This window comes from Rosa rugosa, chromosome 7 (genome assembly GCF_958449725.1).
Source record: "Rosa rugosa chromosome 7, drRosRugo1.1, whole genome shotgun sequence".
Classification (NCBI taxonomy): Eukaryota; Viridiplantae; Streptophyta; class Magnoliopsida; order Rosales; family Rosaceae; genus Rosa; species Rosa rugosa.
This window is the reverse complement of record NC_084826.1, coordinates 11169570-11220675: the sequence shown is the minus strand read 5'-3', so window position 1 is coordinate 11220675 and position 51106 is coordinate 11169570. Positions and strand designations below refer to the sequence as shown.

The 51106-nt window shown below is 39.9% G+C and overlaps 8 protein-coding genes, 1 long non-coding RNA gene and 1 other non-coding gene across 12 annotated transcripts in view; 6 read left to right on the top strand and 4 right to left on the bottom strand.

Moving 5' to 3' along the window:
* The window catches only part of LOC133722824 (uncharacterized), a 5333-nt gene extending 4323 nt beyond the window's left edge, over nt 1-1010 (bottom strand). Inside the window, exons 1-3 of the mRNA XM_062149686.1 lie at nt 857-1010; nt 673-758; nt 403-571 (exon numbers count right to left, since the gene is read on the bottom strand). Of these exons, the coding sequence (XP_062005670.1) occupies nt 403-571; nt 673-758; nt 857-916 (315 nt within the window). The 5' untranslated portion in view covers nt 917-1010. The remainder of the gene's footprint in view (nt 1-402; nt 572-672; nt 759-856) is intronic.
* A 10648-nt stretch (nt 1011-11658) lies between these two features.
* TRNAH-GUG (transfer RNA histidin (anticodon GUG)) lies at nt 11659-11730 on the top strand. The gene has a single exon. It is a non-coding gene; the product is annotated as a tRNA-His (tRNA).
* Nucleotides 11731-13253: 1523 nt separating this feature from the next.
* LOC133723799 (dolichyl-diphosphooligosaccharide--protein glycosyltransferase subunit 4A) lies at nt 13254-13603 on the top strand. Its single transcript, XM_062150665.1, has one exon. It carries the CDS (start codon nt 13254-13256, stop codon nt 13359-13361), a length of 108 nt encoding a protein of 35 aa, XP_062006649.1. The 3' UTR covers nt 13362-13603.
* LOC133722823 (uncharacterized) lies at nt 13385-18188 on the bottom strand. The gene is made up of 3 exons (XM_062149685.1): nt 17410-18188; nt 15698-15865; nt 13385-15604 (listed from the first exon to the last, which is right to left on the bottom strand). Exons 1-3 carry the CDS (start codon nt 17935-17937, stop codon nt 13979-13981), a joined length of 2322 nt encoding a protein of 773 aa, XP_062005669.1. The 5' UTR covers nt 17938-18188; the 3' UTR covers nt 13385-13978.
* A 1526-nt stretch (nt 18189-19714) lies between these two features.
* LOC133721551 (uncharacterized) lies at nt 19715-26189 on the bottom strand. 3 transcript variants are annotated; one of them, XM_062148197.1, is made up of 5 exons: nt 25958-26189; nt 25193-25450; nt 24524-24863; nt 22676-23644; nt 19715-22376 (listed from the first exon to the last, which is right to left on the bottom strand). In XM_062148197.1, exons 2-5 carry the CDS (start codon nt 25406-25408, stop codon nt 22246-22248), a joined length of 1656 nt encoding a protein of 551 aa, XP_062004181.1. In that variant the 5' UTR covers nt 25409-25450; nt 25958-26189; the 3' UTR covers nt 19715-22245. The 3 variants fall into 3 exon arrangements, with proteins under 3 accessions (XP_062004181.1, XP_062004180.1, XP_062004182.1); XM_062148196.1 differs by having other exon boundaries at nt 25193-25397; XM_062148198.1 differs by having other exon boundaries at nt 25193-25357.
* Nucleotides 26190-29886: 3697 nt separating this feature from the next.
* Nucleotides 29887-32934, top strand: LOC133721550 (heat shock 70 kDa protein 1). The gene is made up of 2 exons (XM_062148195.1): nt 29887-30189; nt 30998-32934. Exons 1-2 carry the CDS (start codon nt 29976-29978, stop codon nt 32725-32727), a joined length of 1944 nt encoding a protein of 647 aa, XP_062004179.1. The 5' UTR covers nt 29887-29975; the 3' UTR covers nt 32728-32934.
* Nucleotides 32935-33586: 652 nt separating this feature from the next.
* On the top strand, nt 33587-34996 carry LOC133721553 (protein STRICTOSIDINE SYNTHASE-LIKE 10-like). Its single transcript, XM_062148201.1, has one exon. The coding sequence runs from the start codon at nt 33930-33932 to the stop codon at nt 34911-34913; it is 984 nt and encodes a 327-aa protein (XP_062004185.1). The 5' UTR covers nt 33587-33929; the 3' UTR covers nt 34914-34996.
* A 1358-nt stretch (nt 34997-36354) lies between these two features.
* On the top strand, nt 36355-37518 carry LOC133721554 (uncharacterized). The gene has a single exon (XM_062148202.1). The coding sequence runs from the start codon at nt 36622-36624 to the stop codon at nt 37420-37422; it is 801 nt and encodes a 266-aa protein (XP_062004186.1). The 5' UTR covers nt 36355-36621; the 3' UTR covers nt 37423-37518.
* Nucleotides 37519-38681: 1163 nt separating this feature from the next.
* On the bottom strand, nt 38682-41346 carry LOC133721552 (uncharacterized). Its single transcript, XM_062148200.1, has 2 exons — nt 41083-41346; nt 38682-40603 (listed from the first exon to the last, which is right to left on the bottom strand). The coding sequence occupies exon 2, from the start codon at nt 40453-40455 to the stop codon at nt 38920-38922; it is 1536 nt and encodes a 511-aa protein (XP_062004184.1). The 5' UTR covers nt 40456-40603; nt 41083-41346; the 3' UTR covers nt 38682-38919.
* Nucleotides 41347-47151: 5805 nt separating this feature from the next.
* LOC133721449 (uncharacterized) lies at nt 47152-49067 on the top strand. Its single transcript, XR_009852195.1, has 3 exons — nt 47152-47645; nt 47755-47835; nt 48751-49067. It is a non-coding gene; the product is annotated as an uncharacterized LOC133721449 (long non-coding RNA).
* The last annotated feature ends 2039 nt before the right edge of the window (nt 49068-51106 follow it).

Genomic DNA, 51106 nt, shown 5'->3' with positions numbered 1-51106 from the left:
GGTCAACACATATTACATACAACAAGATGCAAGTTCAACTTTGTAACTCAGGAAAACATGCAGCAATAATGACTAGACTGTGCTCGCTTATACTTGTTATGATGCCTTTGCTTTGCCTTTTGGATAAACCAACCATCAACCAAATTTCTCGGCCCAAAATGAATCAACAACTACTTGACTACAGTCATAATCAGTATACAATCCTAAAAGATGAACTTACAATCTCCTAAATCTTCATCTTTATCCATGGTCATTCAACTCAGTTGACACTTCTTCACTGTTAAAACTCAAAAACCTAAATACAATCCGATTTGAAGATTCAACGCCTAATGCATGTTTGAATCCTCAACATACCCAACAAACCCGAAATTCAAAACTCATATGTAAAGTAAAGCAAAATTAAAAAGATGGGTTTTTTAGTACCTCCTCAGGAAACCCATTTGCAATAGTCTGCTGCTTGTTAATAATCCCATCAAGAATAATGCACACTCCATCAGTAGTCTCTAGAGTGAACACATCGTATTTTTTACTGATGGGCGCAGAGTAAAACACTCTCCGGGGAATCTCTTGCCTGAAATTGAACGAATTTGCAATCAAATCCCTAAAATTAACCATCGCAAACAGTACGGGCGACTGAAACCCTAGAACAGAAATTAGGGGAATTTGACTCACGGGGCGGAAGAAACACCGGCGACGGCAAGTCTCCTTTTTTCGTCGTTCTCTTTGGATTTGACCAACCACCAATCGGAGAGAGTTACCTTCCGAAATTAAAAGCAAGGAAAGCGAATCAAAAATGGATTATGTAAAGATGAAAAAGATGCGAAATTGTTTGTGGGGAAGCAGAGATAGTACTTACGGTTGGCTTGAAATGAGATCTGTCGCCGAGGGTTTGAGTAGAGGAAGGAGGAGAAGCCATGGAAGTGAAGCTCTGGCACTCTACTGCTACGAAGTACCGCGGGAAAAAACGAAGAGGGACTCCGCTGTAATTGTGATGCAATTATGATTTTTATGGGTACTACTACGGCGCGGGAAACGAGGCATTTGTGAAGAATTTATTTTTGTTTCAATTTTCAAGACTCTGTTTTTTTTTTTTTTTTTTTTTTTTTTTTTTTTTTTTTTAAAGCCGGTGCGGCTGCTCTTAAATCTTGATTAATAAAACAGAATCATACATGGAGGGACATGGTGCCTTAACCCCAACTTACAACTAGCGTCAAGAGAATGTCCCGCAATAATAGCAGGAACATCTACAAAGATAATGTATCCTAACATGTAACAAATAGCAATGGTTGCACCTCTGGCAACTGCATTTGCTTGATGGTGAATTGGTGACAGACCAGCAAGATCACTCTCACGAAGAGGATCATTAGTTGACAAATGAAATCAGCTGTCTCACAATATTGCCAATTGGAACTAAGACCGATGACACTCTGTTTCATTGTGTCACTAGAAGGTTGCGTCCAGACAACAACAACACGCCTCCTAACTAGGACAGACAAGGAACACCTAACGTGCAAGCCGGGACAAAGCCCACCTAATTCTACCAGAGAATGACAGAAATTTATTTGAAAAACAAACCTACAAAGACTGAAATTGGCAACAATACTTAATATACCTAACGAACGATCACAAGCCCACCATGAAAAGCCAATCATCAGAGTAAAGGCCCATGACCCAACTTCGCTTGCATCCTCCCCCGCGTGTCGTAGTATACGTACCACCATCACCAGTAGCCGGACCACACCTGGGCGGAATAAGTCTTCTGCCAAACAACAGCGCCAGGCCCGCAACCCAAATTGTCCATGACTGGCAACCTTACCCGGTCGGAATGGCCACACCATAACCAGCACATCACCGAGCCAACCAACCGGATCGCCATTGATGTCGATGGAGCAATCCACCAATTGTCGTCGTCCCGACCAGATCAAGGCAGGAAGTATTGCCAGATCGAGGCAAGAACCAAGCCACCGTAGCCGAAGCACCGTTGCCAGATCCACTAGTAATCATCAACTGTTGCCTCCTCGATTGACCGGTCCGGCCAACCTCAGGTTTCCTTGACACCGGCGATTGCAGATTGTTTCTCGGTGGCAGACTAGGATATCTCGACCAACGCTCATGCTTGTCCAAGCCTAAACTCCACAGTGGTCCTTCACCGGTGGACTGCGACAAACTACCTACCCGTCCGACGACGACGTCCCGAAGACGTGTCGCTAGACAGAACATGAAAACTGGAGTGGTTTACTCTTTCTTCGAAAACGAAACTTCTCCTCCAAAAAGTGCGGAGCTCTCTACAAAAGCGACTCTTTAGAAAGTGACATCATTAGTACCCAAAATTTTCAAGACTCTTTCCGTGGAAGAATTCAGTGTGTGAAAATTTTCTTAAAATAAAATTTAAGAGAATAAGAGAAAATCTAATACAAAATAAATAAAAAAAGAGAGGACCTAGCTTTCCCATTACATTGCTAGGCATGTGTTCATATAATTGTACCAAAATAAGTGAAAATTCTAATTGGATATACATACAATTTTCATAGTGTTTTAGACTTGGTGTTTCATAGTATTTTTCTGAAAAGTACTCAAAGTAGCGAACATAAGTCTGTAGTACGTACTATTTGGTTGGTATAAGCATAGACATGCATCGGAAATATATACAATTCTCAATCGTTTTCCATAACACTATGAAAGTAGTCAACATATTTTAGCTTCGGCATTATTTGGTTGGTACAGAGGAAACCACAACATATAGGCTAATTGAACAGGTCTTTTGTTTGGTGATTCCTTGATCAACCACGTAGGTACGTATCATATAGCAGCTGGATTTTTGCAATTGGAAATTTGGGTTACAATCCACCACATTGTAGCCGTGCATAGTAATCGTAGCTAGCAGATTACAACTTCAGTCAACAGCTGAAGACTGGCTTTACGACTGCCGTAGCTAGCGAAGATAACTACAAGGCCGGTGTAACAGTAGTACGTGAGGAGCATCAGTCTTTTTCTCTTACTCTCTGTGAGGCCAATTTTGTGGTGGATTCTTAATTTGACTCACCGAGCAAATGATCTCTTCTGAATTCAAATTGATTGAGAAGGGAGAAGATATAGTCGTGGCCTCGCCAATGGCAGAGGTACCCCAAAACTTTTGGGTGGGTGGGGGTGCAATCTTTGTGACGGATTCCTTGACTCAAGTTGATCACCAAGCAAATGATCTCTTCTTAATTCAAATTGATCAAGAAGGGAGAAGATATGGTCGTGGCCCTTGCCAATGGCGGAGGTAGCCCAAAACTTTTGAGTAGGTGGAGGTGCAATCTTTGTGAAGGATTCTTTGACTCAAGTTGGTCACCGAGCAAATGATCTCTTCTCAATTCAAATTGATCGAGAAAGGAGAAAATATAATCGTGGCCTCGCTAATGGCGGAGGTAGCCCAAACTTTTTTTTTTTGGGGGATGATACATTTTCTCTTAATATTAATTATAATATATATATGAATATTATGACCAATCAAATGTTGTCACATGGAGATTTTAGGGAGCCAGGGCCACCCTAATAGCTGAATGTATGTGCACAATCAATCATATATACAATGGCTGCATATGTGCCTCATATTCTCATACAGAAGTTATCTGAGAGACCACATGATCTTGTAACTTGCTTAATTTCTTGATGTCGATCAAATTACGTACCCCAGATCGTCACTATGTGACTTGCCTGATTGAACTGAGGAATGTCATTCTACAGTGGCACCACAATATATACGTCTTTGTTTGCTTAATCCACTAGTCCCTCTTGAATATTCTGGAAAAACTAAATCATGCATAATGCTACTTACCCTTCATCTTCTTTTATCATGGTTTTACGGGTTCATGCCCACGAATCGTTTAGCCTTAGATACACCCCTCATAAAGGTCTAAAATTGAATATTGATGTTACTTTAAAATCTGAGTACAAATCAAAGAAGATTTTAATTGTAATTTTGAGTTGCTTCTAATATTTCTGTTGTAGAGAAACTGAAATTGAGATGAATTTGCTGTGTATTCTCATTGATAATAGGGGCCTCTTTATATAGAAGATTACAATGCATAGAATCTCAATCATACAAGGAAAGTAATCGTACATTGAATAGGAATCTAGATCATTCTAATTTAACCCTATTACCACTAGGTCAAGTAACCTAGAGTTTGGGCCAAACACAGAAAAGAGATTTCCTTAAACACTCCCCCTTGTGTTGCCCAAACGTGGTGCTTCTCTCGTTGCCTCGTTAAAAACCTTGCCGAGTAACAAAAACCCAGTGGGACAAAAATAACTTCAGTCGAAGGGGAAAAAGAGCACAACACACCCTTCACGTTTCGAGACCATACATGTAAACATCTCCCCCTGATGTCTGCATCTCCCCCTGATGACTACGGTCATGGGAGTTCGGATAACTTCCGTAAACGATGCTACCAACATGTTTCTCGAAAGTGGAATTTAGGCAATAACTTAGTGAGTAAGTCTGCCACACTGTCCTCAGATCGAACCTAGTTCATTTTGATCTTGAGGAGAGTCTGTTGTTGCTGATTAAGCTTGGTGTTGTCGCTTTGATGTAGCCTTGCTTCATTTGTTCAAAACAAGCTGCATTATCCTAAATGCTCGTAGGCTCATCTATGGTAGACTTCAAACCACAATTATTCGAACATGCGTAATTATGGATCCAATCCATATACATTCACGAATCTCTTCGCGAAGAGCAATAATCTCTGCATGGTCCGAAGATATAGCGACTAGGGTCTATTCTGTAGACCTCCAAGATATCGCAGTCTTTACCCATGGTGAACACTTAACCAGTTTGGGAATGACCTTTGTGTGGGTCAGAGAGATACCCAGCATCAGCAAAACCTTCCAAAACGCTAACTTCGTTTTGGGATGGGGAGAGGGGACGCATGCAGGTGTTGGCGGCGTTCCTGGTGTGTGATGGGTCCAAATCCATCATCTCTCTGTAGGGATAAAGCATGCCCATATCAATCGTACATCTCAAGTCCGAAAGATACCTTTTACACCAATCCAATGGCATCGGGTTGACGCACAGCTATACCTTACACAACATATGAGATGTCCGGTCTTATGCATTGGGATAAGTACAATAATGCGTCAATTGTACTAAGTAAGGCACTTCTGCCTCTATCTTCGTCATCATCCTTTCGACGAAGAGGGTCCTTTTTAGGATCAAGACTACGGACGATCATGGGGGTGCTTGAAGGTTTGACCTTGTCAAAATGCCTAAGCATCTATCAACACGATGCTCAAGTTCCAAACCGAGACATAATCGTGTTCTTCCAAAATCCTTCATCTCAAACTCAGATTTCTAGTGTTTAGCGATTTCCCTTAACTCTTTAAGGGCTTCTAATGAAGATCATGTCCAACATGAACCGCGATAGAATCTGAAACTTGTTATGGAAACGCGTGGGCATATCCCTTCCCAATCAAGTAGTCATCTTAGTGAGCGTTTCAACCTCTTTGTAAAACGCGCTCCGTGGTCTAGAGCCACTTGACTTGGGTAAATGAAGTTCACCATGAACCTTCATGTACATTCCGTATCTAGATCCCCATAGGGATACGTAGTGACCACATTTGTAAGCTGCATGATCAGTTATTTGGAAACTACCAAACTGACAAGGTAGTGGAGTGTAGTGACATCCATTACGAGAGAGTATGTCTCATCGTAGTCGATTCCAGGGCGTTTTGTGAGAAGCCTTGCGCCATAAGGCGAGATTGCCATCTCTTTTTCTCATCACGCTTTCTAACGAAGACCCATTTGTCAATAGGTTTTATGTCAGGAGGTGTTGGCATTACTGGCTCAGAAAACCTTCCTCTTCGTTAGAGAATTCATCTTAACCTGGATCGCATCTTTCCATTTAGGCCAAATCTCTCTACGTTGGCATTCATTCATCAACGGAGCGTGGTTCGATATCATCTGACTCAACAAACTCATGCGCAACGAAATGCGCAACTACATCATCAATTATGATGTAGTTTCTATCCCACGTCTCATGTACACTAGTGTAATTTTCATAGAGCTCTATATTCTCAGGAATAGGGTCTGACGTTGAGGCGTCCCCCAACGATAACCATAACCCGGAAGATTCTCATGAGACGGATTTTGAGTGTCGATGATCCAAGGATTAGGTTGTGCCAAAGCATCCTTTGAACCCACGGGCCTCCCAAGCATCCTAGCTGGGGCCATGGCCTATAACGCCAGAGTGCCACTCTCTTTGGCATTGGCACCATGCCTACCTCCGTGTAGGGTGGCGCTACGTCCTCTCGTAGGGACCTCCTTCCTTGCAGGCATGTTTGCAGCATATTTGTGTGATCTCGTCACTTTAGTAGGGATCGAGATGAGACATAGTGGGAACAGATCACTACAATTCCTGTCGTTCCTGCTGAACATCTGTGTTCTTATCTCCCCCTAACGACGGGAATACTGTCTCATCAAAGTGACATCCGCAAATCTAGCGGTAAGGAGATCGCCTAGCAAGGGCATGAAGTGGCGGACGATTGTTGGAGTCTCAAATCCAACGTAGTTGGCCATTCGTCTGTGAGGACCCATCATATAGCGTTGTGGCGGCGCAATTGGCACATAAAGGCACACTCAAATATGCATAAGTACGATACTTGTACCCAGTCACTAGCTGTAACGCAGAGGTAGGTTGAGTGGCGGTGGGTCCTAGACGAATTAGCATAGTTGCATGTGATATTACATCACTCCAAGCGGATATGAGGAGATTGCTGCGCATTACCAATGTTCGGACTACAATCATAGTCGTTTCCGCGAGACTGTTTGGGTGTGTTCATGGGAATATGATGTCCAACATCAGTCCCAATACAATAACCATCGAAAGTCTTCGATGTAAACTCTTTAGCATCGTCAAGTCCAATTGACGGAATTAGGATGATCCGGGGAGTGAGCCTGTTGTCATATGATTTTTGCTAGGAGTGTAGCATAAGCAACATTTACAAGTGGACAATGGCACAACACGTGACCAGCGTGTTTGCGTGTCAACCAACATCGTGAGATATTTAAACGTCCGCAAGTTGGTTGAATCAGTCCAGAGAATCCCTACGGATTCTATGTAAGAACATAATGAGTATTTTCATATCCTTTGCATAGGACGGTCTCAGTCCTAATTTCCCTAAGGAACGGGCTTTGTAAAACTAGCAAGAGGCTTAAGAAGCAACCAATGAGAATTTTGGTTAGGCATGAGCGTCTGAAACGCTATTTGAAGCAAAGTGTGTGACTACATCTCCCAACATGGCGTTAGAGCCATGGGAATTAGTATGTATGGCGTCATGGCCATTGGGAGGAACAACCATGGCGTCATGCTCATGGTTGGCGCCATTGATGGCGTCATGCTCATGGTTGGCGCCATTGATGGCGTCATCACATGGGACTTGGGCAGCCCTATGGCGCCCCAAGACGACTGCAGCGCCAGATGCTGCAATTGTTGCGGTCTTGCTAAGTCCAGGAATCAATTTTCGATTCTTGCTTCTTCTCACTCTGAAGAATGGATGTCCGTGTAAAGTCTTTAGTATACGGAGCATCATATCACGACCAGGATGACCTATCATGTCGTGACAAAGCCAATATGTGTCTAAATCCAAGAGATCTTCTCTCATAACTTCATTGGATTTAATAGCTCGAATAGTGACATAGAGTCCACTAGAGAGACACATAAACTTCTCTAAGATGTGCCTTTGTTCGCAATCATTAGAGATATTACAAAGGAACTCATTACCGTTCTCTACATGCATTTTCGCATGGAATCCGTTGGCTATCCATAGGTGCGAGTTGCCCTAGGAGCGTAGAGAGTTTCTGTGACATTAATCAAGGTGTCATTTGGCAAGTGGAACTTGGTCTATTCCATGTCCTTGAATTAATACTGATGGCCCAGCCATCGTAGTCACGAAGTCATATGCTCAGAATCAAAATGGAGTCATAATGAAAAGAACTCGAAATTTTATTCATAAGCCAACAGAGTACATCATTGTCTCTTAACCATTAGGAGAATCTAATCCAAATGCTAGCTAATGCAAAACAATGGTAGTCGTCTAACATCTTTCGGTAATTCCAAAATAAATGTGACCAGGTGAGTAGGGAGATGTCGGTGGAGCAAGACTCGCTTAAGTACCACTAATCTCAGAACCTTCCTAGACATCATACTTACTTTGGGTGAGCTTACTTTGAAGAAAGACTAAACCATTGGCATTTACTACAAAGTATATGGCAATTGCCTATTACATCTCTTGGAAAAATAAAGACTTAAACAGAATTGGCGATCTATTGATCCCAGCAAGATTTGTAGTCTTCAACCCTTCACTCTAGATCATCTTCTTGATCTTCTTGCTCCACATAGTGAGCTTCTCTTGCTTCACAATATGCTTTGTAGGCGGTGACAAGTTCTTCACGAGCTCTACAAATGTGTGCCCAATGATCAGACACTCCACATCGAGAACATACATCTCTTTGCTCGAACTCCATTGATTGAGGTGCTTTGAAAGCGTCATTTAGATGGCTCTTAGTGTTGGTGGCGCCACCAACATGGCCAGAGGCGTTGCCTCCCTCTCTCTTTCCACGTTGACCTCTTCGGTTCCGTGTTTGCCTATATTGGCGGTTACCTTCCCAAGTAGAGCGATTATATGGACCAGAACGTCCAGAAGTATCCCTAAGATTAGGGTTTCGCTCTTGGGGCCTTCTCTTAGGGGCGCGACTATAATTGGACTCTGGAATATGCTCTATTTCCACGGATCTCGAATTATAGTTCTTCACAAGGATGTTGTCATGCTTTTCAGCAACATTCATAACTCCAATGAGCTCATGAAACCTTGTGATCTGTCCTGCAGTAACATCGATTCGATAGTTCTTAGCAACCATCAATGCAGAGACGGGGAAGGTAGAGAGAGTCTTCTCAATCAACATCGCATCTGTGATCTCTTTACCACAGAATTCCATTAAGGATTTAATGCGAAGTGCTTCCGAGTTGTAGTCAAGAACTGACTTGAAATCACAGAAGCGGAGGCTATGCCATCTCACTTCTAGGTCAGGAAGCAGGGAGTCACGGACGTTGTCAAATCTTTCTTTGAGTGAGACCCACAGTCTTCTGGGGTCTTCTTCATTCATACACTCATACTGGAGTGAATCATCCATATGACGAGTCATTAGGATGATGGCTTTCGCCTTATTTGCCTCTAAGGCTGCTCTATTTGCTTCCAAAGCTTGAGCTTACTCAACAGTTAACACGTCCTGGCTAGGCTCGAGAATCATATACAGGATTCCATCGGCCTTGAGATGCTGGCAGACATCACGAACCCACCTGTGATATCCAGAGCCAGTTATTCCCAATGGAGCAAAGTCCAATTTGTTCAGGTTACTCATCCTGAAAGACAACAAGAAATTAGGGTTAGTTTCGGAGTGAAATAGGCTACCACGAAAACATATAAAATTTCTGAGCGTAATCGCTTCCAAGAAATTAGGAATTTCCGGGCGTAGTCGCTTCCAAGAAATTAAATTTCAAGAGGTATTGGATTAGATCGAAACAATGACGTAAGTGATCGATCATAAATTCTCTACAAATTCTAAGTTTGGAGATCTCAACAAGCTCTAAGCTTGGAGCGAGCACGAACCCCCACAGTTCGGCTTAATTTGGTCCCCCTATGATGAAGAAAGGGGAGTAGAAGAAGGGAGGTTGCAAGTCCCCGAAAAAGAAGAGAAATTGAATTTAAAAACTCTAAAAAAAGGGGAACGTTTAATAAAAAAGACCTCGAAATAGGTCGTCGGAAAATTTGGCCGGAAAAAGTGGTCGGAAAAGTTGACCGGAAAAGTAGCCGGAAGTTGGCCGGAAAAAGGTTGACCGGCAATGCTGACGTGGCACCGGTTGCTGACGTGGCAGGATGATGCTCGGCTTGATCTTGGCTTGGGCCTCTGGGCTGCAGCTTCTCCTTCCTCCTTTTTTTTTTTTTTTTCTTTTCCTTCTGCCGGTTTTTCTGTCGGACTTTCAGTTGGCCGGTTCAGCAATGTTTTGGCCGGTTTTTTCTGTAATTCTTCTGGTTCCGAAATCGTCAGGTGGAGGAGCTTCTTTGAACAAAATTTGGTGGAAATTTGAGGTCCGGAAGATGGTGAACCGGTGGAATATTTGCTGCGAGTTGTATGGAGCTTCCGGTGGCCGATTCGGTGGGTTTCCGGCCGGTTCTTGGGGTGGGGCAGCCGGTTCTGGACTCCTGGGATCGAGTTCTTCAATGTGTGAGGTGGAGGCAGAAAATGCTTCAAGTTTTTGTATTCGGATTCAAGGTTTTTAGCTTCTTGAATCAGGGTTTAGCTATTTGTTTCAGGGTTAGGGCTTCGTGCTGATAACGTGTTGTAGAGAAACTGAATTTGAGAGGAATTTGCTGTGTATTCTCATTGATAATAGGGGCCTCTTTATACAGAGGATTACAATGCATAGAATCTCAATCATACAAGGAAAGTAATCGTACATTGAATAGGAATCTAGATCCTTCTAATTTAACTCTATTACCACTAGGTCAAGTAACCTAGAGTTTGAGTCAAACACAGAAAAGAGATTTCCTTAAACAATATGTACTTAATCAACTAAATTTTTCATTACAAAACTTTTTCACATGTACTCTATCATTCCTTATATATACCATTTCTTTGCACTTAATTTCACAACTTAAATCTCTCCTTGCTACGACACCTTTTAATCCTTCTTTCTGTATATGGTTATGCTTATATCTATAATATTATCTTAAAAGAAAAAAGCTTGCTCTCCATAACCGATTTTTTTTTTTGAACAATTTACCATTTATATATTAAAAAACTTTGAATCAGAAACAACCAATAGGGGTGGCCGTGGTGGGATGGGCCAGGCTTGGCTGGCGGCTTATGGTCCTCCTATTTCCTTAGATGAGGCTTGGGTTTGGGCCCATTTTCTGGGCCTGGCCTGGGCTGGTTTTATTATTTATGCTTTTACTTTAATTTCTTTTATTTGGTTAGTGTTGTCTCGCCTTTGGCGTGTAATAAGTCCCTGCATGTATCTTGTAGGGTTAGTCGGGTTAAATGTCTGTGCCTGCACTCTTAGTGCCTTGTCCGGCCTATCGAGAAGGTGATCCATTGTTAAATGGTTGCAACCTCCTAGTGGCAGAATGAAATTAAGTGTCATCGAATTTATTTTCTGGTGGCAACATACTAGGAAAGCTGTGATTCTGGTAATTATGCTTCGATGTAATCGAGTTATCTTTCCGATATGTCACCGCTATATCAAAGCAAATAGAGTAGCTAGTAAAACACTCTTTACTGATTAGTGCTTGTTAGAATACATGTATTTTGTAGAGTCTCCTTATATTATTTCGGGACATTGTAATCAGGGGTTTAGGCTCAATGTCCCCCCTTGTATTCGGTAGATTCATTAATCAAGGCTTGAGGGTAGCTGTACCAGCCCGTTTTTAAATAATAATAATAATAATAACCAATAGGGATAATAAAAAGGCAATTTACAAAATAAAAATAAAAACAAACAAATATACCCCAAGTCATTTTCAGCTCAGTACTTTTCGATTTCGCTAATCCCCTAGTTGAGTGTGTGACACTAGCCCAGTAGTCAATCCAAATATTTTTCTCGCAGATCGTTTACCATCTAAGTGGCTGTAGTTTAGTGGTAAGAATTCCACGTTGTGGCCGTGGAGACCTGGGCTCGAATCCCAGCAGCCACACTTATAATTTTTTTTTTTTTTGTATAAGTACAAACAACAGGTAATACGGCGCCGTTTACTCGTCACTCACGCCAGATTTATAAACGTAGACCCATCGATGGCACTCGTTACCCTCCTCGACACACAGATCTTCGACTTCTGCCATTGACTCAGACTAGTCGCCTCCAAAAACTGTAAGATTCTCTCCCTCTCTTCTTCAATTATGATTTACTTCCACATTGATCCGCTAGATCTCAAATTCTACCATGCCAATTCTTGTTCATTTATTTTTCTTCTTCCAGCAATTATAGTGTTGTTTGTAGGATTTTGAAGATCTGAATTGTGTATATAGAGCTAATTGTAATTAATTTGATCTTGAATTTCTACATGGGTTTTAGTTGTAATGCATGATTTCGTAGAAAGAATCGATCTTTACTCAGTTGGTCGTAGTTGGGTTTGCAAATTGAATTGAACCCATGGTTTCTAGAGACTTACGAAATGTTTTACAAATTAACGGAATTGGGGATAATTATATTGATTAAAAGACTAGTGTTGCTGGAACTGTTTAGTATTGATGGTTCCAATGGGTTTAAGGTTTTTGGTAGTGAGAGTCTGAGCAGTGTTGAGGTTTAGAACAAGATTGGTGTGGCTAGAGCTCTCAGGTTCAAAGCTCCAACTGACCAAAACACAATTCTCTTGGTCATCAAGGGAATTGATCTCGGTACATCACCACAATTGCATTGAGCGCTGCCATCGCCGCTTCTGCTGCAAGTGGTGGTTAACTGTCGTGCCCAACAAGCACAGCATTAAGGTAGAAGAAATCAACACTTGGTTGGTCAACACTCTATGAGAACTCTTGCCATGTAAGAGAAAGATGAGTATGATAAGACTTGCTGTGTAGAATTGTTGCCACGAGGAGGACCATGCATTTTCCCTCTTACTAACTGGCGGTTGATGAATGGCCGAAAGCCTCTCCACAAAGTCTTAGCATCCCATATATCTCTTTCATGGCAACAGTTGGAAACTTTGGGCAGGTGTTCTATGGCACTGCTGATTCCTTCTCTATTGGATTTTGTACTTGTTGGGCTGACAAGGTTTACCAAGACTGGCGTCTGAGGCAGCGATGTTGGCGCTTCTCACATAATTCTATATACACTCCTTCCCCTCATGCAGCATATACTATGGCACTTAGAGCTTTGGCTTGAGGTTTCAAGTTAAATTGTAAAAACCAAGTTCTTCCATAAATTGATTTCTTGAAGTTATGGGTTCAATGATTTTGTGTTTCGATAGCTGCTCAACATCTCTTACTTTTAGTACTTATCTCAGATTCTTATTGATTATATTCTCTGAATAATTTTCTGTTTGTTTAATGCACATTTGTGTTTGAGTTTGAACTCTATGTGATGTTTGTATTGGGTCAGTTAGAAAGTTACTTTCAACGTTGCCAAATTGTGTTGGTGTTGCATCTGTATTTAACAAGTATTTAAAGCAATACTCTGGTACAATTCATCCTTCTAAGTTTTGTATTTTATTTCATGTCCCAGATGTTTGACGATCAGGACCTGGGCTTCTTTGCCAATTTCCTTGGCATCTTCATCTTTGTGTTGGTAATCGCGTATCATTATGTGATGGCTGACCCAAAATATGAATAGACATGCCATTTTTGCTATTGATAGAGATGTCCTATTACTTTTGTAGTATGAGTGGTTTCACAATGGATACAACTTAATTTAGTTAAAGGCGTTATTATGCAATATGAATGTTCGCCATTATAGACATGTGATTTTTATTCACTTATAATTTCTGCTTTCATAAAAAGTTTGCAGCACTTTTGCGTTGATACTAATGGATATTGGCTGTGTTTATATTTGAATTTGGTTATACTGTTTGATAAGATGTTAGTTCTGTCTTGTCTTGCCATTGTGATTTGCTGTGGCGTTCTTAGAAATTGCAAAAGAACTTATTCAAAGGAGTTTCAAAGTTGGGATAGATGAACCGGGAGGATCAGAGGTGACTTAAACCCAATAAAAAATAATGCATGGAAAAGAAAAAACCGGTTGGCGGGTATTCAGAAGGGTTATTAATTTCATTATTTTATATATAAACTTTCCCAATTACAACTTGTGCTGGGGATGGTAAACTGATCTACATGAAAGAATGAAAGATATAACAAATCTGATAGATAAAAAGAGAGATTGACAGATTTATTAGTATCTATCTGCCAGTGGGTTAGATATATTGTCAATGAAACACATCTCTTAGGACTCTCTCATTCGACAAGTTTTCTTACTTCTTCCTTGATCTTCATAGTTTCTTCTGTCAAACTCCGGATGCAGAATCCCAGGCTACTCAAACAAAGAACCATTTGGCTCACATCCTTCACTTCACCATCCCTGTTATGTACTCTCTCAACTGCTTCTTTGATATGATGAAGGAAATTACTTACCATGGCGTCAGCCTCTTCATCACATGTACCCAAAATCATAAACGGGTTTGGTGATATGCCCATTTCGCTATCGTATTCGCTCTGCGCCTCTTTCTCAAACGCTGCAAGGGATTTCATCGAAATCACCTGCTCAAGGCATTTTAGTGAAGACCCGATCTTCACTTTTAGAAGCGCCAGATCAGTATTCATATGGTGTTTTAGCTCCTGTGAAGCACCTTCAGATTTCTGTGAGATGAAGTCTATGTTGTGGGCCACAAAGGGTAGAAGATCCACCATTTTCGACATGGATCCTAGGATCCTATTGTAACAATCACCTTGAAAGGGCAAGAACCAGAAGTTAGGCTCCGTTTCAGCTTCTTCAATGAAGGTCTCCAGTTTTTTGACATGAGATTTTAGCTTCCTGTGCTTTTCTCTCAGTCCAGTAGAAGCTGGTACACAGAGGTTTATGCCTTGGACGCAATCTCCAAGTGCCCCCAAGCTTTGCGAAAATTGATTTTTCGCTAGGGTCGCTGCTCTCATAGGATAAAAAATAACCTCTACTAAAGTGAAACAGGTCAGTCCAATGCAAGCCTCTGCAATTCTTGCAATTGCAAAGGCACTTGGTTGACCATAGTTTTCTCTACCTAAGATTAGCAACGCCCCAATTGCCGCTGAGATCCCACCAGCTGGGCCATACATCTTGCTATGCCTAAGAAAATGAGTGAAAACAATCCAAGGTAAGATCGGTAAGAGCCTTAGCTGGTCGACTTTTTGAAAAAGAAATAAAAATATGATTCCATAGACTGATCCCAGTGCTGTTCCTTGTGCTCTAGCATTCGCAACTGTAAATGTCGCTTGTCGTCCTGTTATGAAGCTGATGGCGATGGTGAGGCCCGACCAGTAACCTTGCTCCTTGTTGTAAATCAAACCAAGTAACACAGCAAACCCTAATGCGATTGAGCACTTGAGGGCAAAAATAAAATTCCCGAGGCTTGGCCTAATGCTTCTCCAGACCCTTTTGCAGATACACTGTGCTTGAGTCTGTGAATCACCTCTTTTATCTTTGCATTTTGGAGTGTTTCCGGGATTCCAAGCAATAGGGAAGTCACCTAAGAGGAGTTCCATGCAGTACAAGAAGAACAAAGCTGGGAGATCTTGATGGGTTGTGGTGCTGGTTTTGTTAGTCCAAAGGGGCTTGTCAAAGATTTCTGTCTGACCTTCTGGAACTGTTGTTGCCTCCGAAGGCACAGAGTACTTAGATTGCAGTAGTTTTAGGCTTATCTGTAGCTGTGAGTTACGTAAATGATCTCTCAGCCCTTCGTCGATCATATCAACAGGAAAGGAAGAACACGAAGATAAAGCCATCTCCATCCCCTTAATTGGTATCTCCATTTCTTGCAACTTATGTCCCAATTCCCTATGGTTTGGTCTTAGAAATTTGATATCTGGTCTCTCCCACAACATACCTTCCTGCTAAAGGTTAAATAAATGGCTTTAGGGAACTGAACTAATCAAGCTGATCACACCCATTTTTTGGACTTTCATGAATGAATATTAGCTTACCAGATTATGATTGATACTTTGAAGAAGCTTAGCTGCTCCTTTGGAAAGAGATTTTCCTTTAGAAATGGATTCAAGTGCTACTCTATTGTCTTGGGCAGATATTGCTTCGACGAATTGAGTTAACCTCTGGGAAGCATTTTCAGCATAAAGACGCCATGAATTCTTAACCTGCAAAATTTTAACACCAACAACCGTTAACAACTACTACATGCAACTATAGTCATACTTAATTCTTTCAGTTTAAATGCTACAGAATGCAGACATGGAACAAAAAGAAGGAAGAAACTGTTTAATATATGATTATCGAGTTTAATCTGGGGTCATTAATTATATATAATCTGTTCACAGTTTTATGGATCCCATAGTTCTTTTTGTTCATCTAATCTACAACACGCCTGTGTCGATCGAAATACAGAATCACTAGCTGGATGCTCAGAATTATAGAGACCAGGAATGCTTCAATGGGGTTAATGTTAATTCATGCAAATGATTTTGTGACTCATGCAAAGAGTTTAACATACTTCATACTTGCATGCGTATATTCCATCGATCATTTTGTTGTTAGGTTAAAAGAGACGATCAGACAAGACGAAATAACTGTATGTATTGAATGCAATTGGACCACGAATCCCATGCTTGTATTGGATCGACCAAGTCATTATCTCTTACTAATTTTATACCTATATATGTAGCCATGTAGGAATGATATATTATGTACGTAATAAGAAAGGACTTGAACATATATAAATTAATTATTTCCTGCATTCCGGCAAATTAATCCAGCAAGCTGCCATTTGCGGAAGGAGTTGGAGAAACAAAATGCTTATGTTAGATTGTCAACTCTTATGACATATATATTAGCCGATTTGGGAGATGGAATTAATGTATTATAATTATTGGCTTCACTCTGGTTGGCTCACCTGTCAAACCTCTTAGACTTAGACCAAGACTAGTTCAACTTGCATTGTAAAACGTTATTAGCTGATAATTGATAGTATCTTCAAGAATGGCTCTGTACGCTACGTCGGTACGCGTTCTCCAAACACCTCCTCCAGTCTTTCAGGAGCGTGGATAACACTGTCGTAATGACAGTGTTAATTTGCACTCCCGCAAGTGCAAATTAAGAGTGACCGATTAAAGCTAATTATATATTGTTGGTCTTTTTCCTAATTACTTGTATTGTTTAGTAAACTAGTCTTGAAACCATATGTATTTCCATGTGTATTTCTCCGTCCCAGCTAACACCCTAATTTTAAGACAGATTAATATGAACTTTGTCGTTTACAACTGAAAAACTGTATCTGATCCCGAGCCTATTTAGTTTAGTAAGATACTCATGAGTATCTTACTAAACTAAATAGGCTCGGGCTTAGTTAGGGGTGATTTTCTAACACAAACACGATGATCGATATCGGGGTGTAGAGAAATAGAGAACAGAGAAGAATATCGTGAATAGCTTACAACTTAACAGCTTAAACTTTCGGTGTGTAGTACAGAACCTTGGTTTCTCCCAGCCCAAACATCTAATTCTCATTCTCATGGCTTTCTTGGTTTGTGAGGTTACCCTTTCTGGCACGTCATGGGGAGTATTTTAGCATGGGATACAAAGTTTCGCTCACTTCTCTAGTTTTAAGCTTTTGAGATTAAGTGATGGTCTAATTCGAACGACATGCAAAGAAGAGTAACAAATGGATATTAACGAGTTATAATACCTCATAGTAAGCTAGCCGAGGATATGGAAACATCATAGCAAGAACAGAAGCCAAAGCTCCAAGTGCCGTACTCGCCGCCACCTGAGTTGGGTGCACGACGATCCGAGTATTAGCACCATAAACAACAGTACCCACGTAAACATTCACAAACTGCCCAAACGCGATCCTCTTGGACATCAAGTGCGTCGACCCCGGCAGCGCCACCACAAACACGCTGACGGCCATGGCCGCGGCCGCCACCTCGTTAGTGAACCGTGCTGGTCCAACCAGCCACAGGACCAACACGGAAGAAGCCATCATCTGGCACGTGGCGTAGACCACGTGCCAACAGCTCATAAGGGTCTGGCCGAGGGTTGCGTCCGAGACTATAAGGATTGTTGTCATGTAAGAATAAGATGGGTACGTTAAGAAATTGCGGATAGGTTTCGGGCTGTAGAGGGTGGCACAGCCGACTATGGTGCAGGCTAAGGCGGTTCGGAGAGCAGCGGCTAATCGCACGCGCCATAAGGGATGGGTTTGGTTCTCCATTTTTATGGAATTGTATGAAATGAGAAGCTTGTGGTTAAGTAGAGCCTGATGAGCGTTGAGTACTTGATTTGTAGGAGAGGGAAGATACACGTACAGTTGCTCTTTCGAGCTGAGGATGTACGTTTGCTGAAGGAGAAGACCGAAGACCACTATTATATCCAGAGGAAGCTTGTCAAGCAATAAAAATATCTACATGGAACTGTGGAAATTTACTCATTTTGGGAAACAAGTGAAATAAGAGTTGCGGAATAAAACAGAGAATACATGATAGATAAAATAAGATGGTTGAAAGAAATGGAAATGGATTTGTATATCTATGTTTTCTTATTTGTGTTTTATATATTACAAAACTAAGGTTTGACTTTTAATATAAGAGAGGGATGAATTATCATATCACTAAATCAAATGTTGGTGGTAAAACAAAACAAATACCATCGAGGGAGTTAAATATGAAAGAAATGAGGTTGTGATGGTATAATATATTTTATTGATATATAATTAATTTTCTACAAAATTATGGAAAACTTTGGACAATTTTGATAACGTTTGCATTTCTTGCTTTCTGTATTTCTTTATTGAAGAAAACAAGAGAGAAAAGTAAGAATAGAGACCTTTGTATTATTAAGAACAAAAGTGTCACATAAGCAGCCTCCCTTGTATCAATAGCAGCTAATATAAGCTTCTACTATGATTAACTGTAGTCTAAACAATTAATCACTCTGCTAAACAAATTTGAAGCTACGCACTAGTATCTTTTATGTCAATTTTGATTAAGAATTTGGGTTTTGCATGTTGTCCTATAGCTTCTGTAAGCATCGATCATGGGTACTTAGATTTGAAATGGTTCTTTTTGTTTTCGCTGCACTAAAACCCCATATTTGAGGAACAGCTTCTGTTTATAAATAATATCGCTTGAAAAGTTGTACTGGAATTGATGGGCATTGATTAAAGAAGTGCTCAAAACTCCAAATAAAACTAGTCTTTTCTTTCAAATTTTCAAGTAAGTTAACATTTGATGCTGATTAACAGAAACATCATTCTCTTCAACAAAATAGGAATCCTTTTGGAGTTTTGGTTAAAACCCTCCTCAGAATACGACTCGACGGGGGTTCGAATGCACCTGAAGGGGGATCGAATACAGATTTGAAAGGTATTTTGTCCATCCAATCTAATGATCTTGGTTAAAACCTAACTTTTTTTTCTTTTCTTTTTTTAATCAAAAAGGGCTATTTTGAATTTATTCATGAAAAAGAAAAATAAACTCTAAAATGAGCATTTTTCCAGGATGAGAATTTTCATCAGAAATGTATACCGAACCCATTACTATGTCAGTTAGTTGGCAGGAGACGAGTAACAGACCGTTTAGAGTTTTAGGCCCAATTTGGTATTGCAGTCAGACTAATCAGTTCCATTTTTTTTTTCTGGAAAAATTTCAAAGTTGGGATTTGCTGAAGATGCATGAACTGTCAAAGTCTCAAAATGCAAAGGAATAGGTGAATCACTAGCTAGTAAGTTGGTAATAATTAACAAGTTAACCTGTTAATAAGCAACTTTGGTCGGCAGTATAAGACTGCAGGGGTGGGTTAAAGTTTTTTTTTTTTTTTTTTTCTCTTCGATGATTTGCAAGTGTGCAACTTTAGTCGGCAGTAAGACTGCGGAGTGCGGACTAATCATAGTCATTAATTATTGATAGGAGAAATTGGCGCATCATCTTATTTGGGTTCATAACAAAAATTTTGCAAATTCAGGCAGGTTAATCAAATACTACACAACCCCATTTCAAAAAATCAAATACTACACAACAAAGCTTGCTGTTTACAGTCCTCTAAGCTTACATGAACGGCTAATCAGCAACCAAACGGAAACGGTTGATCTATGTTGATGATATGAATGACTGTGATTAGCATAATCAACCCAAATGATGAACATTATGCTAGCAAATGGCGTACGAGCGGGCCAACATAGCAAGTAAACCCAGTCTGATAGCAAAAGTAACATGTACTGTTAAAATCAAATCAACCTATGAGCCCTGGCGTGTTATACCAGAACGACAATGGCATATCTACGATCAGGCGTAAGTATGTTGTGCCGGCTGTAAAATAACTATTCGAAAGAAAGCAACCAGTTGTCAAAGTGGTGAATTATAAATGGAATCATATGGTTCCAATCTTCTAAGTACGTACTTAAATCTTCACATCCATCACTTCGTCTTAGGAATTGTACACTTGATAATGAAATACGATGGTGAAGCAACTAGTAATGTGATTTGCTGCGATAAATCCAATCAATCTCATTAATAAAATGTCTTACAGAGGTTCCACCATCATCCTGTATGAAAAGGACTTGGAAACATGTTATAAGGTAACTATGTCAACGACTATTGAGTACTGACAGTGACAAACAAAACTAATACATACGTATACATACATACATAAATACATACAGGATTTTGACAGCATTACATATATTTAGCAAGAGAAAACTACTTTGAATATGTACTGATATCTTGCCAGATATTCCACATACTATGTTATCAAACTATCAATCACGAGCAGATATTCACGCCTAACTCCACCTAATCAGCAGTATAGCAAGAGAACCTTACCCTTGACCTACCCTATAATCTTACCTAGGATCTTTGCTAAGTAGTAGCATTTTGCATGTTTATATGTATAGTAAGACATAATTATCAAGTGTCTATAACATTTGACAAAGGCTTGCTTGCTCCTCGAAGTGAGCTCCTAAAGACATGAAAATGCAAGCTTATATGAGCACGGGTGATATCCTGCTGGCTCAATAGAAATAAGAAACTCATGTTTCAGTTGGTGCAAAGAAGCCTAATTTAGGATATATGTCCCATTTTGAGCCTAATTTAGGATATATGTCCCATTTGAGCCTAATTTAGGATACGGACCAAAATTAGTAATAGTAGTTGTTATGGTACAACTGATATGACTTGTCCTACAGTTGTTGAACTCATCTGGCATAGTGTAAAGCAAGGTCTAATGATGATATGACTTGATGCATTTACGGTTAGAATGCAAATAAACAGAAAATGGTGTCACAAATGCTCTGGTACCATGATTATTGTGAAGAAAAGAACTTGAATGTAAAAACCTAACTGCAGGTTTGAAATTAGATATATGTTATATATAAAAACAATAAAATAAAATAAAAATAAAAAAGACAATCAAGTTAAGTTATTTGCCTTTTCCACTCTTTCATTTTTCTAATCTGGGCGTTGAAGTAAAGGTCACAAAAGCAGTTTTCGAAGCAGCTAGGTGCCTCTTCACTATCAGCCAATCTTTCATCAGCCTAAGCAGCTAATTTTCCAACGATCACTTGTTCTACACCTCAACATGACCTACAGACCTAGTGAAACAAATGTGAAGTTCCTTAAGCACAAGCTAATGACTAAGCACCTCAGAGATAATGTGTTTATTTCCCTGTTAAACAAATTCTTCCAGGTCCGAGAACCCATATATAGTAAACCAATTCTTCCATGTTGGAGAACCCATATATAGTTGTCCAAAGAATCTATATTATGCGATAAGGCTCTTGCTCCATTAACACTTGCACAAAGGAGTCAAGGGACAGTCACTTGTACATCAGTCCCTTGAACATCAGTATCCAATAGCTAGTAGGCTCAGGACAATCAAAACAAGGATAAAACATACAATGCCCATTATCCAGTGCATATCCTTCTTATGCATGGGCTCAGAAGTGGCGTTTAATCTTACCCACAAAAGATTTGCACACCAAATTGCAATCACGTGTTAAACACAGATATCTTGTATTGGCTCACAATTTTCACAAATTCCCACTTGTACCTATCTTGCATTTACTCAACATTTCACGCTTTCTCAACTGTTGCATAGCATGGTTGGTTTGAGGCAAATGCCTAGGCCAAAAAATTGGCATTATAAATGACTCTTTCAAGAAAAGATCAAAATAAATCTATAAACTCTTCACGAGTTAACTAGACAGATGTATAATCTTCTTAATGATTATAAAAACAACTAAAATGCCTAGACAGATACTGGGAGAGAAAAATGAAGGTGAGATGATCCCAACTCTGTGAAATGTCATTCTACCAAGTTGTTTTCTCCATCTGTGAATCATACTAAGATATTGATAAGTTCACACATGCATCCACTTAAAATAGATATTACAAAGAAGCATACCTTCTATTAGCTTCCTAATCTCTTTCTCAAACATAGGCAAAGCAAGCAATAGAGTTAACCTCTTACCAGTTCCCAAAAAGCTGCCTTGCTTCATTGTGAGTAATGCTGATAAAGAAAGACTAACTTAAGACTTGTTTTGTGAACGAGTGTGAGGGAGAAACCTTAATCGTGGAGAAAACCGTTGCTCTTGCCTACTCAAAGAAGTAGACTTCCTCTTCTGGCCTTGACTATTGTCACCACTGCCTGACATTTTTCCTGCAGTTGACATCACTGTGAAGCTTTAAATACCAAGATTTAGAAAGAAGAAACGAGTAACTGTGGCGTGCAAAAGACTACAAAAGGGAAACCATATGGGACAAAATGATTTGCTTAAACAATAAATTAATTAAGATTTAATCAAGTCAATTTCCAAAATCTGAATGGCATCAAAGTCAGAATGTGAGACTGGATTAACAGTATGAGATTTTCGAGAAGATATTGTATGCAATGAGTGACATAACACAAATGATTATACTTAGCAAGATATGTATACATGTACTATAAACATATTTAACCTTCAGTTTGTCGACTGTTTCTGACACCACCGGACTTGTGCTTTCTATTACTTTCTTCACCTTGTGTACTGTCATTATGAGATGTCGCAGAGACAGCTTTCTTCTTTTTTGATTCACGATTTTCCTTTTCCACTGCATGGCTTTCAGGAACTATCAAATTGTCTTTACAAGAGACCATGGAACGAGTCAACCTCCTCATGTTGGTTGAAACACTTGACTTGGTGTCTTTAGCACAAGTCTTCATCTGAACATATGCATCTTGAATCGCCTCAAGATCACCAGCCGTCAGATTTTCCTTAGGGCCGTTACTCTCTGAATGAAGTGGTGAAGAGACTGCTTTGTCTGATATATCATTCTTCTTTCTCAGTACTTTGCTTTCATGTACAATGTCAGTTCCTTCAGAAGAATATGATCCTGTAATCTGAGCAGACTCACTTTCTTCCGACCCTTGTTTAATTTCCATAGATGATATATCTTTTTCTTCTTTGACTGCTAAACGTGTCAACCTTCCTGTGTTGGTTAAGACCCTTAACTCGATGGCTTCAGTAGAATCATGCAAATCACTGTTCTGAATTCCAAAACCTTTCTGAACTGTTGAGCGAGTTGTTCTAACACCTGAGTTCACATTTTCATTTTTTGGAGATTTGATTGTAGTAGAAGATACCATAATAGACATATTATTACTGTCACTGGACTTGAAAAGTTCAGTCCCACTTATAGCAATATGCTTGTGAGTAAGTGACACTAGGGAGGCCAGAGCTGCACGGGCAGCAAGAGGACTAATATGAGACCTGTGTTCTGAATGCTCTTCTTGTTTGGATGAGAGAGGGGCTTTTGGGTCCTCATCTTCTATGTTTACTTCCAGGTTACCAGGTCTGTTAGTAACAGATTTCAATTGATCCTGGTCATGAGAAACCTGAGCTTTTGAAGTGCCTACTTTGGACACAGTAACATGTCCATTGTCAACAGCTGCATGCACAACCAGGAAGTAACTAAATGTTAACCATGCATTATGCATATGTATCAATTAGAAGGGTCATTTTATTTAAAACAGAAACAACAGATAAATCTAATCAGTTAGAGCCCCCTAAATTTTTTATGCCTCGTGAATCTTCTATTCCCTCACAAGGTTTTTATTCCATCATTAGTCTTTTTCAACTTAACCACAATGGCCAGCATGCTGGCTGGGTGTGGACTATGGAGGAAGACAGGTGGAAACTAAAAACTTCAGGGGTGAAAGATTTAGGGGATAACTGAACAAAATGCTAAGTACAAAACATTACAAATGAATATATCACTAGGGTAAGTCATAAATACATCTAGCACCTTATGTCAGCAGTCAGCACAAATTCTTGCAAGCATAAGTCCCACTGTATCAAGCTTCAGCCTTAACTATCATTTTGTTGAGAGAGAGGAGGAGGAGGAGGGGAGTAGGGAGTATTTAGACTAGCAAAGTAGCCAACTATTTACCCTAAGCTGGTCAAACTCTTGGGAAAAAAAAAAAATTGAAATGTCTAGACCCATGTAAGATATATTAGATTTTCCTTTGCCTCAACAGCAGGAAAAAGAGAACAGCATGAAACTAGGATATGCATTTATTCTTCATTAGGTTATGCACAAGGGATGAATAATATAGTTCATTAAGTGAGGCGCATCTACTACTCCATCATTTTGCAAACACCAGATTTAAGAGACTATATCTGTTTATAACAGAAATTTGTCACCATACACACTCCGTTATGTGTTATAAACAGATAACGGAGTGCCTATGGGGGAAAACTAGGAGACATATTGCAACAACAAACCAAAATTCATTAAACAGATAAAGTACTGAGTAGGGCTAGTTACCTTTAACCCCCTCTAATATGTCTATTGTAGTTTCATTTGTGACTCCATTAGCTGAAATGTTGATCTCTTCTATTTGCTTTCCCAATAATTTATTGAGGTCAAATTCAAAATCATTGTCTTCATGCATGATTGGAAGGGGAGGTGCAGTATATAAACCCATTTGCTTAACTGATTTCAATAATGCAGCAACAGTTGGATGAGAACTGATGCTTTTGCTTGCTAGTTTCATGATTGAACTAGAGGGGACAGTGACCATCTGTCCTTTGAAGTCTGGGTGAAGCCACGTAATCATAAAACTGCATCTGCAATAGACCCTTGTAGAGTGTCTCACTCTGGTCACCTAGTCATCATGTGTTCAGAAATGGACTGAATTAACAAGCATATGAAGTAAATTTCATCAAAATGTCACTTAAGATGAAATGCAATACCATACATAACCCACTGAAACATGAAAAAAGTGACAAAAAATCTCATTTCTTTCTTCTTGTAGCCATTAACAGCAGATGCAGAGAAAAAACAAACTTCTCAAATCTCAAGTACCCACAGGGTCATTCCCATTAGCACTTGAAAAATAAATAACAATTAGTTCAAGAAGATATAAAGTTCATGATAAGATGAAAATCCCCTATTCCCGGGGAGACGTATGTAAATTTGGATGTAGATAGATACCTTTTCCACCTTGGCATCATATAAGTGGCTCTTAAATGGTGATTTATGGATGGAAAGAACATGCTCTCCTTCAATGCGAGAGCAGTCGTCGCCCTGAAGAGGAGCAGAACGAAAACGAAGACGCGTAAGTGCTTCATCCTTGTTCAACACCATATCTTCTAACTCCTGCCTCCCAAAGTCGACAATTAGGCTATCTTCAGTAGAGCTGTGGACCATAATCAGGAGCCACCTCAATACATTTGTAATGCATGCCCAAAACTTGAAATTTAAAAGCAATTGGTGAGAAATTTAGTTCATGATGATTCATTACACAGAAACATTCCTATTTTATTGTTAACATTGAATCTGTCACAATGTTGCAGAAAATCCAGACAGCAGTTGTGGCATACTCATCAAGTCACACCCATATGCAGTCCAGAACCATGGCACTCTTCCAAACAAGATTAATGGGAAAAAAGAAAACAAAAAAATCAGTTTGTTTACAACTAAGTCAGAAATAAAGAAACTGGGATGCATGATCATAACTGCGAAAACTGTATTATCAACAGTATTATCAGCAAGTACTGATTCAGTTGCTCAAGAAGAATAGCAAATTGAACCACTAATCAGCAAGAGGATCTAAAATGCCTGAGGATGATCACACTTGAATGAAACCCATGCCAGTTGGAAATTAGAGAGAAAAAACCCATTACTCAATTTTCTAATAAAAAAAAGTAGTAAGGAAATCACAGTGTGGGCCGAACAGCGTTGAGTTAGCTGACTGACCTGAGGGAGACCTGGCAGGGATACCAAGAAGAATCCTGCTTGCACAAGGCTTCAAGTTCAGTGGCACTCTCCGCTTCTCTGATAGAGTCCATTTTCATTCCCTTTGGTTATGAGCGTCGGTTTGGACGAGAGGAACGAGCTGTAGAAGATTCTTTTGTGTTTTTCTTTAGCATTTAAGGAAAGGGTTTACCAGTGAGAGCTCACTCTCATCGCTGCCCCAAACCTTCAGAAGGTACAATTAAAAGGCAAGGATAATTTTCCCTTTTTTTTTTTTTTTTTTTTCAAAATAAAATTTGGTGTTAATCCATTAAACGAAAATGTGGTTAATTGTACACAGTGATGACACTGTTAGGGTTTTCACCAAACAATTTCAAAATCCAACCTAATTTATTCGAGCTTCCCCGAACCTCCCTATGCAGATGGGGCTCTACCCCGAGCTCAATTTAAAAAAAAAAAAAAATGAAAGAAATGGCCCAAGCACACCTAGCTATTAGGTCAAAACAAAAACCCAACAAAAGAGCCCAGTACATTAGCCTAAACCCTAACATTAGGGTAGTAAGGCCCAACACCAAAAAACCCGAAATAGAAACCAAGCCATTGCCGTCCCCTTAATCGAGCAGCGCCAGACTCCCACCAGGCCCACGATTACCTCATGCAATAGCCTTACCGCCACCGGTGGCTAGGCACATAGCAACCGCTCTGCCACCATAACTAAGGACAACCATTATGATGTGAACAAACACAGCGTCACCGCCACACTACCATAGTAACAAGCTAGACATTAAGCCTCTACCAACACCAATGTTCATTTTCCAGTCATCCTTCCGCCGCCTTAAAGCCGCAACATCACTACCACCACGCGTAGTCAAGGGAAGAGGCTGAGCTCCACCCTCGACACCATCTTCTGTCTTGTAATTGGGCCAAGCTCATTATGGATTTTATTTTGTTTGTGCTGGGCCTACATGCTCTCATTGCTGTACTTGTGCACCTCTTATTGTTAGGACCTATGTGCCTCTTTTTATTAGGATTTTTTGTACCTCTTGTATTTTAATGGACCATTTGAAATTTTGAATAATGTAATACACTTTACTTCATTTGACCAAAAAAGGAAAAATAAATAAGATCCAACAGTAACGGCTTAATGTGTCATGAGGTCTTAATTGAGCCATGTATGCTTGGAGAATGTCTTCTTAGAACAATAGCTTTAGGCCTTTAGCTAAGACGGCTACATGACCATTATTATTTGAAGAAGCAAATAGAGGAACTCCTGACACAATCACAAGATATATTACTTGATGCACACATTACCAATGCCTAGAGTCAGTCGAGCAATAAAAACTCTTGCTGAACATGGATGTATATTCTACATCATGAGTCTAAATCAAGCATGACAGGCACTGCCTTCAACTCCTCGAGCAGAGGGTGAAATCTTGCTGTTCCCCACCTTCAAGAACTTCTCCTTTAGTGAACTGAAAAGATCTACCAGGAAATTTCGTTCTGATAATATGGTGGGAGAAGGTGGTTTTGGTCGTGTCTTCAAGAGTTAAGTTGATGGGAATTCATTAACAGCTGCCAAGCCTGGTACTTGCATGGTCATTGCTGTGAGGAGGCTTAACCGACAGAGTCTTCAGGGTCACAAGCAATGGTTAGAACTTAGAAGTAATGCTTCATTTGCTTGCATGCACTTTCACAACGTCATATACCAGAAGCCCACCTTTCATTGTGTACAAGGGATCAATCAAAGTTCAATTTGGTGGAATAAGAATATATTGAATTTCATTTAAAAGAACATTTTTTGGTCTAAATTCATTTAAGAGAACCAAGTTGGTCCAAAAAATATCTGAAAATTGACAGAGAAATAGTGTTGATCCTTTTTGTTCTAACTTTAAGTTTATACATGTATACTTAGTGCAATGTCACTTACACGACAAGTCATTTTCATAATACTAAATCACTAAGATTAGGCCAAGTGGTGAAGAGAGTTGAGAATTTGATTGAGATTAACTAGATCTAGCTAATCCAAAATTGAAGTATATCAAAAACTTCATTAATTTCAATTTTGAAATCTTCATAAAATAAAAAAAAATTTACATTTTCATTGCTTGAATTGAGGTGATCAAGATTCAAAGCATCACATCTAAACCACTCATTGCATAAATCCAACTAGTGTCTATAACATCCATAACAATATCAATATCATGCCAGATGGCAGATGCCAAGAACTTCTATTATAGTAAAGCTTCAATTTAAATAAAATTTATTTTGTTTCACAAATTTTACCATTCTTAAATCACAAAACATCACATACTACTTAATAATAATCTGAGACGAATATATCTTTGAACGCGCCTCACGCGCGACACAAAAAAACACAGAAAAGTGCAGTGCGATCTCTCCCGGCCGAACGCCGGCGCTCTTGCCGCTGCGTTCCGGTCCGGGAGAGGATGTTGAGTTGGGAGTGCAGCAGGTCTCTTGTGCTGGAGCGTGGTCCAAGGTGGGGGAAGGATGGTTCGTTCTGGGGGTGGGAGGATCTATGTCGATCTGTCCCATCCGGATCTTGGGCGTGGGCTCGCTGGCGGGGAATCAGGGTTTCTCGGTGGCTTCTGGAGTGGCTCTGGGACATGGTTCGCCGGCGACGATCTGTGATGTATCGGCGGCATCTGGGGACTGGGAGGTGGCTGAGATCTCGATCTCAGGGAGGTGTTGAGTCTCGTTGCTGGATCAGGTTTCGGGCGTGGTTGGGTGGGCTGAGCGGTGTCGTGGTGATGCGGCGGTGCAGGATTGCTGTGCGGCGGCTTTGTGCTCCTTGGAGGCGGTCTGGTTCCGGCGGTGGGCTTTGGCTGCTTGTTGGGTGGGCTTCTGCGTTGGGTCTTTGGGCGAGACGGTGGTTGGGCTGGGCTTCACCATTTGGACTTTGCTGTTGTTGTTTTTTTATTTTTGTTTGCTTTGTTGTTTGTTATGTTGTTTGTAGTTTGTGGTTTGTGGTTTGTTTTGCGCAATTTGCGAGCAATAAGTCCCTACATTTGTTGTGTAGGGATAGTCGGGCTTTGTGTCTGTGGGTGCACTCTAAGTGCCTTGTCTGCTCTAGGTAGGCGGCGAGTTCCTTGCTTTTGTCAAATGGTCGTTGCCTCCTAGTGGCAGGGTGAGACCTCATGCCACTGGATGTAGATTCCAGTGGCAACATGATGGGAAAGCTGGTAGAACGGAAATTACGCTTTGCTGCATTAAAGTTGCAGATCGAGTAATCTTTCCGTTATGTCACCGCTGGGAAGCAAATAGAACCGTCTGGAGCGCGTTCTTTGCTAGCTGGTGTGGATTGGAGTACATGTATTTAGTGGAGTCGTCTCATGAATTTTTTCTGGATGTACTCTTGTTGCAGATTGTAATCTGGGGTTTAGGCTTAATGTCCCCCCCTTGTATTCTCCGGTTTCATTTATGAAGGCTTGAGGGCAGCCGCACCGGCCTTTGTTCAAAAAAAAAAAAAAAAAAAAAAAAAAACATCACATACTACACAAGTATCACGTGATAAAATATTCACTAAATACGTTATATTTTATCTATTTAGAATTCCAATAAAAACACATTTCAAAGCATCGAAGTCTTCATCTCACCTCTAGGCTCTAGCTAAGTTGAAAAGTGAAAACAAAGTAATTATCAAGTCACATCACCACGAGTGGGCCTCGCTTAACGCGGGAAAGTGTTGAGAAAAAGCCCACTAGGTCGTCGACACTCGACACAACCTACACAAGCGCCGATTGGAGGAAGAATCAAACTCAACAACGAGTCTCCAAAAGCAACCTGGACACCATCTGAACCGTCCGCTCAATCCAAGGATCCCCGCGGCTCCGGCACTCTAGGGTTCGAACATTCTGGAACTCCAGGCCCACTCACCGCCTCACCCTATATAAACCCATCCACAATCTCCTCCCTCTCCCACTTACCAAACCCTAGCGCCTCTCTACTTTTCTAAACCCTAGCGCCTCTCTCTTTTCCTAGTCAATCTCTTCGTCGACTCAAAATGGCCGGCAAAGGAGAGGGACCGGCCATCGGTATCGATCTCGGTACCACTTACTCTTGCGTCGGCGTCTGGCAACACGACCGTGTTGAGATCATCGCCAACGACCAGGGAAACCGGACGACCCCGTCGTATGTCGCCTTCACCGACACCGAGAGGTTGATCGGAGACGCCGCTAAGAACCAGGTCGCCATGAACCCAATCAACACTGTTTTTGGTAAGATCTCAGATCCAGTTGCTGTTTTGATTTCAGTAGCTTACTAGATCTGTATGTTTGTTCTTAGTAGATCTTAGATCTTGTGTAATGCTTATTGAAGTTTGTATGCTAGAAATTTTGCTGTATTGTACTGTATGATGTAGTAAATTTTATAGCTGCTTACTTTGTAGATCTGTGTTGATTTCGTTTGTGGTTTATTGCTGCTGTTTCTTGTTGTTGAATCTGGAGCTGCTGATTTGGATTTTGAATTTGAAAATTTTGAAATTATTGTAGATCTACTTTACTAGCCTAATTTAAATTTTGAAATTTCTTTAGCAAAAAGTAATCTAATTGTTGTTCTGTAGTCTGCCTCAACTTATTTTGATGGAAAGTAGATTGGTCAATTGATTCTTAAGTAACTTATTGTTGGATGAATTTATTCTTAGGTAACTTATTTTAGGATGAATTGATTCTTAAATAACTAAATTGTGAAGTCAAATCAGGTTATTAGATGGAATACTTGCAGTCTGTTTTACAATTTAGATTAGGAACAGAGCACTCTGCTGTTAACTAAATGTTATTTCTTGCTTGATGTGAAATCTATTTGGTACAATCGGTTGAAGTAGATGTAAATATTAATTAGAGTTTCTAAATTAGTTGGCTAACTAAAGTTTAATTGACCAATTTATAATCAGTTGACTTAAACAAAGAGTTTTCAGAGTGTTGTCTTAATCTGATGGTATTGTCATATTCTGGTTCAGATCCAATTTTATGTAACTTGTAATTGTTAAATAAAGGTCATGTGCTAATAGGTTTTTTACTGTTGCAGATGCTAAGCGATTGATTGGTCGTAGATTCACCGATGCCTCAGTTCAGGGTGACATGAAGTTGTGGCCATTCAAGGTCATCGCTGGCCCTGCTGACAAGCCTATGATTGGAGTCTCATACAAGGGAGAAGAGAAGCTATTTGCTGCTGAGGAGATCTCTTCCATGGTCCTTATCAAGATGCGTGAGATCGCCGAGGCTTACCTTGGTTCCACCATCAAGAATGCAGTGGTCACTGTCCCCGCTTACTTTAACGATTCTCAGCGTCAGGCCACCAAGGATGCCGGAGTTATTGCTGGTATCAATGTCTTGCGTATTATCAACGAGCCTACAGCAGCTGCCATCGCCTACGGTCTTGACAAGAAGGCCACCAGCGTTGGTGAGAAGAATGTGTTGATCTTTGACCTTGGAGGTGGTACCTTTGATGTCTCTCTTCTAACCATTGAAGAGGGTATCTTTGAGGTTAAGGCCACAGCTGGTGACACCCATCTTGGGGGTGAGGACTTTGACAACAGAATGGTCAACCACTTCGTTCAAGAGTTCAAGAGAAAGAACAAGAAGGATATCAGCGGCAACCCTAGAGCTCTTAGGAGATTGAGGACATCATGTGAAAGGGCAAAGAGGACCCTCTCATCCACTGCCCAGACCACCATTGAAATCGATTCCTTGTATGAGGGTATTGACTTCTACTCAACCATCACCCGTGCTAGATTCGAGGAGCTCAACATGGACTTGTTCAGAAAGTGTATGGAGCCAGTAGAGAAGTGTTTGAGGGACGCCAAGATGGACAAGAGCACAGTCCATGATGTTGTGCTTGTTGGTGGATCCACCCGTATTCCCAAGGTTCAGCAACTCCTCCAGGACTTCTTCAATGGCAAGGAGCTCTGCAAGAGCATCAACCCCGACGAGGCCGTTGCCTATGGTGCTGCAGTCCAGGCTGCAATTCTCAGTGGTGAGGGTAACGAGAAGGTCCAGGACCTTCTTCTATTGGATGTTACCCCTCTATCCCTTGGTTTGGAAACTGCCGGAGGTGTCATGACCGTCTTGATCCCCAGAAATACAACCATCCCAACAAAGAAGGAACAAGTCTTCTCCACCTACTCCGACAACCAGCCTGGTGTGCTCATCCAGGTCTATGAAGGAGAGAGAACCAGAACCAGGGACAACAACTTGCTCGGAAAGTTTGAACTCTCCGGAATCCCCCCAGCTCCCAGAGGTGTACCCCAGATCACAGTGTGCTTTGACATCGATGCCAATGGTATCTTGAATGTGTCAGCAGAGGACAAGACCACTGGGCAAAAGAACAAGATCACCATCACCAACGACAAGGGCAGGCTCTCAAAGGAGGAGATTGAAAAGATGGTTCAAGAGGCAGAGAAGTACAAGTCTGAGGATGAAGAGCACAAGAAGAAGGTTGAGGCCAAGAACGCTTTGGAGAACTACGCCTACAACATGAGGAACACGATCAAGGATGAGAAGATCGGCGAGAAGCTCCCAGGGGCGGACAAGAAGAAGATCGAGGACGCCATTGAGGCTGCCATCCAGTGGCTCGACAGCAACCAGCTTGCAGAGGCTGATGAGTTTGAGGACAAGATGAAGGAGTTGGAAAGCATCTGCAACCCAATCATCGCCAAGATGTACCAGGGTGCTGGGCCTGACGGTGCTGGCCCAGTTGATGATGATGTTCCAGCTGGGGGCAGCGGTGCTGGGCCCAAGATCGAGGAGGTCGACTAAGTGAAATGATCCCCGTGGGTGGTTTTGTTGCTTTTTGGATTATTTAGGCGGTCTGAACAATTTATCGCGTTTATTTTTAATTTTGCTTTGATTGTTAATCAGAGCTTTTGTTTTTATTTTTTGCGGAACTTATAGGCCCTTTGTTATTTTCCCCTAGCAATTTGTCTGGGGCCTTTATTATAATATTTTTCAACTATTCGGTGCTAATTGATCTTACATCTGCTTCTTTATTTTTTTGTTACTCGAGCAAAGTTCCCTTGAAAGAGTTTTGTTAGGAGTCTAGTACTAAATCAGCTATAATAAGCAATACTAAATCAGCTTAGCAATACTGAATCTACTTGACTCTAGTACCAAGCTGACACGTCATTTAAAATAATTTAAAATAAATTCAAGGGTCAGGAATGAGAAGTCTCCAAAATACACAAACCGTATACCACACAGATTTCTCTCTTTCTCTCCACCTCCACACCTTCTGTAAGCTGTAACAGAACAACTGAAGTCCAACTCTGTCTCCGACTCAAAGTGAATCGGAGCCAAAATTGGATCCGAGCATCTTCATTTATGTCGTTAATAAAACGACAAAACATGACCGAGATTATCGGTCTCAAGCATCTTCATTTATCGGAATCTATGACGGTGTCACGGATCCAAATTCCTTAATGTCATATATTTGAGTTGAGATGATGCCATCTCTGATATGGGCTTTTGTGACTGCATCTGGAACATGGTAAATAATGGAGAAAGCCAGAAAGGAAAGCAAGGGAATTGGGTTGTCAAAGGCTGATTTGGTGTGGCTGGTGTAAGATTTGTGTTTTGGAGTTTTTTAATTGTCTTTCATTGGATCTCTTATAAATGACATGTCAGCTTAGTAGTGATCCTAGCACTGCTTGTTATAGCAGAGAAGTCGAGTCCCTCTTGTTATTGATCCTAATTCGCGTTGGATTCGGTTAGTGCAGAACGTTAAAGAGTAACCCTGTAGTTGGATTACTAGTTCGATTACACTGCGCGTTGGATTTGGTTAGTGCACGACGTTAAAGATCCAATTACAAGTCGGATTATGTTTTCTTTTCTGGGATGGATCATGTTTCCAACATACACAAACACTGATACCCTTATAAATACAGGTGGTCTTTCATACACAAATCACAACTAGCAGAACAAATCCCAACTAGCACATTCAGAATCAAGCAAAGTTTTCAGCCATGAGTGTGAGATCAAGTTTCGTGGTTTTCTCGTTTTTCTTTTTGGTTACAATAGCCTCATCTATTTCTCAAGCAGAAGCTCTTTCAATTGGTGGTTTTGAACACCATGAAATTCCTGTTCCGGTAGTTGGCCCTGAGAGTGTGGCGTTTGACTGCAGCGGAGCAGCCTACGTCGGGGTTGCGGACGGGCGGATTTTTAAATGGCTTGGGGGCCAATATGGATGGGCGGAGTTTGCCACAACCTCCCCATCTAGGCCAAGAGCATTGTGCGACGGCTCCACCAACAAAGACAATGAGCCAACTTGTGGGAGACCCCTCGGCCTCAAGTTCCACCCCACCACATGCGAGCTTTACATAGCCGATGCCTATTTCGGGCTCTTGAAGACAGGACCTAACGGCGGGGTAGCCCGACAACTTGCAACTTCAGCAGAAGGAATCCCTTTTCGGTTTACAAATTCTGTGGATATTAATCCCGTAACTGGAATGGTTTATTTCACAGATTCAAGCTCGGTTTATCAAAGAAGGAATTGGGAGTCATCATTCAACAGCGGTGACAAAACTGGAAGACTAATGCGATATAATCCAAGTGGAACCCGCGTGGAAGTTTTGCTCCGTGGTTTGTCTTTTGCAAATGGTGTAGCTGTAAGTCTAGATGGTAATTTCGTGCTAGTAACCCAAACAACAAGCAAAAACATTCTAAGGTATTGGGTTCGAGGACCAAGAGCTACTAATTCAGGTGTAGGAGAACTTTTTGCACAAACACAAGGCTTCCCTGACAATATTAACAGAAACATAAACGGAGAGTTTTGGGTTGCAGAGAATAGTAATGGAAGAGGTAAAGCAGCCAAGTTCGATGCCTACGGGAACTTCATGGAAGCCTTAGATGGGCTTAATCCTATTAGCCATGCCCAAGAATTTCATCATAATCTTTGGATAGGTTCGATTGTCAACCCCTTTGTGGGCGTTGTTCGCAACATTTATTAAGTTTTTTTTTATATTTTTTATTAAGTTGTAGGGTAGTTATTCTTATGTATTTTTATTAAAATTTATTTTGTAATTTTCTCATTATTTTTTATATTTTTATTAATAAAAATTATTCTACATACCAACAATGTAAGTGACTCAACACCTATTAGATGATTTCAACATTTGATACTTGTAGTAAATTTTATTTATTTATTTATTTTTTGTAAAGGGGTTTGGAACCCAGCTCAGCCCCTCGACTAGTTTCATTTATTATATTAATAATAGAATTTTGGTTAACTAAAAGTGAACATAATATTATCTAGCCGTTCATTTTTAATATTTTATTGGTACAAGTACACGTCACTATTCTGAATTCATTCATTTATTATTAATTTATACTTTATCAATAAAATAAAGTAAATTATATGATTGCTTGAGTTGACTAAACAACTCCAACAATTTTATGGGCGTTGTTCGTAACATTCATTGAAATGTAGGTTAATTATTCTTAATTTCTTATAAAATTTATTTTGTAATTTTCTCATTGTCTTTTTTTTTGGGCAAAAATATTCTCATTGTCCTTAATAGGATTTTTGTTTTTGTTATTAAATTCTACTTTATCGACAAAATAAAGCAAATTATATGATTGTTTACCTGATAAGAGAAATTTTGAAAACTCACCTTCTTTGAGTATTGAAATTGATTTATAACATTTTTTTTCTAAAAGGTTAAAAAATAACCATTTAGAAGGATAAAAAGTCGCAATTATCCTTATTAAATTTTGCTTAAATTTCCATAGTTTCATATTTTCTCATTCTTTCCATTCACAATAGGCTCCCTCAAAGCTTTTATCACGCCGTTGTTCTTCTTATTCTCTTCAACAAATGAAAAGGTTTACTACAATTCCAACGACAAAAACTTCCTCAACACAATTTAAGAATACATTCGAATCATATATTTTTGATTATGCTAATTATGGTCTAGGGTTTCCTTTTCAATAAAAAAAGAATTATGGTCTAGGATTTCTGTTGTTTTTGTGTTAAAGATTTTTTATTTGGGTTGTTTCTACTATAATTTTCTGATTTTATTGAGCAACAAAGGATTAGTATCGCGGTTCTTTTGCAATGAAAGTTATCGTTCATGTGGTGTAGCATATGAATAACAATACAACAAATAAAATAATTTAGAAATTTTCTTAGGAAGGGGTTGGATCTGTGTTGGTAGTAAAACTCCAAAATATTGTATATTAATTGATTTAAGTAATAGAGAGAAACATAAAAGTCTATGGGGGAAAAGAGATTGAAGAGAAGTCAAAGATTGGTTTTGAACATTTAGAAGATAATCAAAGATTGGTTTTGAACGTGAGGGATATTTAATCAACAATACAAAAAAAGTATTATAATAACATTAGAAGTGAGTGAATGTGAGGGAGGAGTGCAGAATTCAACCCTAAAAATATAAAAGACGAGGACAAGTGTAAGAAAGTTCTTGTATAAAAGAAGTTCTTGTATAAGCAAAATTTAAAAAAGGATAATTACGACTTTTTATCATTCTAAAATGTTATTTTTCAACTTTTTAGAAAGAAAAAAAAGTTATAAATCAATTTCAATACTCAACGAATTTTTCAAAATTTCTCGTGGAATATCGTAAAGGAAAAAAAGAAAAGAAAACTTAGAACAGAGGTATCTACTGCATCCTGGACCTCAATTTGTGGTGAGCGCAGAAGATGAAGTTGTTTGATGCCCACTGTCACCTTCAAGACCCAAGAATCTTCCACAAGGCACCCCAATTGATCGCTTCAGCCATCGATTCCGGCGTCGTTCGCTTCGCCGTTAATGGGGTCTCCGAGCAAGACTGGCCTTTGGTGAAGCAGATGGGCGAGACTCATAAACCTCACATAGTTCCCTGCTTCGGTCTCCACCCCTGGTATGTTGCGGACAGAACCCCCAATTGGCTCAAAACCCTGAGAGAAAGCTTTGACTCCGCACCCTCTGCCGCAGTCGGAGAGATTGGATTGGACAAAGGGAAGAAGATGGGTGATTTCGCCGATCAGGTTCATGTGTTTAAACAACAACTGGAACTCGCCAAGGAGTTAAAGAGGCCGGTTTCAATCCACTGTGTTCGAGCTTTCGGCGACCTTCTTGAGATTATGAAATCTCTGGGGCCGTTTCCCGAGGGGTTTTTACTTCATTCTTTTCTTGGCTCTGCTGAGATGGTTCCTGAATTCGCCAATTTGGGTGGTTACTTTTCGTTTTCGGGGTTTCTAATGTCCATGAAAGCAAGCAAGGCCAAGAGGATGCTGAAGGCAGTGCCGTTTGATAGGATTCTACTGGAGACGGATGCGCCTGATGCACTGCCAAAGTCTGAAGAATCGGAGCCTCTGCAGCCGGTTGAAGGTGATGCTTCGCTGAACCATCCGGCAAATATTCACAACGTGCTGGTTTATGTTGCATCTTTGTTGGAGATGGACAAGGAAGAAGTTGCCGAAGCAAGTTATCATAACGCTGTGCGTTTGTTCTCTTATTAGGTGTTTGAATCCAGGTTCTTTGTAAAACAAATGTTGTAGTTGTTTACTCTAACTCAAAAGAATGGAATAAGAATTACATCGTCATATTTCATATTCTATTCCGACCGGCTGATGTTTTTAACTCGAAACAAGCAGTTCTTGTTTTAGACTTTTAGTGAAGAAAGCGCAGCAGGCTGTTGTGATGATATGCTGCTCTTTTTTGCACCATGAATTCTGGTAAACTAAGAATCAAAATCGTTGTCAATTTTGATATGCTATGAATCAAAATCTTTGATCGACAGGTAATAATGTTCGAATATTGAATACGATCAAAAGTACGACACTGTCACATTTCCTACCAAGTTTCCATATGCCTAACAATAACGACAGCATCATATCTGATATGATATGATGCTATATGAATGGATGGCAGAACCTACATCTTCTAGGAATATCCAATGCATCAAACACTCAAATCCTGTCACATTCGTTAAATATCCGTTTCCTTTGACATTTTATCAGCCAGATTATGACTACCACAATATATATTCTAATTATTAGATGATAAGTCATTGGCCACACACAGGAGTGAAGAGGTGCGTGGCCTTTTCACTCTTCCAAATCCCATCACAGTCCCAAAGACCTTCCACTTGAAGATACGGCTCTGATTAAAAGCTGGGTGGTGGTGTCAACCACAACTTATATGATGCAGATATCCTCCAAACATAGAAGACTTCATAGACATAATTTAACCACAATTAGCATAAAAATAACATGTAAACCTAACACATGTCGTGCCGCAAGAATGCAAGTCTTGATCAAGCTGCATTGATCAAACACGCAAACTACTATTTGTACAATGACTTGAAAGAATTCTTTACAAAAAGGAGCAACTACTATACGCTAATAACATAGTTTATACAGTTTATACCTTCATCACAATGTTGACCATACTATGTTACTATACAATGCACATGTTAGTTGGCAGTTGCTAATCATCTGGTGTATTTTATTACCTTAATTGCATAAGCCATTTCCTTAATTGCAAAACTTAAATCTGGGACAAATATCAAGAACAAGTTGACTGCTCACACCACTCTAGGAATTGCCAAGCTGAGTTAATCAACTTTGATGATGGAGTAATAAGAATGAACAAGTTCGGTGCTGATAAGTGAAACCAACAAACAAGAATAAAACTAAGACATTTTAATATTGGAGTTCAAAGGTTCAACTTAAAGGAGCAGAAATATAAGCTAGCAAAAGTCACCACATTCAAGGTATTCAAGAAGCAAAATTTGAACCATAATTTAAATTACTGGAATCAGATATAAACCAAGAACAGACTGTCAACTACGGAAGCATAGAATAGGGAGCAAAAAACTGCAATGACAAATATGAGAAGCAGCATTCTTTTCCCTTCATGGAATACTAAAATACACTTACACTGTATGGTACACAGTTAGTAGAACAGTGAAGCACCACCATAGCAAGAAACCTTAATCTCTATCATTGCCTATCTTAAGTCAACATAAGATCGTTGCCTCCAAGGTGAGGGCGAAGGCAAACACGAACCTCATGTTCTTCTGGTCCAACGCGGAGTTTTGGAACCATAATCTCAAGCACTGATCCTGGCCCGTCGTAATAAGCTTCTATGTTAGCATCTTCAGGAATGCGGGTGGAGAGAGGGATTTCTCTAACAAACTCTCCAGGAGGGCAGTGCTCAGAGGCAGGATCTGTAAGCCTGAAAGTACGATCATGTCTCTTAATGAATGGCATGCGAGATGTGCTTATACAAGAGACCTTGATGATACCATGAGTGAGAGTGTTCCTCCAAGAAACTTTCACCCTCTGAAGATCCACAAAGGGTAAGCTGATAATGATCAAATAACCTACATCATCCTCATAGATTGTCTTTGCAGCTGTAACAGGCCCATAAACGTTCTTCATTACACCACTAAATTGATGTAGCCACTGCGACTCATTTGGGTTGATTTCCATATCCAGGACCCGATCAGAAGGAGGATTAACACCCAAGTAGCAGTCATCATCATTCCCAGTTGGGAAAAACTCCTTCCTCCTCTTGCTACTGACAGGAGATAGGTCCATTCCATTACCATTTCCATTTCCATTTGCCTCGCAATGGTTGTTGTTAGATGGCTGGGTAGACAAGTTCAATCCAGATCCGTTCAGCAGTTTCTTTGAGTGGTTGTTTGGCAGAGTCTTTATTGGAGGTGGTGGCCTCTCCAGCTCAAAATCTGTATTTGGAAGGTTTCTCCATGAGCTAAAATCACCTGCTTCAATAGGGATTGTGAAGTTCATGTCCCTTCCAGTAAGCTCCATCCACCTCTTGCGCTCTTCGTCATCGAGAACCATGAGATTAGGTGCCCGGACAAGCTCAATCCCATGCACACACTGCGGATTTGAAAGGCCCCTATAATGCTTCCGTTGCATCCTGTGGGATCGAACAAAACCCTTGTCAACACTAAATGGAAATGGTCGCTCCCCTTGGCGGGAATGGCCATTCATGTAACTCCTCAGCTGCATCTTCCCCAATGCATTCTCCGGCCTCTCCTTGAAAACCCACATGTACATGTTCTCCATGTCGTGCTGCACCATGAAAACATCAAGCTTGAGATCAGTTTTCTCAAACCCTGATACCCCATTACTGTCCCGGACAATCTTGGCCTTTGATTTCTCCTGCAATGCAGGCTTGAAGTAGAAACTGAAGAAAAACCAGGCACCCCATATGCTGTCTATCCGCTTGGCACATTTCCTTCCAACCTTGGGGACCGCAAGTAAGCTCTCAGTCTCGTAAACCTGTGGACCAAGCCCAACATCCAGAATATCACAGGGTTCCGAATTCCATGACGGCGGCGGTGGGCTGCGCTCGGCCGACAGGGGCAAATTGATGTCAGGTGGCCGAGAAAGTATGATCTGCCGATTCATTTCCAAATCCAATTCGTCGTGTGAGGAGGCACTGGAATCCATTGACAAGAGCGTTGATGGGTGATGATTATTCTCCATTGACAGGGCGGTGAGGAGGGAATCAACCATTTCAGCTCAACAGCAACAGCAGCAGCTCCTGGATGGTGAGTATTGTTGCTGGTGGATTGAATATTGCCATTTTCCCATAAACAAATTCAACAAAGTAACACCTTCATCCTCATATCAATCCCCACTATATCTCCCCTCCATCAAAACCCTAGTTTTATCAATCAAAATAACAAATTCCTCTCACACACACAATCAAATATCCAATAAACTACAACAAAGATTCAATAACCCCAATAAATAAATAAAATTCCAAAAAAAAAACTCAAATTTATATCGAAATGAATGACTGAAAGGGCAGCTTGAAGAAGATATCTTTTTTTTTTATATATATATTTCTAATAAATCTCTTCAATCTCTACCTAGGGAGAGAGAGAAAGAGATATCGAAAACGCTATAGAAACACCATATCCAACCCTAACCCAAGAATCTCAACAATTCCTCCAAACCCAGGTGGAAAATAATGAATCAAAACCATCAAATCCATAAAACCAATTTTAAAAAGCAAAATTAAAAAAAAAAAAAAACAACCCAGCAAGATAAAAGAAAGAAAAAAAAAAAAAAAAAAAATTTATCCCAAAAGAGTCAAAAATCCAAAGACCCAAGAGTGGGTATCTTGAAAGAGGTTACCTTTTGGGATAAGCATCGGGGAACCGGAAACAAGAGGGACCTCCATAGCTGACCATGATGCTCATCTCCAGCATATCATCAACTACCATATTTCTTTTTCCCTATTCCAGCTTTTATTTTTATTAGTTCTAAATTAAATTCTTTTTTTCTTTTTTCTTTTTTTGATGTATGCCCAGTCCAAAAATGAAGGGTGAGGCTAATTGGAAATTTTCGGGAGTGAGAAATGAGATTTGGAGAAGTAGAAGGAGAAATTTCAGAGTCGTGTGGGAGCGTCTCATTATAAAGAGAGAGGTACTGGGTTAAAGCCTGCACTGGATGTCACCCATTTGGCCTGCCGTTACTTACCGCCGTGACGGTGCGCTTTTTTTTTTTTTTCTTTTTTTTTTTTTTTGTCGAAGCTTTTTTGTTTTTTTATCCCATCGATTTTGTTTTATCTTTTAATATTGCTTTCGTTTTTTATCTTCTTCTTTGCAATTTGCAAAAGAGGTTTTAGCTTTCAACGTGGAACTCTGAGGTTCCTTAGGCTTGTTGACAATACCAGTTATGCAACACTTAGGACAACTCCAACCATTGGAATCATTTGGGGGTGCTATTCTAATTTTAGCACCCCCTTGTTGCACTATTCATATAGGACTCAATTCTCATCTCCAATCATGAGGTGCTATATGGGGGTGCTATTTTCACTATTATTGATTAAAATATAATATGAGTATAATTTTGATGAATATTATATTAAAAATATGTTAATTTAACTAAATAAGGTCCTTTCAAAAAAAAAAACTAAATAAGGTAAAAAAAATAATTTAACATTTTATCATAATATTTAACAATTATTCTTATTATTTAATGAATTAAAAAAAATTTGATCTTTTCCGACGCAACCATCACCCCCAACGGTGATCCAAGCTTGGCAAAGAATAACTTCTTCATTGTGCTTTCAAGAATCCCCTCTTGGAGCCATTTTTTCCAAGACAAAAAAAAAAAAAGGAAGATATATTTAAGAACAAGAAGATGGGTTAATGAATGGAAAATTGTGAAGGAGATGGAGGATATTTGGTGTGAGGAAATAGAAAAGAATGAGTAGGTATTTATAGAATTTCCTACAATTCACTGTTCCAACGGGTATATTTTTTTCCCTCAATTTTCTGGTAATTTTTTTATTTTTTTTCCGTTCAATTAATAAGAGCCATTGATCACTTTTTTCCAAAAAATCTGAGCCATTGGATTAAAAATAGATCTGTTTCAGTAAAAAAAACAAAAAAACAAATTAACCCAACATCTGACCGTCCATATTCAAAATGGACTGATCAGAGCCCTTCAGTTTGATGACCGTTGGGGGTTCCAACGGTCGGTAGGGGACAAAACGCATCTCTAGTGGGGCCCGTGAACCAGAATTCATCAGGCCTTTCTCTCTCTCCAGCGCATACGCACGCGTGCTTTTTCAATTCTCCCTTCCCCTAACGCGCGCGTCTCCTTCAAGCCCAGCTCCATGCGCGTCTCTTCGTCTGTTGGGCTGAGACAGCCCACTTGGTGGCCCCGTAGCTACAGTGATGAGTTCTGGTCTTGGAAAAGTCACATATTTGAGACTTGGGATGAGCCCAAGTCCTATAAATTTAGGACCAACACCCCCCAAAAACCATGGTTGGAGATGAGAAGTCCTATATATAATTCTCCCAAATCTGGTTTTGAACCCATGGTTGGAGTTGCCCTTATTCTTTTCTATTTAGGTCAGGATTCAATCGGATTAGACATGGTTAGAGCATGATGACTCAGCTCCACATGAGAATACTGGAGTGGTAGCTAGTTTAGCTATTGTGCTATGCTTGTTTTGGTATTCTATATAGTTCATGTTAATGTTATGCGTTATAATTAGAGGACTAGAGATATCACGTAACACAACCATATCATTCAAAATCTCTCTTTAATTAGATAACCGACTTGCAGAGATAAGATTTATTTCGGGGTACATTCATGTTGCGAGCATTAGTTGTTCAACTTGCCAGGTGGCAACATTGGGCTTCAGTAATTGACATATATCACTTATGACATGCATAAGCATGCATGAAAACTTGACATGAGTCGTATATATGCATGCAAAATGTGTCGTGTTAAGTTGACTGAATCTTTATATATAAATGACCGACTAGCTTTTTCTCATTCTCAAAACCGGAATAAGAGTAGCTCGCTCCAACAACCACATCACACCTCACATCATCTATTTAGAATGCCCTCCAAAATAACGGGTTGAAGTGAATGATTTTTGTTTGGTAATTAAATTCATTAAATTTTTTAGTACAACAAGAAAAAATAATGCAAAATGACAACTTCTTGATACATGGGTTATTTGAATAATGAACATTTCACATGATGAATATAGGATCGTGAGATCAATTATGTGAAAAGTAACCGAGCTAAATGGTAGTTCTTTCACTGAGCAGCTGAGATATGAAAGGGCAATACAATAAGATATATTTGTCTGATAATCTAATATAAAAGTTACATGTTTTATTATTATTATTATTTGGTAGTTCATTCTCCACCCATCATGTAGGAGAGTTATTTTAATATGAATATTTAGGAATGTGTTTAGTGCGATTTTATCTAGCTGAATAAATAAATAAAAGCATTCTTTATTGAACAAAGCTTCACTCATCCTCTCCTCTTCCTCGAGAAACCCTAACACCCAAGACCGGTTCCTTTCCGAGTGATAACTCGAGCTCGTCCGGCGGTGACCCGACCAGTGTGGGCCTCCGGCCTCGCCAGTGTTGGGATCTGTTGCCGGACGGGTCTTCGACCCGATTTGTTTCATGAGGGCTCCATGGGTGGTTGAGCTCGAGGTAGGTCCAGGCGGCTTGCGGCTTGTGCTCTTGACCGGCGGCGTGACTGTGCTAATCAAGACCGGTGTCTGGTTCTGAATCGGTGGTGGTGCAGACAGGGGGATGCTAGACCGACGCGATTCGGAGTTGGGCCTTCACGACGGCGTGCGCTGGGATGGCGTGGTGCGCAGCGGTTCGGGTCACAACGGCGGATGGTCGCGGTGGAAGGTCGCGGCGGGTGGTCGTGGTGGCCTAAATCGAGGCGGCAAGGGCCATGGCAGTGCAGGTCGGGCGGAGTCGCCGGGCGGGTGACGTACGACATGTCGTCCGGGATGATGGGCTGGGGCCAAGGATGCTTAATGGGCTCTGGAGTTGAATTACCATTTTGGATGCTCTTGGGCCTACAAATTGGGGCTGGGGTGTTTTCCCTAGGCCCATCTATATGTTTTTAGTTTATCTATTTACAATAATTCCTTGTATTAGGAAACTAGGCATTTTTATGCTCTATGTCTCTCTAGCGTCTCTGGAGTAGTACCGAATGAGGTTATCCGCTATTTCTACGTCTTAGAATGTATAATGAGTAGGACTATATGTATGTACCACCTGTGGGTACTACCACTAGCTTCTTGTCTGTCTATCAGCAGAAGGGTATGTAACGGCCTATTCTGACTTGTGAGGAATATAAATGTTGAATTTCATTCCAAAAAAAAAAAAAAAAAAGCTTCACTCATCCTCAATCATTTTAATACTTTTCTTAGTTACAAGCCTTTTCTACAAGATTCAGCACATGTTTTACTATTTTCTAACATGTGTAAATGACTTAATTTATTAAACTGTCATGATTCGTAAATCCTAAATATAAATGAGCAACAAATACGATATGGAGCAATTCACTCATGATTGGAGACATGTACGTAGATTTACCCTTTAATTTCATCACATATACATACGATTAAGTATTAGCTAGTCCATATGTCATCGAGAAAATCGACCATGGTACATCACTACAAAATTAAGACATTTAACGGTGAAGCTTTCTAAAGAAACAAACCCAACTGCTATATATCGTCGTTAAAAAAGGCGATCTAAACTGGCAACGTACTGAATAAAAGGTTTTAAAAAGGATCAATACGCGGCATACAGATCGACCAACTTGTATACCATGGGAAAAGAAGAACAAAAATTGCTTGATTGGAATTGGATGAATTAACTTTAAAGATTCCCGAAACAGATTTCCTTCGAGCCACTTTAGTTTTCTGAAAGATGGATCGAAATCATCATCCAGTAGCTGAAAAAAACTGTGGCTGAATTGAAGCCTGGTTAGATGACTAAGATCCTGCATTATTAAAGCTAGCTAGTTAAGCTCGAAGAAGAACAAAGTGTCGTCCACTCTTCTTTTCTTCTAATAATATATGGTGGGTGTGGCTATCAGTCGTATCATAAGGGACCTAGCTTCCTTCTCCACTGCCCTGAAACCCTAAATATCAATCGAATTCCACCAATGAGAAAAAGTGGAACTGCTTTTTAAATAATGTTTATTTGTTGTGGTGGATATCGAAGATTTAAAAACTTTTGTTAGGGTTCATGTAACAAAAGATACAGATCATCTTATTTGTTAAATATTGAGAGGCGGCCAGTGAGCAAAGCCATGTGGCAGGGAACAAGGTTCTGGTTCAATTATTAGCATATAAAACTACACAATTAGCTTACCACTTATGCCATGTTAATCAGCACCAATAGCTAAGCTGTCCCTGCTTAGGCTTAATGGGGGTTCAAATCTAATAAAATTAGTCCATAATTAATTGCTCTTTTGTCTCACATGTGCAATAATGTCTTTGTGGTCCATTCAGTTTAAAGCTAATGCTGACAACACAGTTTCCCCATATTGCATGCTTACCACAAATTATATTTCTATGTCCCTCTGTTTTAGACAATTGATACTAGCATCAAGTTACCATTTTTTTTTTTTTGGTGGAACGCATCAAGTTATCATACTACGTACACTACAACCCATTAATAAACAGATAAAGAAGGACAAACAGTACTGAAACCCATTTGATTTTTAATATTTTTCTTTATATATATAATTGAAAGCTCCTTAAGATCAATTTCTAGTGAAACTCTCTCTTAGCCCTAGCGCCGCGAGAGAGCACCTACACCACCAAAACGTTTCCTGTCCGGCGGCAGTCAAGGGTTAGAGCCGGCATCGCCTCGTTGTCCCTGTGCTGGCTGCTGGACAGGTACTTCATTGCCCTGGGCTGAGGTCTGGAGAGAAGGTGTTTGGCTCATGGTTTTGGCAGGATGGTTGGCGGCGGGTAGATCCCGCGAGTGGGTTTTGGAGTGTCTGGGCGCGCTCATTGAGGACTTCCATATCCAGTGGCGTGGGTTTTGGAGCAAGCTCGTGGCGCTCGGGGCAGGGCGCTGCATCGGCGGAGGCTAGTGGGGCTCAGGGCAACGCTGGCTTGTGGCGGAGCTCGACTGCGCGATTCTCGTGGGTGGCTCGTGGCGAGGCTCGGGGACGGCGAAACAGCACCGGTGCTGTACAGGCGGCTGAGGGTGTGATGGAGATCTGGTCTGAGTTTGGGTCAACCCTATCTTGTTGGGCCTTGAGTTGGTCCTCTTTCTCTTGGGGCTGCCTTATTGGGCTTTCTAATTTAGGCTGGGGTTTTTAGCCCTAAGCCCATTCCTATGTTTTTTAGTTTGTCTAAATTACAATAATTCCTTGTATTAGGAAGCTAAGCATTTTGTGTGTACTCTATGTATCTCCAGCGCCTCTGGAGTAGTACCTAAGGGGGATTCCCGCTATATCTACGTACATGAATGTCTAATGAGTGAGTCTATTTCTATGTACCACTATGGCTACTACCACTCTCTTGTTGTCTGTCTGTAGATGGCAGCGGAAGAGTATGTAACGGCATATTCTGGCTTTAGATGAATATATTGGCACCCGGCCTTAGGGTTTGGGTTTGATTAAAAAAAAAGATCAATTTCTAGTGTACACAATTAAAAAAAAATAAAAAATAATAAGAACAAGGGAAAAAAAAGGGCATTGAATGGATACGTAAACAAAGATACAGTAAAATGTACGTTCAAGAATATTTCAAAATAATTTAGATAGAACAATAGGATAAATAATCCTTACAAAAATTTATAAGTGTTTCACCGTCCTTTATTTATAAAACCTAACATGTTTAAGGCTTAGTTTGGCATTGCTTCCTGGGGTGCTTTTGGAGCTGCTTCTGCTTTTGGGCCAAGAGGATGGTGTTTGGTAAAATATCAGAAAGCAGCTTTTGGTTGAAATGGCTTCTCCGTAAAGCCGAATTTGAGAAGCAACATTTTGTAGCTTTGGAAAGCTGCTTCGGGAAAAACACGGAGGTTGAACAGTGCATAGTTTAATGAAATTCACACTTCCTGCCAATTATGTCCTCCTCCTTTTCTGATAATTACATCGAAACAACATAACCTATCTTTTGTCCATCTCTTTGCCGTCATTCATTCCACATCTCCTCATTCCTCTTCTTCAATTCGTGGATTCTCGCCGGCCTCGCCTCCTTCAATTCGTGGGTTCCATCTCTTTGCCGTCTCCACAAATATCATTATTATTCCACATCTCCTCCTTCCTCTTCTTCAATTCGTGGATTCTCGCTACAATTTGGGTCTTCTGGGTTATGCTTCTTCTCTGAAGATAATCTATCAAACGGAACCCAATTCCTCTGATTCCTCCATAGCTGCACAAAAAGGAGTAAGGTATGTGAGCTTCACTCAGTCAGATTTCCAGAACCCAAAGTTTGCTTGACTGCTTCTCTTTACTTTTTATTTCGAGAAATTGATCAGATTTCATTGAATTGTTATATAGGAGAATTCTTGTACATCTCAACATTGGATAATTCGATCCTCATCAAACTTCTCCTCCTTCTCTCTCTGCTGTCACTAAAAGGTTCAATCTTGCTCTCTTTACCTTACTCTTTCAGATTCAGTCTTTTTTTTTATTCGTACCCATGTAATTGGTATTCTTCTGTGAGTTTGGTTTGTGCTTTTACTGAGTGAGTGCTTGTACTGAGTGAGTGCTTGGTTGTGTGTTGTTATCAGTTGGTCTTGGGTTTTGAGAGAAAGGTGAACCTGCAGTTTCTATTTTTAACTCAAGTACTTCAAGCTGGAGTGATTATGATTTACATCCTTGACTTGCTAAAGCTTTAGACATCTTTGGTGGCATATGTTCCTTTTTCTTCCCTGTATCTTGAGTAGTTCTTTGACCATCGGATTAAACTTATTTCAGCTTATGAACAATTTGAATGGATGGAACTTCTTAGTTACAGATTCAGTTGGTTTTACGGTTTAAAACTAGTTTGGATGGCTAATGCTTGGCAGGAAACTGATGTAAATTTTTGAATTCCCTATCGATTTTGAGCAGTTTCACCAGAACTCGTTTTTGACAAATATAATTGCTAGATTGTATAGTTGATTTGCACTCCGGGGAGGGATACTTTGGCCATTCTTTTATAACAGTATTTTATTTCCCTATGTCCGTCACCAAAAACAATGTGTTTTAGAATGTTGTTTCGGTAAAAATTACTATAATTAGTAGAGCACTTTCAGCACCAAAGCAACTAAGCATTTTCAGCACTGCAAGTAGCCATTACTTTCTTCTTTTCCCTTATAAGTTGTGCTGCACCATTGAGTTTGATGGGAAAATGTAAGATGACGTAGAAAAAAACTATACTGGAAGTCATTATTTCTAGGGTGAAACTTATAAATTAGGTCTTTGCTGCACTAACCAGATTTCATGCAAGTTAAAATTTTGGTATACCTATCAAGCAGCCTACTGATTCTGTGAAAGCTTTTTGTACTGCAGATGGCCTTGTTATGGAGGTGGCCTAGTGGTGGAAGGATTCTTCCAAAGTTTTGTTAGATTTTAACTCAATAGTAGGTGTGCAAGTAAGGAGTGAGAAATTTTGTATTCAACATGAGAAGGAATTGATTTGAGACATTGAGGGTATTCTTATAATCATTATTGAGCTTAACCTTATTGCTTGACATATTATTTACTGAATCCATGTAATGTGATGCTAATACAAGAAAGGTATCACTTTAGTCACTATCTGTAAATGTTTTCCCATCTCAATGTAAGATGATGCAATTGCAAGAAACTTGTTATCTTTCGTCAGATTATTCACCATTGTGGATATGCAGTCAATAGAAATCCTGAATGAGAACACCGGTGGAAAGAGTAGTGGCCTAAAGTGTAAAAAGGGCTAAAGTAAATGTTGAACATTGTATATAGGTAGCTGACTTCCAATTCATCTCTTGAATATGAACAATGCTAAAGTAAAGTAAAATTATGAAAAATTGAATCATTATTGTCGGGTTTGAATTATTTTTGTGAAAAATTATGAACAATGCTGAAATCCAATTCATCTCTTGAATATGTTATCCTTATATAAATGCTTGCCAATTTGCTATTTTCTAGAAAGCCTTTTTTTTTTTATTCAAGTCCATGCGGTACTAATTTTTTTTATTTTTCCGGAATTACACAAATAATAACTTATAATCTTTTATTTTACTGAGATCAATCATTCCTTATAATTTTTAATTTCAGGAAAATACTATGTGGTGGATGCAGGATATCCACAAATGAAGGGTTATTTAGGACCATATAAAGGTGAGCGGTACCACCTTCCACATTTTCGTAGAGGTGATGAACCGACCGGTCATAAAGAAATATTCAATCATGCACATTCTTCACTCAGGGGTGTTATTGAGCGTACTTTTGGGGTATGGAAAAAGAAATAGAGTATTTTACGTGATATGCCACATTTTCCTTATAAAAAACAAGTGAAGATAGTTATTGCTACTATGGCTCTTCATAATTACATAAGAAGATATGCTCAACGAGATATTGATTTTGATGAAAGTGGAAATTACTCAAGTGAAGAGACTAGTGAAGAGATGGAGGATAATGAACATGATGGAGATGGTCCAGGAAGACAAGAAATGGAGGTGTTAAGAAATGCAATTGCACAAAGTCTAATGAATGCATCTACTTAGCATTTAGTTGCAAATTTCAAGTGACTTTAATATATTTTGTGTAATGGTTCCCGTTGAACTATGGTCGGAAAATTAATCTACATAATATGCATATTGAAGGATTTAAAGTAAATTTTTTATTCAGTCCAATCAAGGGTACAAGAATAATACATGAGAACTTTTTTTTAATTTGGTATGGTTACATTAATCAAAAAACAAAATTAAGTATTTTAGTAGCATGTATGACCATTTTGGTAATTATACCCAGCCAAAGCACTTTTGCCTTGCAACTTACCAAACACCTAGAAATTGCTTTTGGACCTCACAGCACTTTTAAAAACAGTTTACCAAACACCTCAGCTGCTTCTCCTCACAGCAACTTAGGAAGTGCTTCCTCTCACAGCAAGTTCGGAAGTGCTTCCCCTCACAGCACAGCAATCCCAAACTAAGCCTAACTCATATTTGGAATAATGTTTGCTTGGAAAATAGTATATTATGTGTGAGTTAAAGAGAATGAAAGTGTAACCGTGTTTCAGTAGATCATCATCTTTTTACTTAAATTATATTTTCTGTAACTATCAACTCCTTAACATGTTGCTGGGAAAAGGGCAAAGTAAAGTGCAGTCTCATTAGGATAAACACCTTCCGGCCACTGATTGAATTTTTTAGTCTAAAAACAGATCGAAGCATAAAAGTTTTATGATAAAACCCTAAGCCAGACGCTTTTATAATAATACTCACAGCGGGAATAAAATTGGACAGAGCTGAGGAATCTTCAGTTTCTTGTCCACTTATAAACAAAAGTAGAATACTGGTTTCCTAATTCCCAACTTAAATGATTAAAGCGCAGATGATTATATATATATACAAGGTCACAGCTGGTTGCAGATATATATGCCTCAGATATCACCTATGCGATATGGCCTGGTTTATTCTGGATCTGAAGCCTTTGGAACTTACCTAGCTAGTAGCAGCATACAGATCCTTTTTGGACACGTACGAGGAAGATGTGGGAGATGGGTGCACGTGGCACTTTGATTATTGTTCAAGAGGCAGGCCTCTTGCTTATCATAATCGAACTATGGATTCATCTGACCTGGTCTAGCTCTACTGCAAGTCTCCACTGGATAACAGACCCAAGAAAAACCAAAAGCATCCCCCAGCTGGCCAACATGCATGGGTTT

Coding starts and splice junctions, on each gene's coding strand:
- LOC133723799 (XM_062150665.1), top strand. CDS start 13,254: ATGTTTGACGATCAGGACCTGGGCTTCTTTGCCAATTTCCTTGGCATC.
- LOC133722823 (XM_062149685.1), bottom strand. CDS start 17,937: ATGGAGAACCAAACCCATCCCTTATGGCGCGTGCGATTAGCCGCTGCT. Junction 15,866..17,409: donor CTCGGCTAGCTTACTATGAG/GTATTATAACTC, acceptor AAAATTTTGCAG/GTTAAGAATTCATGGCGTCT. Junction 15,605..15,697: donor AAAGTATCAATCATAATCTG/GTAAGCTAATAT, acceptor AACCTTTAGCAG/GAAGGTATGTTGTGGGAGAG.
- LOC133721551 (XM_062148196.1), bottom strand. CDS start 26,055: ATGAAAATGGACTCTATCAGAGAAGCGGAGAGTGCCACTGAACTTGAA. Junction 23,645..24,523: donor CATATTAGAGGGGGTTAAAG/GTAACTAGCCCT, acceptor TTGTGCATGCAG/CTGTTGACAATGGACATGTT. Junction 22,377..22,675: donor AAACAGTCGACAAACTGAAG/GTTAAATATGTT, acceptor TGTCAACTGCAG/GAAAAATGTCAGGCAGTGGT.
- LOC133721550 (XM_062148195.1), top strand. CDS start 29,976: ATGGCCGGCAAAGGAGAGGGACCGGCCATCGGTATCGATCTCGGTACC. Junction 30,190..30,997: donor CCCAATCAACACTGTTTTTG/GTAAGATCTCAG, acceptor TTACTGTTGCAG/ATGCTAAGCGATTGATTGGT.
- LOC133721553 (XM_062148201.1), top strand. CDS start 33,930: ATGAGTGTGAGATCAAGTTTCGTGGTTTTCTCGTTTTTCTTTTTGGTT.
- LOC133721554 (XM_062148202.1), top strand. CDS start 36,622: ATGAAGTTGTTTGATGCCCACTGTCACCTTCAAGACCCAAGAATCTTC.
- LOC133721552 (XM_062148200.1), bottom strand. CDS start 40,455: ATGGTTGATTCCCTCCTCACCGCCCTGTCAATGGAGAATAATCATCAC.